Source organism: Protomyctophum bolini (assembly GCF_963924005.1).
Source record: "Protomyctophum bolini genome assembly, chromosome: 10".
Classification (NCBI taxonomy): domain Eukaryota; kingdom Metazoa; phylum Chordata; class Actinopteri; order Myctophiformes; family Myctophidae; genus Protomyctophum; species Protomyctophum bolini.
Window position 1 is genome coordinate 23,458,233 of NC_137871.1, and position 60,948 is coordinate 23,519,180.

Sequence of the window (60,948 nt, forward strand, 5' to 3'; positions counted from 1 at the left end):
GACTGATGCGGTCGTAGGGAGAGTCACCAGACCTGAATCGCCAGAACATATTTTCTTAATGGGCGTGGCTAGCGATTCAGGGCTGGGGCCAGGCTAGATCCGTAGACTAATGCATGTCAAACTGGGGGTCCTTGAAATTAAACGGGTTGAGAATCACTGCTAGAGCCGTATCTTTTCAAATGGGGGGTCTGCGGGCGAATTAGTGTCAATTTGGGAGTCCTTGACATGAAAAAGTTTGGGAACCACTGCCATAGAGGAATGTGGGTGACCTTTGTGTCTGTCTGTGCGTGTGCGTGTGTGCATGTGCGTGCAAATCAATAAAGGTGATTTACAGCAGTGACTGTTGATTTATCACCTCTCGTTAACCCCGGAAGCCTCTGACTGCCCTGTCTGCAGCCAATCAGGCCTTTCTCTCTACAGCCTCCAACGCAGTCCTGCCAACATTGAAATACACCAGGTCTGATTGTAGCGTTCCTAACCAGGTTTATGAGGTGCCTGTGTGAATGTGTGTGTGTGTGTGTGTGTGTGTGTGTGTGTGTGTGTGCGCGTGCGTCTTTTGCCCTGTGGGCTGTAATTAATTAGACTTGTAACAAGGTCTGATTAAGATTCTCCTGTGTTTCACAACCTTCACAACCTTTCTATCCAGGCTGGCCCTGATGACCTGCCTCAAAATCACATGTTGAACTCCAAATACTCTGCCTTTGGCCCTGCTAATTCCAAACTCGCCCTTCTCAAACTTGCCGACTCAAGACCGTGCTCATTAAGGACCCATGTTTGGATAATATTGGAAGATCCACCAGAGACGGAAACCTCCCCGGCCAGACTAACACTATGGTAGCTGGTAGCTCAAAACAATAGAAAAAGCAGAATAAAGCTGTTGGCCGAGATTTGTCAAATTGTTCCAAGGCCGCAACCCACATACTCTGCTGCACTGCTCGTCCGACAAATGCATGTTCCATACAACTGGGGCACCATTTAAAAGGGGAGCATGCTTTCCAACAGTAGAAAAGTTATTGCCAAGAGACATTGTTTACATAATACCAAAATAATACCGAACACAAATTTCCAAACCTTCCAAACTTAAAAGATTGGCACTATACACATGTAGTTTTCCGTGGAACTTTATCTGTGCATGATTTCATAACCAGTTAATCTCTGATTCTCTAGTCTACTGTATATCGTTGTTGTCGGGAGGAAACCACATAACTCCACTTAAATCAGTGATCTTTGCGCTTGTGTGTTGAAATGAAAAGTAGTAAAAAGCGCTTTGGACCAAACCTCTTAACTCCATTGGACCCTCAAACTGTCTGCTAAAGCAAAATGAACATTTTGGAGTTAAGTGATTTCTTTCCGACAGCAGAGATATACTTTGTCATACAATAGCGAAAGTCGCCGATCTACAAGCTTACAACGCAGCGCCACATGTGAGACTGTAAATCAGGTGTTTTTGAACGTTTTTAACTTTTTTATGTATCTGCCATAACCTTCAGTGATTCTCAACCTTCTCAGGCCGTGAAAATATCCGATCTACAAGTTGCGAGGCGTTGTGAGCTTGTAGAACGGCTATTTTCAACACTTTTGCCAAAGTTTTGTCCAAACTCATGTCCCCGAGCTACAGGTTGAGAACCACTGACCTCACCTTGAGCAGCTGCGACATCGCTGCCGTCTTTTGTCAGGCAGGCCACGTCCAGTGTGTGCTGAAGCTTTGCCACAAAGGATTATACTTCCACAAGCCAGCGATTTGAAATTGATTCTTTTGATCGCACTTTTCAGAATGAGAACTCTAATTCACACAGTGGAAATGTAATCACCATTTTCCAGGGTTTCAAAGACAGTAGGAATGATTGGATCCGCACAAAGTTGTCATTAAATTATGTTTATTTCTGTTCCCCATGGGGGGTTGTTATTTTATTCTATTTTATCTATCTCCCTGCTCTTAATGTTTAATGATGGTGTTTAATTTTGCCGAGCAGGGAGAAAAATGTAGCAGAGCCGAACGCCAATGTAATATGCACACTTGTATTCTCATTCTATAATAAGCTTGTGAGCTTGTAGATCGGCTATTTGAACTATTTTAAAAGGTTTTTTTTTAATAGTAAAAAATGGCCAATTAGTTTAGGGATAAGGCAAGATATAGCCCTCAGTCTCAATGTGTTTTTACTGGTTAAATTTTAGAAATCACACCCGTGTGAACTGAGTGGTGCAACTCCCCCCCCCCCCCCCCCTCTCTCTCTCTCTCATTAGCAGGCAACAGTGCAGCACTCTCTCTGTTTCTGTCACAACAGCGCCCCTACTGGTACTAATAGTCATAGCTACTAGTGCTCACAGTCACATAGGTGCATGGGACATGGGTTAACGTCACATAGATATAGGCGGACACGGACATTGCTGTTCCCAATATAACGGTCTTACTACAATGTTGTTGCCTTCCAAAACGGGAGGGGAGGAAGTACAGTTTAAGCTAACAATTTCAGTTGGAATAGCCTGTGTTTATGAGAGCATCATCAAATTAGCCCTTTTTGTATTCAAATCAATTATTCCTCAACAATCCAAAGCAGCAACAGGTGGTTGATAAAACCAAACAAACTAACAGCATGTTTTCATAAAGCCTGCAGTGCCACTTGTCTGTGGGGCCACAACTTGTTAGCAGAGACTCAAAGACAGCAACATGTGTTCTTTTCACTGCTTTGTTTGATCTAAAGACACCTATTTTAATTCAACACAAACTAGTTCTTTGAACATTACCATATGCCTTAAACCTTTACTGTGAAAGAAAAACTCACTTATTGTTCTTCCCAATTAATTATGTTTCATTCAGTATTTAATTTGTATAACAATTAATTGACTTTTTACTTCAGCTGATTACCAAGTGTTTAATTTCTTCGTCTATTTCAATGTGTAATATTTAAGAATGTAATTAATTTCTTTTGCATGAAACACAATTGATTCATTAAAAAGGCAGATGTTCTCTTATCGTTTTCCCAGAAGGTTTTCACCCCTAATTTCCTGTTCTATTTCAAACCTATAAACAGTTAATTCAAGGCATGTCCCAATTAGGCCACCTTCAATGGTAATGGTGGATTGTCACTTAGCTATTCAAAGTTAGTTGACCTTACAAAATCTAAATTAAAGGGAATTAATTTTCATTGAAATTAACAATATGCCATAACAACCAATCATAGTTTAGCAGAGCTTGAAAGGTTTTCAAGGCACCAAAGATTTTCGCACACTAAAATTTCACTTCAATTCATATCATTTATTTATTGAATTGGGCCAAAATGAGGCTTCATCCATAATCATACCCAGAATCCCAGATGACCCGAAAACAGTTTCGGTAGAACAACACACACACAATAAACATGTTGCTGCTAGTATAAACTACAACAAAGACAACATGTAATATTGGTATGGCCTCCATGTCCAATCTTTAGCTATATCAATTGTAGTTACAAACAAAGCATGCAGTTCATGAACGAATGGTTAGATTCACCCAGGCGGAAAAATAGGAATAGGAGATACAGGTGATTGAAAGTATGGAAAAAATATATATATTTTTCGCCTGGGCAGAGTTGTTCATAGAGTGTGTCTATTTTCTGCTCACATTTCAAGTCACGGATGCAACAAACCGTTAACTTCAGTGCTATGTTATGGTGTGCATGTCAGTCTGTACTCTAGTACAGCGAGTAATGTTAACTTCAGTGCTATGTTGTGGTGTGCATACATGTCTGTATCTGGTACAGCGAGTAATGTTAACTTCAGTGCTATGTTGTGGTGTGCATACATGTCTGTACTCTGGTACAGTGAGTAATGTTAACTTCAGTGCTATGTTGTGGTGTGCATACATGTCTGTACTCTGGTACAGTGAGTAATGTTAACTTCAGTGCTATGTTGTGGTGTGCATACATGTCTGTACTCTGGTACAGTGAGTAATGTTAACTTCAGTGCTATGTTGTGGTGTGCATACATGTCTGTACTCTGGTACAGTGAGTAATGTTAACTTCAGTGCTATGTTGTGGTGTGCATACATGTCTGTACTCTGGTACAGCGAGTAATGTTAACTTCAGTGCTATGTTGTGGTGTGCATACATGTCTGTACTCTGGTACAGCGAGTATCGCTGCATGGTTAGGTTTGTTTTGTGAAGTCATGCACGTATGAGTAGCAGACTGAGCTGTAATTGGTCTACTTCTAGGCACATACAGACATAACAGACAAACTCTGTTCAAGATGGGCTAATGAAAGACAGACAGACAGACAGACAGACAGACAGACAGACAGACAGACAGACAGACAGACAGACAGAAAGAAAGAAAGAAAGAAAGAAAGAAAGAAAGAAAGAAAGAAAGAAAGAAAGAAAGAAAGAAAGAAGCCATTACTGGGCAATAGATATTGATTTGTGCTCAACTTCAACAGTGGAATAATCTGTGGCGATCCACCATTCATTTGTTAATCTGTCTGCAACTGTGGGTGGATAGAGCAAACACAGACAAGAGCCAAAACACCAAAGTCTACTCAACATTTTATAAACAAATTCATCAATGTTGGAGGGACTCAGCATAGGCCAAAGGAGTCTTCGAGGAGATATGTTATAGAGCAACATTGCCACCTACTGGTGCTCTGGTCACAGCCATTACAAAAGCAGACAGAATGTTGGCACAGGCGCTGGCATTAAGATGAGAGCACACATGGCTCTGCCAAATACTGTCATATTGTGTTTTCTGGTTAAAAGAGACAACCACTGATTCAGCTGTTGCGAGGCAGAGGGGAGATGAGCATATGGCCACCCTAACTAATACAGGACAACCCTGGCAATGTTAATCATAATCTGGAGATTTTAATTGAGATGGAAAGTTTAGTTTGAGACAGAAAGATGTTCAAGGTTAGTGTGGGGGTGGAGCATTTATTATATCTTTCTGGTGAAATAACTGCTGATTATTATAAACTTTAATTTATTTTACAATAGGCTACACTTACATAAAGAGGGGTTCAAATAATGCTAAAGTTGTTTTTTTTTATTCCACAAATTGATATTGATCTTAGGCTAGGCCTATTCATGATAACCAAAGTTATAGGATAATATAATATAATGGTTATAGGATAACATAGAGACCAATACCCTAAACTAGGCCTATATCCAAATGTTTAAGCAAAATGTAACCTTACTTTGAGATGAGCCCAATGGTGTTTCTGCTTCTTCAGGGTACAGGCCAAGGTGTTTCTGCTTCTTCAGGGTACAGGCCAAGGTGTTTCTGCTTCTTCAGGGTACAGGCCAATGGTGTTTCTGCTTCTTCAGGGTACAGGCCAATGGTGTTTCTGCTTCTTCAGGGTACAGGCCAAGGTGTTTCTGCTTCTTCAGGGTACAGGCCAAGGTGTTTCTGCTTCTTCAGGGTACAGGCCCATGGTGTTTCTGCTTCTTCAGGGTACAGGCCAATGGTGTTTCTGCTTCTTCAGGGTACAGGCCAAATATAGTCTCATCCTTCTTTCCATTTATTTACAGGAACTGTTTGGCTGGAAGTACAAAGGCAACATGACATTTCAAAAGTACATTTAATATCAGACAATGTGTTTACAATGTATTAGCATTTTGCTTAGATTAAATGTCATGACACAGAACTCCAGTCAACAAACAACATAAAAGGTCAAGAATAAAGAGTCCCAAGAATACAATGAAGGCTAGGCTAAAAGTACATCAAACCTAGCATGGACAAGCAAACAGTACGGACTATGGAGCTGTGTTTATGAATAACATTAGCCAGAGCTAGAATAACTATACATACTTATAAGACGCTATAGTAAATATATCTAGTAGTAGACATCTGCAACTGTCAAATGATAACGAGGTGAATAGTGATATAAGGCAGTGGTTCCCCAAGTGGGGTACGGGGACCCCCAGGGGTCCTTGAGGGAGTTCCTGGGGGTCGCAAATGGACCCTTATGGGTCTCCAGGTAACTCCCAAATTGTCCATTTGGTTCCATTTCTACACTCCCAGAGTTAAATTAACATTGATTTTACAATAAATTGTGGTCTCAGAGATAGAAATGCCATTAAATGGGGGTCCATATACTAATGCATGTCAAACTGGGGGCCCATACAATTAAACAGGTTGAAATGAGAATCACTGCTAGAGCAATACAAATCTTCTCTTATGGGGGTCCCTGGCACATCTACTATATAATGCCACGTCTCTGCGTACGTTTGTGCGTGCGTGCATACGTGTGTGTACGCAGAGAACCGTTTGACTCTCAGCCAATTGAGGCTCAACCAATCAAGCTCTGCCAGTGGGCCGAATTGATTGCCAAGTACACTATTCAGTTTGCAGTCTTCACACACAGGCACATACACAGATCTCCATGTGGGACACCGGCTGACAGTTAAAACGGGTGATATGACAACGTATATCATTAGGTTCCCAAGTTGCATCGTTCCCAAGTAGGCCGGTGGCCGACTGCGACGGGCACGTACAGGTCTAGTCTCTTCAAATGGGGGTCCACGGGCTAATTAGTGTCAATTTGGGGAGTTTGGGAACCACTGATATAAGGAATGAGCAGTTGGTTTCAGCGTAGTAAAAGTTAAAGTTGAGGCTGACGTACCTTTCTTTTTGGCAGTCTGACAATTATGGAGTAGCGAGGCATTACAGGAACATGTTTGCTGGCCTGGACATTATTGGGGAAATAAATACATTCTTGTTCGAACTATGATGAGGCAAATTACATAAAAGGCATTTAAAAGCTGAAGGAATAAAATAGGAGTTATAATTCATTGTTTTACTTACATTTAATAGTCTGCTTTTCCTGTCACTCACCTGTCAAACATTATGTGTGACAGGTGTTTGATTGTCATTAAACTACATATTGTCCCCAACCCTCCCCCCCCTCTCTCTCTCTCTCTCTCATTAATCTGTTTCAATACATTTTAACACGTGGCAAATATATATAATCGGTGGCAAACCATTACTGTGGCATTGCAGATGAGATGACCTGTCATTTGTCTTTTTTTAAATCTTTTTTCTTTTTATGAACAAAAGATATACGATTAAACATACCAACAAATCCTTGGAGCACTTGCTGGATGTATGCCGTAGGCACAGCATTCTTATCATCCTAAACAAATAAAAGCATGTTAAGCACATGTATCCACAAGGCCTGCAACACAATCGTGTAAATGTATAATTTGATGCATGGCCCCCCTAGGGGCCAGTTCATGTCCTACATATCTTAATTCCTCTGTGCAGTCTTCAGTGATTGAATGTCATGGTACTCTGGCTTAATTAATCAACGGTGGCTCCATCACTGTTGATATACTAACCCACATTAGCATTCGCAAAATTAATGTTGGTTCATTCCTGCGCAAGGTCCATGGCACAAAATCATTTCCTCACACCCCACTGACCCTTTATTTAATTTTCTTCATTCTGTTCCTCTTATAATTTATACAGTAATATTCTGTTTATTCTATCCATCATAGTTCTAATTTTAGGCATTTACTGTAGCAGGCATCTTTATGCAAAGTGAATTAGGCTGTAAAACAAGTGTGACAGGAGAATTTCAATGAACCGTAAATCAGTGGTTCCCAAAGTGGGGTCCGGGGACCCCCAGTGGTCTTTGAGTGAGTTCCAGGGGGTCCCCACCTAAATGATAGTTTGGAACCACATGGACCCTTATGGGTCTGTAACTCTGAGAGTGTACAAATGGAACCAAATGGTCCCAGAAATGGAAATGCCATTTGTACACTCTCAGAGTTAAATTAACATTGATTTTACAATATAAATTGGAGGTCCCAGAGATAGAAATGCCATTAAATGGGCGTCCGTAGACTAATGCATGTCAAACTGGGGGTGCTTGAAATGAAAATGTTTGAGAATCAATGATAGAACCGTAATAAAAAACTTCTCCTATGGGGGTCCCTGGCATCTTTTCAAATGGGGTCCGTGGGCTAATAAATGTCAATTTAGGAAAGGACATGAAAAGGTTTGGGAACCATGCAGTGGTGCAAAGTATACCGGTAAGTAGGGATGTCCCGATCACTTTTTGTTTTGCTCTCGATACGATTCCGATCATTTGATTTTGAGCATCTGCCGATACCGATTTTTCCCGATCCGATATTTCTATTTTATAGAACACATAAGCCATATCACAATAGTACAATATCCCAAATCACAGACAATATCCAGTCTAATATCATGATATGGATATAATATTGATACTATAGGGATGTCCCGATCACCTTTTTTGGCTCCCATTCCGATTCTGATCATTTGAAAATGACGTGATCGGCCTCGATTTCCGATCACCCGATCAGATCGGGACAACCAAGTATATTTACTCAAGTACAATGAGTCACAATTCTTACATAAGTAAAAGTATCAATACACAATATAAAACTACTACGTTACAAGTAAAAGTGCGGAATTCAAAATGTACTTGGTATCCAAATGTACTTAAAGTAGCAAAAGTAGAAAGTACTCGCTATTTGCAGAATGTCCCATTTCACACATTGAAATGTGTAAAAGAAATCATTTGAAAATAGCAGATCTACAAGCTCACAATGAAATGGTCAAAATATATACAGGGTTGAAGTGTTTAATGTATGTTTTCTATCTAAGTCAAAGAATAGCCTAACTAGTAACTAAAGTTTTAAAATAATTGCAGTGGAGTAAAAGTACAATATTTGCCTCCGGGATGTAGTGGAGTAAAGTACAAATACCTCAAAATTGTACTTAAGTAGGCTGCAATATTAAAGTAAATGGAGGGATGTACTATTCTTTACACTGAGGTACTTTTACTTGTATTTCCAATTTCCTTTTTTTCTTTTATTCTTTTTTTCACTACATCTCGGATCCAAATGATGGACTTTTACTCCACTACATTTATGTGTAAACTTTAGTTACTAGTAGCTTTGTAGATTTTGATTATTACAACACTATACATTAACCACATAATTTCGGCCATTTGAAAATAGCCGATCTACAAGCTCACAATGCGTCACATCGAGCTTGTAGATCTGCTATTTTAAATTTATTTTGAAAGGCCTACATTTGAAAACCTGAAAGGGGACATTCTGCATAATGAGTACTTTCACTTTTGGTACTTTTACTCTTACGAAAAGATTGTGAGTATGTTTTGGCCCCTTCCTACATGTAGATCACACTCAGCTTTGAGTGTGATCTACTGCAGTGGTTCCCAAACTATTTCATGTCAGGGTCCGGGACCCCCAAATTGACACTAATTAGCCCATATAAATTAGTATAGGCATTATGGAGAAAAAAAGGGGGGGTCAACCTCAAACAAATTGCAAGAGAAACTTTTTCAGTCCTAAGAAATCCCAGTGGTGGAACATATAAAATATTATCAACCTAAATAAGGCAAAATTCTCTAAATTGAATTCTGATTTAAGTGTGACATGTCAAACTAGGTGGTTTTCATGATTCTGAATCCATTGCAAGCATTTGTTTTGCACGAAAAACAATCCTTGGGCTAAAAACGGCCATTGTGCAAATGTGATCACCATCACATGGATTGTTGTGTGAGTGTGAGTGTGTGTGTGTGTCAGTGCGTGTGTGTGTGTGTGTGTGTGTGTGTGTGTGTGTGAGACGTGTGTGTAACCATGTGTGTGCAGCTGGGGGGTAATGATTCGGATGCCATTTTGAGAGATGCTGTTTACGAGCGTCTGGGTTGATGTCGGCGGCGAGGAGGGGATGGGAGGGATTTAGGAAAGAGTGTGAAGCACACTTAACAGAATGTGACAGGCGCAAAATGACAGTTTGGCCCGAAAGCCAGGACACACGAGTGCATGCGAACACATGCATGGACACACACACACACACACACACACACACACACACACACACACACACACACACACACACAGGTAGGTATGGGTATATGAGGAGGCAATTTAATCTGTTCCACCGAACGCAAATCAATGTCTGTGTCTGTATTTTCGAGCCACACACAGTGCCAATCAGTTGGGAGACGAGGGATTCTGAGACAGGGACAAAACAAAGTCATCGCTGGGCCTCCAAGTGGCCGTGACAGCTGGAGTAGTGGCTATTAGACAGATTAACCCGGGGGACTCCTGACCTTCCCTCTCGGCTCAGAGCGGTCACTTCACTCTATGTCCATTTCTATATATTTTACCTTTGGGGACACAGTGATACATGACGTCTATAAGCAAGGTCAAATGCCTGCAATATTCCCCTCTCCCTTGTCACCTACAATAGTGTATTATATTGTACATAATAACTCATTGTTACTGGAACTACTCCACTGTGCCCTGGCCTGTCATTGTTCAATTCTGCTATGTACAATTACAAACTAGAAAATGAGCACCGTTCTCCGCCAGGCCAGGTTGCTTAATTTTGGGCCAGCAAAGTTTGGAATTGTGGATTCAAAAGAGGCCACCTGCACTTTGAAAGCCAATCTTAGCCAATCAGGATGGAATATGACAAATTGGACAGATCCGCCTTAATGACATGACTATATAGAGATGTGTAGCAATTTGTGTGATGTTTGGAGTGGACCAAATCTCTCTCTCTCTCACACACACACACACACTCTCTCTCTCTCTCTCTCTCTCTCTATAGTAGTAGAAAAAATAAACAATGGAATGCACACATGCCCCATATACACATATTCTCAAATTCTTGCATAAGTGTGCAGCTGTGCACGCGCACACAGCCACACACGCATGCATTTTGCTACGGTATTAAGGAGGAAGAGCAAAGAAGCAAACCATATATCGTAAATAACTACGGTAGCTCTGCAACTAAATGAAAGGCCTACAGACACACGAACCGGAGGTTTCGTGGCTTTGGCTTGAAGCCTCGAAACATATTCAAAACGCCAGGAGCTAGCAGATTTACACCGACGCCGCTGTCTGATTAAATGTGATGTTTCGGGATAAAATACACCTTCAGCGGGAAGCAGAGGAGAAAGCCAGGGGGGGGGGGGGGGGGTGCAGGCCCGTTGCATGTGCGTGACACCTTAATTGCATCAATGATTATCCCCCCCACATTACGCTCCCCTCGCTCATATTTATGGTTGCGTCCAATTTTCATTATGCTCTTCATTATGGAGCATAAATAATCCACATAAATGTGCCGCCTATACCTCGAGTAACCCCATAACATTGCCAAGCGTTATTCATCTTGTCCCCGGACGGTGATCTTACATTACCTGGTTGAATTATGTCTATTAGCCGCACGTGGCCCCTCCCACCACATCACGCTGCTGGTCCAGAGACGACAGAATTAACTGTTAAGGCTTTACAGCATCTTCCTTACCCACCAGATACTATTAATCTGCTTAATAGCCACCATGACCCCTTTCATCCTGTTTCATAAAATAAAAATATGAATAAAGCCCATTACGGGCCTCTATTGTGGAGAGGCTCGGCGATGAATCAGCCGTCTTCTATTAGAAGGATTGCCTGTGTGACAAGTCGGGTCGACCATACACACTCCATTCATCTCCTATGTTTGCTTTACTGGAGGTGTTGTTGAGCCCTGCTTTAATGCTGAGGTGTCCAGAGTCACCGTTTGTGCTCCACTTTACAGTGATGGAGAGAGAGAGAGAGGGGGGGGGGGGGTTGGGGGCGGGAGAGACAGAATGAGGATGAAGGAGGGGAGAGGAGAGGAGAGGAGGAGGAATGACAGTAATGTCGAAAGATAAAATACAGGACAACAATGAGCCCCAAACATCACGATTCCGGGCATGTCATAACAGGCAAACATCTGTCAAAAATAGAGCTATATGTAGATCTGACAAAGAGATTTGGTATATAGAGGGAGAATAGAAGTGGGCCAAGGATAAACCCCCCGGGGGAACCCGAGCCAATGTATGGAGGGTATGGAAGTGGTAAAAGCGAACACAGTCGATCTTTGCTGCTTTTAGATTTCCCTTTCTTCCCAAATGTTATCCTATTTTACTGAACTATAGACCTACAGATGTACGTACAGATACTCCTATTATGTGATGCCCAGATTAGGGATGCTATAAATTAATTCATGAATGAATGATGAACCATTGTAAAGCACTTTGAGCACTTGGAAAAGCGCTATAAAATGCCATTAAAATGCCATTCATTATGTGGTTATAGACTTTAAACCTAGCTTTGGACTACTGGGGACTACTGGAGAGACGTATTTTGGGGGTGTAGAGAAAACCTTTCGTTTTTTTATTAAAATGTTATCCCACGATTTTGCATCCCATTTCTTTTCACCCAGTGTCAATTTCTAATGTAATCCTGGGCACTACACTTCCTCTGCCAACCTGGGGGGGCAGTGGACTGACCTTATGCTCCCTTTTATGCATGAGGAGTCCAAGGAGCTTCTTTTCACCTGACAGGGGGGGAGTTTTCCCGTCCAGACGTAGCGCGTGGAAGGAACACGTTATTCCGACCAGTTCCTTTCCCCTCCATCAGGCACCCCGGCTGGCCAGGGGGAGGTATAGTTTATAGACCATGCAGGATTACTGCATGTTTTTTGTGAGGGTATCTACCCTAGGAAACACGGGGAGAACATGCAAACTCCACACAGAAAGGCCTTTTCGCCAACCCCGCCTCGGGGAAAGAAACCCTTTTAACCTTACAGAAAAGCACGAATGCCAAGTTTTCTTACATCTTGTGATTTCTGCAGGTTAAATGATTCAATGAAGGCCATGATATAGAATTTGCATTCAGAACCATCTGCTCCACATACAGCTCTTTGCTGTGCCAGGGCAAAGGGCATGTACATATGCAGTAATGCGTGCGTGCGTGCATCTGTGCGTGTTTGTGTGCATGCAAGTGTTTGGGCGGCTGGACATTGTTGAATTATGGAAAAAGGTACCTGGGAAGAATGGTTAAGCATTTTCTGCCCATTTGTCCTCTTCCAAATGTCCTCTTCATTCTCCTATTTGTAGAGACTCAAGGGGGAATGTGTTTGCTTCATCTTCTTGCGCTGACATTAAACAAAAGCATTCTCCCATTAGGCCTAATGGGTAAATGACTGAGTGTCACGTATAGTCTGTGGGTTGTGCAATTCAAATCAGTTCTTAGTCACGACAGTTATTAATGAATGGAATCATGGTTAACAAGAAAGCTATTTTGCTGCTTTACTAAAGGCCTTGGAGAAAATTCTCAATTTGAGTATCTAACACTGCCCTTGAATTGTTCAGGCACAACTGGTGAAGGAATTAATTCCAGATATTACCAAGTGCAGTACACAGCCTCCCAGGCATGACTTTGAGTCTTTATCTGCAGCAAGCACAATTAAGATAAAGATAAGATAAGATTTTATCGATCCCCAAAGCAAAGGAAAATGCAGGTGCCATTGCAACAACAGCAGTGCAACTGTAAACACCAGAGAGGTGGTACTGGTTACATGAAAGATTCAAGGACCAAATCAGGATAAATTATAATAAATATTAAATGTTAATTGCCCATCGGATACACTGACCCCAAAGAAGGTGGACACAGCAACTATTTCCTTGTTGATTGCTGCTACAATGTCTGAAAAAACAAGAACCATTTACAATTAGGCATTTACAGTATAGCATGGATGCCCTTAAGCTTACGGACAACACAGGTAATACATCAAATGCATATGATGAATTTAGAGTTGCAATACCCTCCATTGACTCCCTACTCATCCAAATTGCGTTTGCGATCTGCTTGTACCGATATTAAACAACATTTAACAACGATAAATGCCTTGAATTATCCTCTTTCAATCTGCCGAGCTTTTGTTTCATAAAAATCCACCGTAGACATGTTATGAGAAACTTTCTGTAAAGAAATTCTGTGCATGTGACTTCTGGAGTTTGGAAGCACTCGTAAGTCACTGAACAGCCCTGTGTAAAACTTGTTTAGAATTTGCACATAGTGCAGGAGGCAGCAGCTCGACCCGTTAGTAAAAACGAGCTGCTGATGATGGTGAGTTTAACTCAAACTGAATTAAAAGACAAGGTGTAATGGTGGGTGTAAAGTTGGCCGAGTGGCCAAGGCTCCAAAAATACCTTTTAGGGTGTTTTATTTTTCCCTGTTGCAGTGTATTTACAGTGGAAACACAGGCCTATCAAACAAAAGAAACACTGAAGACTAAACTTACAAAAAGACAACAAAGAAAATCTCTTGAAAACTAATTGGGGAAACAAACCCAGAACTTGAGAAACTATCAGCTCTCCCTGGGTGTTAACTTCTGGTTGCCTCAAGCCAAACTGAACTGACTCAGCAACCCTCACTGCCCCTGCAGCCTCCCTCTTATACTAGGCAAGACTATACCAAGGAACAGTTCTGTGATTGGTAACCCACTTAACACTTAGCTAACCACGGCCCATGAGTTAACTTACATAATTATCTAGTTTAACTGAACCAATTAAATTACATTTCAGATACATTACATGGGCCACAACATCAAGATAAATAGAACATAACACAAGACAGACACCACTCCTGCTCGATAGCACTTGGTACCTTCCTCCACTCAATCAAGAGGATCACCAGTACTGCAGGAGAGCCAGGTGCAAAACAATTACACTTAAACAAAATTGAACATAAACATATGCTGTGAAAATCTTTGCAAAGATACAAAATACAAATATGCACTCATGTCTATTTCCACAGTCTTCCAAGCCGGCCGGCAAAGTTAGTTACAGTAATTGGATGCAACTGTGTAGTTTAGGTGTGTGCATTGTTCTCCATCAGTGTATGTTTATAGGACACGGGCTGCCCCGTGACAGGGGGTCTTAAGGCGAGATTTCTAAGTCGCTATGGTGTGGGCCAGTGTCACATGGGAGGGGAGCTCATTCCACAGTTTGGGGGCTATGACAGAAAACTAAGGCTCAGTCACCTCTGGTCTTTAAATGTGCCTTTTTTGTGACCTTGAGATTCAACTGGCCTGCAGAACGCAATGACCTTGAGGGAGTTTAAACTTTTATAAGATCACAGAGATACTGAGGTGCAAGACTGTTCAGTGATTGACAGTCTTAAAATCAACTCTAAAACGAAACGGGGAGCCAGTGAAGAGGTCAGAACAGGTGTAATATGGTCACGCCTGAGGGTTCCAGTTAGGCGACGTGCCGCAGAATTTTGGACCAGTTGTAGACGTGCCATGGAGGCCTGGTTTGAGCAAACATACAAAGCATTGCAGTAGTCTAATGGAGGCCTGGTTTGAGCCAACATACAAAGCATTGCAGTAGTCTAATGGAGGCCTGCATGGTTTGAGAAAACATACAAAGCATTGCAGTAGTCTAATGGAGGCCTGCATGGTTTGAGAAAACATACAAAGCATTGCAGTAGTCTAATGGAGGCCTGGTTTGCGAAAACATACAAAGCATTGCAGTAGTCCAAATGAGAGGAGATAAAAGCATGAATGACATGTTCAAAATCGTTAAAAGAAAGCACAGACTTGATTTTGGCGAGCAGCCTCAGGTGATAAAAGCTCTCTCTCTCTCTCTCTCTCTCTCACACACACACACACACACACACACACACACACACACACACATCACATAAAGGGTGTACTGCAGAGATCTGTTCTCATCAGCATATCAAAGCTATTCAACATAATGTCATTGCAATGTGTAGGTGTACACACATACACACTTGGATAAAACTATATCCAGGGGGGGGGGGGGGGGGGTCTCCTTCCTTACAAAACACTCATGTACACACACATGCACAGTTGTCTTCACCTATCTGAACACAATTGGTCATTACTAATACTCATTATAAGATGGCACCACTTCTGTTTACTTGCACTTTGTCACAGAAGTTGGCCGTGGACAGTTCAGACATCACCTGCCTGCCTAGAATCAAAGGGGATTCCAGGAAAACCGAAACTACAACCCTTTTCTTCCTGTAAGGTTAGCAATGCATGCTGAAATGCCGATGAAGTCATTGGTAGGCAGGTTTCTGACCGTCCGCATCCCACCTCTGAGACGCAGAATGAGTGGACTGAAATGGTTCCGTCAAATGAGCATTCGGGAGGACAAATTATATGAAGAATTGAAGATAGTGAAGTTATTTTTTTAAGCATTATGTTATACTTTAGCTGTTGATAAATAGCAGATCTACAAGCTCATAGCGTCACGTTATGATCTTATAGATCTGCTATTTTTGAAAAATTGTGAACATGTGCGTTTTTAATGTTTTAACTAAAAATCTTTTCTTCTGGGTTCCTGGAACAACATATTTTCAGATGGGGGTCCGCGGTCAAATACAGATCATTCTGGGGCTCCTTGGCATGAAAACAGTTAACAATTCCACAAAGTAGAATACTAGATACCAATAAAGGTTCTGCATTCAAGTTAAGAAAATATTCACATAAAAATATACTTTGAACCAATAAAGTACCAAAGTAAAAGTTACTGGATTTTAATAATCTGTTAAAATGTTCATCACTTTAATGTTGCAGCTGGTAAAGGTGGGGCAGATTTAAATGACTTTGTCAGTGACAAAGTGATTTAAATCTTTTAAATTGTCACGTTATTGCATAATGTAGTTAGGTATGTTTTCTATTAATATTCAAAATCTGTCATTAAAGCTGTCAATTGTATAATTGTAATGGTGTAAATAATTTAATATTTGACTCATTCTCGAATTCACGAAAATATTTGAAATAGGCTACAATTTCCCTCAGAATACACAAAAACGTAATCTTTTGCATGTGCACAGAGACGTACACACAAAACAGCCCACCAGCAATATTCGGCAAAAAAAGCTGCAGATGAAGTCACCTGCTGCTATTTATTAAATGGATGGAAACAGAAAACTAAGAGAAAGCTATCGATATAAAATGGGTGTTGCATCAGATCACCCCAAATCGTGGTGAATTATCACCCTTTCATCCGGAGAGATGGGAGACATGAAAGCACATTCAAAATTGACACTACTTTTTGTCACGGCTGTGAGTGTAATAATAGCCATTAGGGAGAGAGAAGAGGTTAGTTCTTATGGGAAATGACCTCCTCCCTGCCTCGTATTTGGTAGAAACAACTCGTTCAGAGAGGCAGTCTCAAATCAATCCATCAAAACCCTGCCAAAATGCCTCGCAGTAACCAGAAAACCTGGAATTTCTAAATGGAATTATCTCGTCTCTCCTGTCTGAGTTCAACTCGAAGGGGGCAGTCACATGAGGGTTTAAATAGAAATCCATTTTCTGGCCTGAAAATCAAAGTAGCCACCGTCCCTCACCTCTCTCAGGGGGGCTTGTCATATCTAGAACATAGTAGTCATTTTCTCAGCTGTCAAATGCATGCTCTCACCCGGCTCAGTCTCACGTTGTCAGTATGTCAACTTCCAATTCTAATCTGCTCAAAAGTGTGATGAAGCCATGGATATTTATCCTGTGTGTGTGTGTGTGTGTGTGCGTGTGTGTGTGTGTGTGATACACGTATATATTAGGGCTGTAACGATACATTTAACCAGCGATACGATACGTATCCATATACATGGTTGACAGTACCATACATGGACGATTTTGGTTCAGTATGGCGATAAGATTCAATGATTTAAAATCGATACAGTAACTAATTAGAAAATAAATTAAATCTATGTGGATAGTGCAGGTTTTTAATGGAAAATATATGAATATGCATATAACTAAGTAAACAGTGATTCTCTGGCAAATACGTAGACATAGAACACATAGGCAAACATGAACCTTGACAAGAACACAGAGAATACACATTTATATGTATCGATATTGAATGGGAAAGTAATTAAGACCCTCTTTTTCTTTTTTTTCCTCAAAAGTATAGTATTGATACAATCAATTATTTGCATTGCAAAACGATTCGATACCGATCAATGTTGCCTTTTACATTTTGATATACTTCGATTTCTTGAAATTAAAATAGATTTTTCGATGCAGTTACTACATAGTTACACCCCGGTCAAATGTATAGAACAATATTATATCTACAGTATATTAGCACACAGGCTATGCATACATACTCAGTGGCTAAATCAACTCTATGCCAAATAGTGAAATCACAGGATGTTTAAAATTCATTCCAGATTTCAGCCCATGCAGTTTGTCGTGTGCGTGTGCGTTTGTGTGTGTGTGTGTGTGTGTCCTCTGCCGGTCTGGACACGGGTGGCAAAGCACAAAGTAGGTCATGACAGGGGTTAGTATTGCATTAGCGACTGTCACTGCTACGACAGGAGAGCACAGACACCAGGGCACCCTGTCCCCACCCCACCCCAACCTCCTTCTCTGTCGCTCTCAAACCCTCTCTCTCTCTCTCTCTCTCTCACACGCACACACACACACACACACACACAACTACTTTTAGAGCATCCTGTCACGGATGTGAGCCAGCAGGCCATGACACACATGGAGGGCAGTGTCTGGAACAAGCAGACGTGTCCAGTCCGTCTCAGCTTTAACACCCACTTCTCTCTCTCTCTCCATCTTTGCATGCACACGCACACACACACACACACACACACGTTTACTATATGACAAGGTGTCTGTGTGCTGCAATTAGGCAAATACTAGTATAGGGTCTGTCAGAATCCCAACCACTTGTCCTTGTCAAGGAGCTTCCAACTTTTCTGACACTTGCATATACTTTTTTCCCCAGACAAAGCTTTTTATTTGGTGTTATTTTAATGTGTGCTCAAAGACTACTATGCCATCCACCCTGGGTTTATATAAGTGCAGGCATCGCAGCCTCTATACTAGTATCTGTGTAGCCTAAAGCCTATATAACTCAGCTTACTGATGTCTCATCTCATTACATAACACTCCCTGTGCCTTCCTGCAGTTCAAACATGCACGTTAAAACAAAAAGGATCCAAGCCGTCTCTGCTGTATACTGTGCATCAAGTGAAGTATTTTTGATGTTCCAACTCTATCCAGTTTTCCATCCCGAGAAAGACGGGGGATGATTATGCCGGTGAAAACAGCACGCCATCAGAACAGATTAAGGACAGCTCAGCATGCAGGCCAAATTCCTTGCTGCCTTTTATCTCTAGAAGACAAGACATGTTACGCAACCCCCGCTCTTTAGGGACCCGGCCGACTTTCCAACCAACTTCCGTCTGCATGTCTGGTGCCTACAAGTCCTCTATTTGATGTGTGACGTTTGAAGCAGCCATACGTGCGACTGGAGTGTATGTGCCTGTTGCTCCTCGTTCTGCACTGCATCCCCTGAGTGGCCACTTTCAAAAGGCCCCTCATGTTAAGTTGGACCTTTCTTGGTTGTACAAATTGCTGTTCCAATATGCCACATTGCTTGTCTGTCTTTTATGATCCAACAAAAGGGCTCGTATATTTAGTTGGTTTTGGAGGGCACCTTCCCTTCTTCAACTGTCAAATAATGAACCTCTCCTGGCAGTGCCCAGTAGCCATCTCCATAGTTAAGACAGCAAGGGCATATGAATGAACATACTGTATCTGTGAATCTGCCCTGTCTCATTTCCAGTTGAAGAGGATGTGTGATTGTGTAATGTGTGATTGTGTAATGTTGAACTTCTAACACTGATGAAAGGCGGTATGATGTTCTGTAACAATGGTTGCCACTAATACCATCTCTCATTGCATCGCAGAATTGTGTCAATTAGTCCAATACAATGCCTGGTGAAGTCAATGAATCATTTATTTATCTCTGATTCATGTACACATGAATTAGTTCTACTGACGGCCGCTCAGAGAGCTTTCTCGCTTGCTTTTGCTTTCCACAGGCTATAGATTATCAGTTCCATGATTCACATTATCTCTGTATCACTGTTAATCTACGGTATATCTTTTAGTAGTGTGGTTTTCTTCAACATCATCTTCATTTTGAACTCTTACTCTCTGCACAAATTAGTAGCCCATACCAAGCATTTCTCATTAGCAATGAACAACCACTTAAACCCTAATACAGTACGTTGTAGATCGGGAGCATCCAGGGCTCTATAATTGGTGTCCTTCCTTTTTTTATCTCGAAATCTATAGCAATATCATTAGGTTCAATTTCAGAGAACACAAAACAATTTGCCTGAGCGTGGCACCGCCACCAACCTGATGTTAAGATGGAGTCTAAGCCGATGTGATCTGTTATGATAGGTCAAGTTCAGTGTGGTAAGGGGTGAAGAACATTTACACTGCCTCCCTGAAGGAGTGTTATTTCACTGGTCTTACAGTAAATGACTGCAGAAGCAATACATGCAATTCTTTTTGCCATTTTGGGTTTGATTCAGGATGACAATGAGACTGACTGCCGTGCTAGAATGGGAGACTCTCTTTGGCGGAGCCTGGGTGTCGATGGTCGCTGAGGGGGGCGCTTGTTTTATATGTTAGGTATAGTTTTTGTGAGGTTATATAACCCCGCCCTACTAGTAGTAGCGAGCGCTGTAAAACAAGTGCCCATCGAAACCCAGGCTCTGCAAAAAGAGACTCCTGTGCTAGAATAGCAGCTTGCAGAGTGTAGAAAACTGTCTCGACCTTAGCACCAGGGAGATTGTCCTTGATTTTAGAACTGCCAAAGAACTGAACAAGCCACATCATAATCTCACTTCTCAAAGGGAAAAAAATATGTATAATAAACTGTCAGCAACAAGAGACACGCACTGAAAATATTATGTATGCAGGTACACATGCAGTAATCCTCCAATAGTGTAGAAATGGAACCAAATGGATCAAATTTGACCTTGTAGGCTTGTACGCCCAGGTTACACCACTAGGTCAGTCCCAACAGGTTGTTGTGTAATAGTGGATTGATCAGCAGGTGGCACACTGGCATATGGTGTTTGTGTTGTCACCTCTTGAGCTGCGCCAGTCAGGACACCCACACACCACAGCATGGGGTATTAGGCCTACTCGCCAAATCCCTTCACATCTTGCTCTCAAAGTTCAGAGCAGGTCACATGCTGTATAGTAAAAGTCCTAGAGTGCAGATGTCCTCATCAACAAATCAACATATTCACAGCCAGGTCATCTCGTTAATGAGTGGACAGTAGTGGTTTCCCGCTGACACCGACAAAGACCAGCTAGATGTGAAGAGCCATTATACAAGGGGGAGGAACAAGTGTGATTGTTTGCTGCATGTGTATAGACAGACAGACCTTCAGACTTTCTCGCTGGTACCTGCTCTGCAGACTGCTGCCCTGAACTGGTTGGTACGTTTCTGTATTTCCTTCAACTGTTTTGAAATGCATCGCTATGTGACTGGTTTGGTTGCATTCGACACATCTGAACGTAACCCACCTAATATGCCAAGGATAGCCTGCTGGCACACTGAAGAGTGAAGAGAGTCTTAGATAAGCCAGATAACATGCAACCAATGTGAAATTTTCTTTGTGAAAGAAACAGTTAGTGATTTATTCGCCACTCAGTGCTGTCCAGTAAACGTTAAGATCTCAATGAAGGCTCTTTTACCGTGTCTGGACCACTAGTAGGCTAAGGTTGTTTCTCTCCTTGGCTGCATGGGAATACATTCAAATTTAAAAGGCAAAATCATACAGGTACATAATAAAACAGACTAGATTTAGAACCATCTCCACCTCCACAATCAATGGCAGTGGAGGGCATAGAATAGATCCTGCGTTAACGTTTTTGTTGAATGTAACTACATGAATTGTGTCGATTTGAATTCAAGCTAGGTCTGACTCTAAATTCTGCACAAAACACACAGGTTTTGTACTCGAACAACAAACTTTCACTTTGTTCACACTGGCTGACTGCAAATTGAAAAAAGTTAAATATATTCAACAGAGCTTTTTTTCATTGAGGCTTTTCAACCTGACCTATATGCAATAAAAGGCTAAAATCTTTGATTTCTTCAAAGTTCTTTTTAGAGTGGTGCGTTGTGGTGGATCACCAAGAGCTTCAAATTCAACTTGAGGTGCTTTGCTGCATGTCATCCCCCCTCTCTCTGGAATAAGGCATAAAAAGCCTTTTGGAGGTTGGTGAACTGTAAGTCTCAATCTTTTCTGCATAATGCATATGCCAATAAATTACCATCAGGAATGTATGTTAACTCAAGAGCGGCTCATTTCTTTTCATCTGCTCTACAGAGTAGTAGCGCCTGACCTCAGATGGGCATATCACCATGAATCCGTCTCAAAATGCACCTATAGTATGGGAACTAATTCTATATAATGCTCTAGTTCAACTGTCCATTCTGCTTCAAAGCCATTCTGTCTTTCAGCTATAATCTCTATAGGCATCTGGAGTTACAACGAAAACGCTGATAGGCCACCTTTTCATTAATTATCCTAGCTCTTCTTCTCAATCTAGGATCATAAAGTGTTGGTCGTGTGTGCTTATTTTCAAGGGGTCTCCTTCCTCCTATGGCGGTGGTACCACGGGCTGTGTCCATGCTTTTACTGCTGGTGCTGTCATTGTCAGCGGTAGGCTCCATCCCCACACAGCACCTGTGTGGCTCTCAGCTGGTGGATGCTTTGTACTTTGTATGTGGGGAGAGGGGTTTCTTCTACAATAATCCCAACCACACCAACCATAAGCGAGATCTGCAGCAGCGCCCGCTCGGTAAGACCAGAGGGGATTTCAACCAGGTCTGTTCTGCTTTTCATTTGTCTCACCACGATTCTGGTCAGGCTGGCTTAAATATGCATTTCCTAATAAACTGTCTGATGCGTTTGATTACAAATTACCAGTTTAATTGAAAGTCTATGTTAACTGTATCGACAATACAAAAAAAGCTATACATTGTCAAAATGTACCATATACCCTTGTATATGCAAATTACTAATTTGCATACACTTTAGACATTTTGTCCAATCTAGAAAAACTGATTAGATGTATATTTCTATATGTGCAATCTCTACTACCTACTGTGTTCAAAGTTCATGTTAGCTGGGGTCATTCAAACTACCATTAGCTTCTAGTTTCCTCCCTTGAGGTTCACTGAGGCAATGTTCTTTTGGTTTCTTACCAAAACCCTCCAGCATCAGATAGTAACGTCTCTTCAGCCTTTTGTAAACAGAAAATGTCACAATACATTTATTGGCATCAATTTGATTGTTTATATGAGAAATGTGGCATATTTTCAGTTTATTACAGACCTGGGAAGCACCCGTTAAGGAACAAACACTCAATAGCAATTGCTGTTGGAATATAGCTATAGTTAACCATTTGAACAAAATATATAATTTACACCACCTTTATTTTTAACCATACTAATTCTGCTACATAATGGGGTTTACACTAAACAAATAACTGATAACAGTCAACTCACATAGGGCTATGGAAACTTGTACATTTCAAAAGGTTTCCCTAAACAGAAGAAACGGTGGAAGGCTTTGTCTGGACACAATAACACCAAGGTGAAGAGAGCTATTGTGGAGCAGTGCTGTCATAATCCTTGCAGCATTCACCACCTGGAGCGCTACTGTGCATGACTGATGACTCCTCAGACACCCCTGACCCCTCGTACGAGTCTTTAAGTGCCACCGTGGCCAAATACATGGAGACTATGTCTTATCAAATTCTGACAAATATAGAAAATAAAGCAGCTTGCGCTTTAACCCCAGACTGAGGATTTGTTGTGTGTCCTTTGTGGCTGGAGCTACAGTATGCGTTTGTATTCATCGAGTGTGAAATTAGTCTGGTGACAGTGCGAGAGTGCCCTCTACTGTCTGCAGTGGGCCATGCCCAAATGAAAGTAATAATAAAAAATAAAAAAAGGGAATAAAATCTATTAAAAGATAACGATTAAAATGTTAAAACGTTCACAAAACAAAAATAAAACAAAAAGAAAGATGGAATTCAAAGTGTTGACTGGTCGAAGGCCCCACCTACAAATAATGATGATTTCCTGGAGGACAAGAGAAATTATTCAATTTCCAGTGCACTACACTTTCCTCATTAAAAATGTCTAATTGTTAGTTATCCCTACTCAAGACATAATCTTTTACTTTAACTTATAAATAAAACTCAACAACCTAAAACATGATTGAAAAAAATGAAGTTGATCTTTAACATTGTTCTGCTTATGAAGACTGCTGTGACATGACAGACGGTTTAGCACTACTCACCACCGTCTCGGAGGGCGACAGGCGTTTCTGGCTGTCGGTTCTCTTTGACGTCGCACTGAAAGGCTTTGCTGGGATCAAACCGGCGTCGGGCGGCTCCAGGGATCTCCGTCCTCAGCTGTTCCATCTGGGACTTCTGCCGGGTCACCTGGGAACGCAGGTTTGACACCTCCTACAAAAACACAGTACGAAGGGGAGGTTGATGAGATGAGCGATGAGATTCAATTTATTGTCCATGTACAGTACAAGTACAGCGAAAGGTATTTTCGCATCTCACCAATGGTGCAAACATGTCAGTAAGGAGGATACATTATTTACAGTATTAACAGTAGCATGAGCTGAGCAGTAGTCATTTAAATAAGTAAATAAATAATTATATGAGAAGAAGAAAGACAGATCTGTCCATATTCCATATTGTGTTCACAAGCACCAGTGTTGATTTTGTTGACCAATATGTTCGTCGACTACCTTTTTTCCCACTGACGAAAACTAAATGGAAACTAAATGAAAACTAAACCATGATGACTAAAAATATTGTAAACCATGAGGACTAAAAACTAGAATATAATGTTAGGAAGGGACTAGTGGACAAGAGATCCAGTATAAGTAAAAGACAAGCTCAGAACTGCTGCGTCTGCAACGCGTTGAGCTTGTAAATCGGCTATTTTCAGCTTGAAAACATGCCGTTTAGTTAATTGTTCCTTCACCCCCAGGCATGACCATATATGGTCATGCCTCATATTAAGCCCATAAATGGGAATGCCCATATATGGCGATCCCTGATGTCATCAATATTGGCCAGCAACTCTACATCGGACCTCAAACCCTTAGATCACCATATAATGTTGTGACATTCCATTATGTCGATCCTTCCCCATCCATCCTTCCTCTTGTCGATGTCTCCTGCGTGCATGCTTCTCGCCCTAAGGTGTCTTACTGGTATGTCATTACGATATTTCAGACGACTAAATCAGTCTAGTTTTAGTCGACTAAATATCATAAGATTTTAGTTGACTAAATCTACATTTAACACTAAAACATTCCAGAATAGTTTTTTTTAATTTTAACTTAACTATGACTAAAAGTAAATTCAAAATTTGCTGTCAAAATCAACAGTGGTTCATAACCAAGTTGAACGCAGCATAAGAAAAGCCTGGGGCATAAAGAATCAGCTTCTCCAGACACACGGTACCGTAGTCAGGAAGGAATGACAGGAAGTGTCTAAACTGAAAAATACTGGATAATAGTGTGTGTACTGTGGTCAGCATGTGTATATAGTGTCACTTGGACAAACAGCATAGAAAAGGAATGTATGCAATGCAATTTAAACGTTTAGTTCTCACCGAAACTGGTGGAGGTAAATCACAGCCATTGGCTAGTCATGTTCATACAGTATTAGTGGGACCAAGTAGCGCGCGTGTGTGTGTGTGTGTGTGTGTGTGTGTGTGTGCGTGCGCGCGCGCATGTTTCACCTGTTTAAGCGCAAGGTTCTCGTCCTTCAGCTTCACCATGTGTTTGATCTTTTGCTTGTGATTCTGGTGGCCCAGAAGACGAGCGTAAGCTTCAGCCAGCCGAGTCAACTCCTCCTGGTTAGATCCATTCATATTGAGCAGCGCATCTTTTTCTGCAGCAAAGCCATTGAGCTGTTCCTGTAAGAACCAAACAACTGATTGTTATTTGCAACGTCAATGACTGAGAATTAAAGTTTTGAGCTCGCTCTCCATCTATATAGATACAGATATATTTTTTTAATACTTTTTTTTTCAACTTTTTTTTACATCTTCTCTAGGCCGGAAAGCTCACCTGGAAAGGCTTGACTTTAGCCAACAGTTCTTCATATTTTTGCTTCCACTCGGAACTTGAACTGAGAACACAGAAGTGAAAATAATATGCATTTGTTTCTTTAGTAAATCTGCTGTGAGGCGAGATTTGTGCCTTGAATTTGTCTGGTAGTACCAATGTTTTCGGACAGACAGCAAGTATGGACAGAATTAGTTTTTAGAGTTGCAGGAACAGAACTTTACAGGAAGGTGCAACTAGTCCAAATACCCAAGCATTATGGCCATAGCCTGGAAGAGAGGGACCTTTCAGAAAAAGTGCAAAACATCGGAAATAGTGCATACAGCATATTGTATTATGCAGAACGTGATACATAAACTCTTAAATACTTCCACCCCCCACACTCACCGGTCTTGTGCTTCAGCTAGATGTCCCTCGAGGTCCTTTCTCTGTTCTAACATTTCCCATTGCAGGGTGACCTTCTCCTGAGCCAAAGTCTCGACTTGGTCCTGGAGACACTTCATCTGCTCTTCTAGTTGGTCGACCAGGGTCGCGTGGCTCGCCTCGACCGACTTCACCCGTTCTTCGAGTCGGAGAGCCAGGGTTGCGTGACTGGCCTCCTCAGTCCTCTTGAGCTCCCTTAGTACAGTGAAGAAAACGAAAACATTAAAAATGACTCTGGGACATGAAACAGTTGTGCTTGGAGGAAAGCTGTTCATCGACTACCTTTTTTCACTGACGAAAACTTAAAGAAAACTAAGCTATGATGACTAAAAGACTACATTATAGACAATTTCATCAACAAATAAAAACTAGACTAAAATGTTAGGAAGGGACTAGTGGACAAGAGATCCAGCATAAGTAAGAGACAAGTCATTTTACACATGGTTGCATGATGAAAATCATCATCATCCTTTTTCGACTGCAGTCGAGATTTCACAATTGCCATGCCAGACTTTCCGGTCCTTCATCCCCAGTTCCTGCTTACTGATGACATCAGAGAATGACCTCTGGTCTGCTTTGAGGCAGGATTCCAGAGAAGGGAAGATATAACCTCATTGTCAGCTCTGTAGCAATGGCCGGCAAACTGTGTTCTTCTAGATCGGACTAGTGAAGAAACACGGGGAAGGTTGCCGTATATTAGATTAGTCGATGAGCGAGTGACATCAGGACTTAGTTATAGAGGGCGCTCTATAACTAACACTAAAACATTCCACATGACTATTAAAAACAAAAATCACAAAAATCTGAATTTGCTGTCAAAATAAACACCATGTCATACGTACCGTTCCCATTCCTCCTGAGCGGCAAGATGTGTGCCGTCCGCCTCCTCCCTCATCCTCCTGGTGTCATCATCTTTCTTCTGAATCGTGGCGACCATCTCTTCTTTCATCTGATGAGTGACCCTTTCCACCTCCTCCTCCAGGGTTCTCGACCTCTCCTCTGTTTGCTGCAGAGACCGTATGACGCTGGAATTGGGTAGCATTTATATAGAATTTAAATATAAAGTACCATACAGCCCGTCAATGCATGTCATCGTCTATTCACAGATTTAGCCAAATATCCGACAGAAACAGGCCATTTGTCCATTAATGGCAATATCATTAGATTTCATGTTACTTTGCTAAACAATATTCCACGATTGTCTGTTTACTCAGTTCTAACATTTTCCATTTCCGCTTGAATTAATCATTTTTCCAGGGACAATTTTGAACTACTTGACAAAGGTTTCAAAATCAGTAAAATAAACAAAACAAAAAAAACAAAAAAAGAACCATCTATCTATAAATGCACCAGGTCTCTGTCCATCTGTATGTGTGTAATCCACGTAACTCGCCCCACCGACTTGAAATTCAACACACGCGTTCCACACCCCGCAGGGGGTCCAGTACCCGATGTAGAGTAAGTCGGACCCACGGTTGTCCAGAACCAGCACAAAAGCCTCTGCCCGGGCTCTGGACCTGATCACCCCTATAGCTCCATATGGATCTGGCCTGTTCTAAAGCCACAGCCATCACATTTCAATGCGATGGCAATGACTTCCATGGACATTGAGAAAATTGGATAAGCTGGCTTTTCACTCTGAATGCTCCAAGAAGCTAATGAGCTCCACAGGTACGTTCAGGCACTCGTTCAAGTTACATAATTATTAATTACGAGTACTAAGGCTGCAAGGCAGAAAGGCTCTACAAGTTGAACGCTTCGTTAGATATTCAAGGACTTCTTTAGATTCTGTTCATTTCAAACCGCTTTGGAAAATGGGCAGGTATGTCAAGAATATTTTTGAGTCATGGCAGAACACCATTATGGTCCAATTTATACTGCACAACCATGACAATAGACAAGGCATTTAACCATGTCAATCACAACAACAAAAAAAAGGAACATGTCATCTTTGTTCAGTGTGACAAAGGTTTAGCCGGTCATTCTGGCGGTTAAAATGCAACGGTCATGAAAACAAAAAGAAAAAGAAAAGCCCATTAATCAAACTGTCTGTATTTAACCTGAATAATGGAACGACACTCACCTCTCCAGCTCAGCAGCAGTGTCTCTTGTCTTGTGGAGTGAGTCGGTGTGTTCCTCCTGAAGGCTTCTCATGGCCATAGAGTGGTTCTCTTCCAAAGCAGACATCTCCTTTATCTTACTAAACATGTCACAAACAAAAAGGTTTGATGTTATCAAAACAAAATGTTTGACATTTGACTGTCTGTCCCCGGGTCTGTCCAAGCACGAAAATAGCTTGGTTGGTGTCATTTCTCAACCGTTACAGACAAGGAGTGGCTCGCCGGAACCGGACCAGCACCCTGGCCGCTTTCCTGTGGGTCTGGAACTTCCGGACCCGTGGAGACACCCACAAGGAGTTGCAACACTCACTTCACATGGGTGTGTTTTTAATACAGTATTAAAAACTCACTCCAAGTGAGCTGGCAACTTGGGTTTTATTGGCGGGTGGCTGACATAATGACACAGATTGGAAAATATTGATGTGCCCTAATATATTTTCAAAGAGGGTCGCCTGTCATGCGGAAAGTTGTCGAACCCTCCCTGGGGTCGACGTCAGCAAGGGCATGCGGTCGCAATGGGTAACACAAAATGGGTTCAGAGCTGAGCCAAGTCTCCTAAGGAGGCACGTCTGAAGGCTTCAGACCACTGACTGGACATCAGATTCAGAAACTGTCAAATTCATTAAGACGCCATCAAGGCCACTTTTAGCCGCCAAAATACATTTTAGTAGACTAAATCAACTTTACATTTAGTCGACTAAAATCTCATGATATAACACTAAAACATTCCACGTGGCTAAAACTAAATAAATCACGTAAATCTAATTTTGCCGTCTTACGTACCACGCCCATTCCTCCTGAGCGGCACGATGTATGCCGTCTGTCTCCTCCCTCATCCTCCTGGCGTCATCATCCTTCTTCTGAATCTTGGCGACCATCTCTTCTTTCATCTGATGAGTGACTCTCTCCACCTCCTCCTCCAGGTTTCTCGACCTCTCCTCTGCTTGCTTCAGAGACTGTTTGATGCTGGAATTGGGCAGCATTTAAATAGAATAAAAATTAAGAAAGGAAAGGACCATAGTCACCATACAGCCCATCAATGAATGCATGTCGTCTATTCACAAATTTAGCCAAATATCCGACAGAAACAGGCCATTTGTTATTAAAGGCAATGGCTTTATCACTTTAGATTTCATATTACTTGGCTAAACATTACTGCACTTACAACATTGTCCGTTGACTCTGTTCTAACATTTTCCATTGCTGAGAGTATTTTGAACCAAAAAAAAAAAAGAACCATTCCATTTTGGGTGTGCTAGTAAATACACAGAGCTCTCTGATATCAGTTAATTCATAAATGTTTAGTGTATAACTGTAGATGCATGGTGAATACCGTCCATTTAAAAAAGCCACAGCCATCACATTTCAATGCGATGGCAAGGACTTCCACAGACATTGGATAAGCTGGCTTTTCACTCTGAATGCTCCAAGAGCAAAGCTAATTAGCTCCACGTGTACGTTCAGTAGTGTAATTATGAATTCGTACTAAGGCTCTAAAAATTAAGCCTATCAAACTGACCTTCCATTATTCAAGTTATATACAGACACTCACCTCTCCAGCTCAGCAGCAGTGTCTCTCGTCTTGTGGAGTGAGTTGGTGTGCTGCTCCTGAAGGCTTCTCATGGCCAGAGAGTGGTTCTCTTCCAAACCAGACATCTCCTTCATCTTACTAAACATGTCAAACAAAAAGGTTTGATGTTATCAAAACAAAAAATATATAGGGCATATCAATATTTTCCACATGCCGAAGGTTGTGGGTTTGAACCCTCCCTGGGGCAGACCTCAGCAAGGGCATTACGTCTCCGGACGTAAAAACAATATTTTCTAAACATACCAGTTAGTTTCCAGAGGAAAGTGAATTTAGACATATGGGATAAAAATAAGTATTTTTTATTTTGAGGGTTACAAGACAGTGTACATATAATATACCAACAATATATATAAAAACAATGAAAACAAAAATAACAAAATAAATGTATAATTTCCAAGTGGTACGGGCTTGTGAAATGCGTGTGGGAAAGTGAAGGTGGGTCCTGCCCTACACAAACGGGGTATGAAACGGTCAGAATAAACTGCTCTCTTCGATATAGTCCATATTTAAGCTTCTCCAGTCTCCAGGGGTAACAGGAAAAAAAAGTATTTTGTATGTTGTAATAAATAAAATTAAAATAAAACAGAAAAGTACTAGTATGCCCATTTGAGAAACACTGCACTAAAGGAGCACCCTTGAGTCATAACATATTTTAAACTCTCCGCACACTAAAAATATATGTCCATGTTGGTGTTTAGACCTGTACCTGTCAAGCAGGGCCCTGGTTTCACTCAGTTGTTTCTCCAACTCTGCATGGTCCTGCTGGAGGACCAGGAACCCCCCCTGGGTCTCCGTCAGCATGCCTCGGCTAGATCCTTCCTGCTCCTCCATGGCAGCCAGTTCTCCCAGCACCTCCTCCATCTCATCTCGGAGGTCCTTCATGCGCTGGTCGGACTCTGCCTTCTCCTGTTGCAGGAGGAGGGACAGAGACGCGACAAGGGCCTGCAGGAACAAAGACATTTTTTTAAATCACTGTTTATACCGAAAGTCTCTCTAGGTTGCCCTCAGACGAGTCCTACATCATCCCGGTTCTCCATACATCTGGCCAGCTCATTAATCCTACTACAAATGTGCCACGTCTCTGCGTACGAGCGTGCGTGCATGCGAGTATGGTTGTAATGCACGTAACTCGAGAACCGACTTCACATTCAACACACGCATTCCACACCCCCACAAGGAGTGCAGTGCCAGGTTTCGAGTCGGTCGGACCCACGGTTCTCCAAAACCACCACAAAAGTCTCTGCCAGTGGGCCTAATGAGGCCAACTCCTTTCACCTGGGCCAGGCTCTGCCAGTGGGCCTAATGAGGCCAACTCCTTTCACCTGTGCAATTTCCAGCCTCTGCCTCAGCCAATTGAGGCTCAACCAGGCTCTGCCAGTGGGCCGAATTGATTGCCAAGTACACTTTTGTTTGAAGTCTCCACACACAGGCACATACACAGATCTCCATGTGGGACACCGGCTGACAGTTAAAACGGGTGCTATGACAACGTATATTATTAGGTTCCTAAGTTGCATCGTTCCCAAGTAGGCCGGTGGCCGACTGCAACGGGCACGTACATACATTGGTAAATATTTAAACAGGTTACTTAGGTTATATGGCCTTTTTGTTCCTGCCAGATAAAGGTTTGTTTTGTTTGTGACTGGCATATAATATAACCATTAATTAAAACCTTAAATTATGATAAACACCTTGTTATATGTATAGTTACTACAACAATGTGTTAATTAGATAGATATACACATCTACTATATCCATATTGGTGCTGTCAGAGCTGGTATTTCCCTGCTCATCTCTTCACCTCCCCATTCTCATGCTTCATAATTCTGTCTTTTTTGAGAATTAAATCATTTTCTCCATCACTTGACATCTGTTCTCCATCAGAATCAATTTGGTGTCCTTTTCTTCTTGTTGCTTTAGATCTGGAATGAGATGCAGTCATTTTCACCTTTTATCTCTGCGGTTCTTGCATCCCACGTTTACCTTTCTAATATCACTTATTCTTGGAATTGGAACTAGAGTATAATAGACCACAATCCTGACATCAAACACAAGCTGAAGCTATGCACATGTACTCAGTGGTACTATAGCTGTAACATCATAAAAGCTGAATGGGTAGAGGCTGCCTGGTAGTGGGTAGGGCAGGTAGGGCTGTCAAGATTATGACATTTTACCTGATGATAAAGTGTCACTCAATTTCAAATAATAGCGATTAACAATTGTGTTTGCGTGAATGAACACTGGGAATGTATACAAATAACATTTCTGTTTCAGGCTTTTAAGTTGGACAGGGCTGATATGACAACCTATACAAAGAAATTAGAAAATCTATTCAAGAGCTCAAAAACAGTACCCCACACCAGGTTCAATCATTTCCCATACGTCATAACAGAAGGTACCTGGTTCGCATCCCGAACGCATCCCTAGTCTAGGTGCCACTCCCTGAGCAAGGCACTTGAGCACGCCGCTAACTTGTAGCACTGCCACATATTATTCATTAAGGATTTATTTTAAAATGTCATTTAAAAAAAAAAAGAGCATGGCTCAGTCAAAGATATTCCTTTAACTCGTTTTAATATCCATCCTTATGTGTAATGTCCTAGTTTCTGTGAGAGGTATCTATCTGTATTGTTTTTCCTTTATGTTTTGGAGGGTCAATGTCGCAAAAGAGATTGATTGACGGGCCGTGACGCTTCCGTGACAAAAAACACGGAAGTTGCCGGCTCCACACACTTGTGGAGACAGAGACAAACGGCCCTGCCCGTTTGCCTCTCCGTCTCCGCCCGGGACCGTCATCTGCTCCGGTGAGAGTTTGTTTGTCAAGAGAGGAGTACCGTACAGCTGGGATTGATTTCGTTTGGGGCCTTGTGTTTTCCGCATGTTTTCTTAATATCATGCAGCCCGGCCAAATGCAAACTGTTCACAATTTGATGCTTGTGGTGCTTCCGCAGGTTAACAGGAAACATTTAAAAATGGATTGCATCGTGTGCTGCTACCCCCTGTACAAAACTGTCAACTGTTCTTTTACCTTTTCCTTCTGCAGCAGCTCAGTCAGGGCAGCATGAACCTGCTGAAGTTGGATCAGTTCGTTCCGCTCCTCCGTCCCGACTGCCCGGAGGGCGCAGAGCTCCGTCTCCAGTTCCTCCACTCGCCTCAGGCCCTCCTGCTGTATCCGGCCTAAAAACCAAAAGACAGAAAATAAAAAATAAAATGTGTGACACAACACAATTCTAAATGTATTTGAATCCAAGATGATAAAATGTGGCACTTGGGATTTCATTCGATACGCACTCATGGCTTCCTCGTGGCGCAGGCGACTCTCTGCGAGTTGGGATGTTCTCTCGTCCACTTTCTGCTCGGTTCTCCTCAGCATGTCCCTCAGTCTGGTCAGCTCCGTCCCCTGCTGGCTCACCTTACCAAGGGACTCCTCGAGGGCCTCGCTGGTCTCTTTCATCTGGACGGCCATGTCGCCCAGCGCCTCCTGTGAACATCTCAGCTCCACCTCGCAACTGTTCAGTCTCTCCTCGGTCTCTCTCAGAGTGTCCTGGGAGGCCCCAAGCTTTTGCTGACAGCTTGCCGACTCCTCCTCTTTCTGCCGCAGGACACTCTGGAGGTGTTGCAGTTCCACAGTGCGCCGTTCCACTTCTCTCTCTAGTTCACTGGGCACAACAAGTAGCAAATAGGTGTCAGACGTTTTAGAGTCCAATACTCAGTAGTATAGTTATACCAGCTAAAGTATTGTGATACATTTAAAGAAAGAAGGTGCGCTACCTCTGGAAACTGCCCTTTGTTTAAGGCAGTGGGTGCTCAGCCTTGAAAATAACTTAACTCATAAACCAACTAAATGGAAAAAGCAGAACTCAATAGCCTTCAGAGCAGACTTAAAAGTTAAGTGAAGTCTGCTCTGAAGAAGGCTCTGCCCGAAACGCACCAGCGTTCTCAAATAAACATGGGAAATTGCATCTGAGCCAGTCTTGCATCTTTTATTTTGGACTGCCGCCTTTTCCATTTAGTTGGTTTATTAGTTATCGCGATACATTGTTAGCTAATTTTGTAAATCTGTTATTTTCAGCTCACAGCCAATTGCTTACCATAGTTTCTCCTGCTGGACTTTTGTTGCGGTTTCATCTGGCTCTTCCCTCTCATTACACTTCTGCCGAAGGTCCTGCAGGCAAACAAATCTGAGTACCGGTATTGTTTTCACAGTACATGAAGATGATTCAAATGACAAATTATAATTGGATTTAGTGCATGTACAAATTGCATGCATTTACAACATAATGGAGATATGTATTACAGTACAAACACAAAATCAGTAAGATCGCTGTCGGTGTGGGCGAGACAGCGGAAATTTGGGGGTTGTTGAAATGCAAGCCACTGTCGGTACACATTATGTCTATAGTCAAGTGATCCTACTAGACCAAGAAAGTACATCTGGCCACAAAAGATCACAGGATCTACTGAATGTGAAGGTAGCCTACTGGGGAGAAGCCACACTGTGTGTCAAAGGCTCAATATGTCAGTTTGACACATTCAGTAGACCCAGTGATCTGTTGTGGTCAAATATAATTGCTTGGGGGACTATAGTAAATGATACAAAAAATAAATCTCTATAACATTTTGCAAAAATAAATACATATTTAGCCCTATGTTTAATGCCCCCGCCGCCCCTGTCAAAAACAACTAAAATCCCTAAAACAAAAGAAAGCAGCAAATGAAAAATAATTAACACTCATCTTTTACTTTCTCTAATAACCTAAAACATGAACCTTGGTTGAAAAAACTGAAGTTGTCCTTTAAAGCACTATATAAATGCACCATTTACAGACACCCATTATTATTTTAATGTAATGCAACTGCATCGTTTTTTTACCTGTAGTTTTTAACCTGAACCAGAAAATAACCTACAAAATAAGCCTAGGGTTTCGTCATGTGCCCCTTTAAAGATGCACTATGCAAGTTACCTCTTCTGCCACGGATTTCTGTAATTGTTTTACCATTGAGTGAATAATAGATCCTTCCTTCATGCTCAGGGGATGAATTTAAACTTAACCTTCAGGTCAAAATTCAGGTCAGAACCCGTTTCTAGGTATCGCAATCGAAATGTCCCAGGGAGACAAAATACAACCACCCCAACATTGTATTAACATACTCTACCATAAAGATTGGACAAACGCTCCTATGCCCATCTTTCTGTGTTTGTGTAAACAAACATTGAAGGCAAAAGTGAGGACAGAAAAGTGAAGACGCAAATTGTGATTGGATGAGCATGGAATGTGATGGTTTGATTGATGATGATGATAAGGGCGCCCCTCACGTCACACGGGTGTGATTTTACATCACCACAGTCCGCTTTAATGTCAACCAATGAATATACCTTACATTTGTGATGTAATTAATTAAATTGTAATTCAAATTAATAGTTCACCTGGATCTCATCGTTGGCTACGTCCAGGTATCCCTGCAGAGCTCTTACTTCTGCCCTCAGTTCCTCCATCAGTGCTGGAAAACATGCGTATACATGGCATAATGTAAGGCAGGGTGATGAATATTTTTGTTTAAATAAATATAAATAATGCAAATAACTAAGTGGGTGAAGGAAAACATTCAGTCATGTTCAGAAAGTTGCCTCACTTTACTGTAATGCAGCCTTTCAAACCAGTACAGACACTCATATTGTGTGTGTATATAGAGCTATATAGTCCACATAACATAGCAAAGAAGGTATTCAACACACATCCCTGGGCATGCTCAGAACTCACCATGCAGTCTATCCATCTCATTCTCCAGCTCTTCATTCCTTGAATTTGTTGCTTGATGGAGGTCCTCTGTAAACAGTAAATCACATTATAGCCCTTGTAGTTAAAATATTTACCTTGCCCTTTCTCATGTCATAGCCTTTGAAAAATCTAGGTGACAAAGCAAACCTGTAATCCTTACCCAGATCACTCTTTCTGTCCCCGAGAGTTGTGAGGGCAGTTCTAGTGGTCTGCAGGTCCGTTTCCAGTGCCTGCAGCTGCCCTTCTGTGGTGATGTGCAGGTCATTTAACTCCTGAAACCCATACAGTAGTTTACACTTCAGCACAATCCACTGCAGCCGGCAACATTTTCAAGTGTGATGATTGTGGTTGGCCTTTCACCTTGGAAGGTCAAGTGAACTATATACAGGTCAGTTTTCATTTTAAAGCTTTTTATTAGCATGTTTTGCTTTATGCAAAAAGAGTACAGCGCAAACACTTTAGCAAAAGTTACAATTTGTTGAGGACCTTAATTTGATCTCCCATACCTTGTTTTTAGCATCCAAATTGTTTCTGGCCTCCATCAGTTCCATCATCAGAGAGTTGATCTGTTTCTTTGTTGTGTCAGCAGACACCTACAGATGAATTAAAACAGTAGTTTCATTATTTTTATAAACTCAACCAAGGCCGAAGATGTGTATAGAAGTCAGATAAGCAGACCTTGTTCTTCAAGAACTTGTTGGCTTTATTGAGCTCAGCCAGTTGTCTCTCCAAGGTGGCCATATTAGCAGAGAAGGCCGTCTTCTCCCGGACTGCTGTCAACAATTTTGCATGCAGCTTCTTAAGCTCTTCCTCCAGGGACTGGAGTCTCTGGTCCTGCTCCCCACGCTGCTGCACCAAGGAGCGGATCTTTGGAGGAAGCAGGTCAAACAGAGCAATTATCATAAAAGGGTAGCTAGCTTAATGTTAAAGTGGGTTCAAGTGGGATACCAATGGGCTATATGCAAAAAATAACTAATTAAGGCTCTGTTCCATTTAGTGTTCAGTGGTTCTCAAACTTTTTAGTTTCAAGGATCCCCATAACTCTGAGTGTACAAATAGAGTGAGTGTTTCCAGTGAGCAAACACACACAATAGCAGCACCCCAACCCCAAGAATGGAATAGAGCCTTCATTAGCATCAGCGGTGCCGGTAACACCTGTGAAGGAAGTAGAGAAGGGGCCCAAGTTCTTTTCAAAATGGCGTGTGTGCATGGAGCCCATTTCAATGCAATGAGAGAGATAGAGCATTATTGATCCCACAGGAGAACCTCAGTCGTCAGATTGAGTTGAGTTTTTAAACCAAAAATGACTTACCGGTAAATAATACTTGATGATAATGTGCAAATGACTTACCTCCTTCTCCAAGACCCACTGCAGTTTCATCTCCATTGTAACGCCACTTCTCCCTTTCCTTGCACTTGATCCTTCAACCTGCATTATGTCCAGAGAGTGGTATAATTCAGATTTCAATGAGAACCATAGAAATACAATATTGATCTCCAATTAGGGTAAATCTAGAGGGGTTTCAGGTCTGGGCTCATCTCAAGGGGGGGGTTCTAAGTACTTTAAAATCCTCAAAATGACCAGAAGACCCTGGGTGACTAAAAAACTAAGATCCTATAATATGAAAGTCATCTGACAATTATTGGGGGGGGTTTTTTAGGTGTCTGGTGTGCCATAAAGCAATATTGTATGCATGATGGAGAAAAAAGGCATTACCGTCTGTCCCGTTGTTTAGTGACATCAGGGACCATGTTGGAAAAACAATTGTTTTTTTCTTTTACTTGTTAACCTTTGGATTTGTCAGCTTGAAATTAAATTATTCCAACCACCACACCACTAGCCTGGGCAGCATTCCTTTTCGGGTTTATGATCCGGTCGGGAACGGATGATATCGTTATGTCATGTTGTAGTCAACACTCAATCTGGAACTTCCTTTTCCCTCAAACTGATTTTCCCAATAAAAGCCGCAGGCTACGAGAGAACGAGTCATGCTTTTTTTGGGAAGAAAGGATGTTCCAGATTGAGGGTTTCGGCCTGATGACTGACTACAAAACAATGACTACATGACGAAAAAATATCATCCACTCCCGACTGGATCACACTGCAATTTAGCAACACAGACCAGGCTTTCCTCAGGTGGAAAGCCTGGTGACCCAAGGTTACCACACCACAACTTACAAGGCCATCAGCAGACATGGTTCTGCGGACTCTCATGGGTGACATGCTGACACTTCTTGAGGGTGAGGGGGGTGGTGGTGGTGGTAGGTCCACAGCAGCTGTAGACAAGGAGATGTTGAATTAAATGTCTCATGGAATAAAGCCGAAATAAAATCTCATGCCTGAAATTGTAATGATGTCGTTTACCATTCTAAATGCATGTTGCTGCCGTTACAATACACACAGCCAACCAGCTGAAGTAATCACAGGGTCGGGCTTTAAACTTAGCTTTTATTACATTTCTGAGAACATTCATGTTCACGGCAGATGCTTCTAAACTTGTATTGTCAGTTTGACCACTTAAAAAACTATTTAATCTTAATTCTTAGTTAACATAAAGCACCGAAGTCTGACGTCAATATCGGTAGAGAACTAGAGATCAACTCGTATAAGAATAAATAAATAAAAAATTAATCATCCCGGCTGTTTCACTCATATGTATATGGAGAATCAACTGACTGAGAGAAAACGGTAGTTATTGCTGCCAAATAAATTAATTTGCGTTAGAAACATACTGTATCAAATTTTGAGGGACTGACTGTCAAACGATAGACACCTCCCCGGCAATATCGCTGGGACAGTGTTGTTTATTTTCGACCACAATGCTTATGAGATGATAGGATGACCCCATGTTATTCTCCATAGAGAAAAACTTCAGTGAACCAGGGGCTGAGTAAGTGACGTCAGGACTTCAGCGCTCTATTACATAGCCAATGACCAAACAGACGATCTACAAGCTCACAACACGTGACATGTTGAGCTTTTAGATCTGCCATACAACCCAGATCTCGTCTCAAACAAGGAATTAAAATAATTTAGCTCCTATGCCACTAGAATGTGGAACGCCCTACCAACAGCCATTAAAACATGTGAATCCCTTGACTCCTTCAAAACCACTCCCAAAGAGCACCACAGACTTTTTTCCCCCTTTACTTTCTTTAAAATGATTTTTGTATATTTGTACGTCTCTAAATATTATGATTAATTGAAAATGGTGGACCCTGTTGTAAATAAGTGTAATGCTTAATCATGGATCGTCCACAAAGTAACAGTTTTTGTATTGACTTGTGCTTTCGGTAGAAATGTACCCATACTGTGAAATAAAAACTCAAACCAATAGAAGACATGCTGGCTTTCATAGAAGACATGCAGTGGCTTCTAATATGGAATCCAAATTAGTCGTGGCGACTGAGAACTTTAGTCCAAGGGCTGCCATGGTAGATCTCATATTATAAGCACTTGGACGTCTTTGACGCACCCTCCTTGGTGGGTCTGAACCTGTCAGATCTGTGGAAGGTCACAGCTCCCTTCAGCTCGGCAGGCTTGATGTCGTAGTCTCCAGGACCGATAGAACAGGCTGGTGGGGGTCAAATAACATTAAAAGCACTAAAGTAAACTTGATTGTACAATGGTGTAAATTAAAGACATGGCAACATATCATTTTAATGATAAGCTATTATTAATATTAAGAATAATAATAGGCTATAAAGACAAATCCAAATTAAGGACGGCAGCTTGAGTGCTCATAAAGTACTGAACCGACATGTTATGTTAGTAAATAAATAAATCTGTATAGGGCAGTGGAAAATCACTGCCAGAACTGTAAAGATCTTCTGGATGGGTGTCCGCGGTCTACTGAGTGTCAATTTCGGGGTCCTTGACAATGAAAACGTTTTGGAACCGCACTGGTATCTACTATACAAGTGAAAAGGTGTACCCATGCTCATTCTTCATGCTCTATCTCCGACCGAACCACACTTTTACCACACATCTCTATATGCAAAATAAATTCGCCACCCTCCCCGAACTGACATAGCCTATTTTTTAGCCGTTCAAGTTTCTTATTTACTCTGCAAATATTACTTTTATGAAAATCACGATCGAGCCAGCAGATAAACGGGTGCCACAACACGCCGAGAAACAAGGAATTTAACCACGCTACTTGCATACACTGCAACTCGCTTACAATTCGCAAACCTGGCAACACTGCCTGCCTCTTACGTCACCAGCTCTGCTCCTCCTGGCCTCCGTAGTCCGTCGCGCTCACAATCTGTCGCAGCCATCTTGCTTTTCTTTTGGATGGGCGAGTGGACATTTAATGCTAATAAATTAATTATAGGTCCAGCAAGCAAATCATGATGGTCTGATTGTGCTCAATAGGTCACAATAACATTCCGAAATTAGGTGTTGTGTTTTGTATGGCATTTTCCCCAGTAGTAGTTGCATATCTATCTCAGCTTTTGCCTGATAGCACACATGCTAACGTTAGCAGCATTACACCGATCACTTTGCCTATTTTCGCCACACAGCCAATTTACTTCCGCGAGCGGGCGGCCCATTCCGCCCATGCGAATGCATGGAGAAAAAAAAGAGACGAAAATCCAGCTGAATCGGAGCAGTGCCACACACACACACACACACACACACAGTCAGTCACACACACACACACGACGATGGTACAAAGACAACAACACAGCCAACTATATTCTTATAGAGAAAAGCTCAGCTAATTCGCCCCGTGCAAAACAATTAACGCACGGAGTTGCGGTCTGCATAGCTGCAGACATGCGACCACTATCAGTGGTGGAAAACGCTGGCTTTCAATATTTAATGAGAGTTGCAGAACAGCAGAACCACGTTACAAAATGCCATGCAGGTCACACATGTTTTCACTCCTAAAATGTATACAACTAATAATACATGTGAAACGTTGCCCGTTAAAATCGTTTTGTGTAAAAGATCGTCAAATATATGGCCGTTAGTACTGTTAATTCAACATCCGGTGAGGGGAGGATACGGATTGTGTATGGAAATCAGCGCATACAGTGGGTGGGCTTTAGACCGGATGTAAGCCACATCCACTAAATGTACACTAAATAGAAATAGTATAAAATACTGCATAAAATGGTGTAGCCTACTGCATCTATTTATAACCAGGTAGTGTATAAGTGAAATTGAACACTTAAATTAGTATTTAATACTTGAACGAACTAACAACAGATGGGTCTATATACTATTTGTCTTTTTTTTTTCTTCTTTCTTTTACTTACTTAGAGCTTAACAACAATGTTACAAGTCATCTCATCTTAAAGAAACATTTAAAAAATGTTAGGGCATAAAACCCAAAGTTGTTAAACCTTTTATTATTCTCATTCTGATTTGTTATTTAGACAAAATAAATGTGACTTATTGGGAAACAAGTGTTTTTCTTTACAAACCAAGATATTGCCCTAAATTATAATGAATATAGCCCTCAATGCTGAAAAACAAGGTTTTAAAAAAATAGATTGAAAAAATGTAATCGAACATCGAAGCAAATCGTGAGCTTCAAATCGAAAATTGAATTGAATCGTGGACTAGGCCAATCGTGATAGCGAATCGAACATCGAATCGAATCGTGAGCTGCAAATCGAAACTTGAATGGAATCGTGGACTAGGCGAATCGTGACAGCCCTAATGTATACATACGCCTGCACGCACACACGCACATGCACGCCTGTAAGGCCCCCCCCCCCCACACACACACACACCAACATGCGATTCATTAAATAACTATTTCCTTCTTCCCATAGTGCGTGGCGAAGTAACTCTGGGATTGAGTGGCCGCGTAGCGGCCACGAAATTCTAGTAGTCATACAGTCACATTGTTTGGGAACAAGTGTAACAGTAACTACAATCTGGGGAAAGGGTTTTTCTTTTTTTCCTCTACATACGGTACATGTTTAGGGCAGTGGTGCGGACTGTGGACAGATTATCAGGTGCTGTGACCTTAGGCTGTAACATCGTACATGTTCCATTCTACCAGAATTCTCAACCCAAAGTAACTATAGATACTAGACGACCCATCATAGCTAGTATCTTAACTTTTACAGGGTGGAACCAAGAGTTTATAATATATTGGCCTACTTAGCACTGCTACGCTAAGTACGTTAGCTTAGTAGCGTAGCATAGCCTACCAATAACTTGTAAACTGCTACCAAACTGTCAGTAAAGCTGCTACTAAATGTTTACTTGACTTACTTACCGACATGTTCGTTAAAACGTTTAGTTCTTGCAAAAGACATAGTTGAAGACAAGTAAAATGAAACCTCTGCTCAAATATGTGACGCGGCACAAGTTGCAGACATGGAACTGCCAAGCAAACAAAACAACAAATGTAATCGCGCATTAAATTCAATTCAAATTGACGTCACACAGAAAGCAGCCAACCAATCCGCCTTGTGGAAAGCCTGAGTCGTCTCAGCGGGTCTCAGCCTAGGTCTCAGCCAATTGGAATGCCTGGCGACGCGTGGTTAACCAATCACTGCCACAGGATCACTCTGAGGAACACTGTTTGCATCTACCGACACGGCGCCAGTGCGCCACCCAGCGGCCATCATGTGTTCCTGTCACGTTATGTGTTCTGCTCAAAGGGGTTACAAATACTGTAGGCCTATGTTATTATGTTCAGTTCAGAGTAGTATCATTGATATGTACAGAAATGCTAAATGGAAAATGGTGCATTTATATATGCCATGTATCTTTTAATTCAAGTACAAAATGAATAATTGTCTTCAGCATGTGGTGACCCCAAACAGACCCAAGAATAATACAAAAATGGCTGTGCTCATACCATCAAATAAATATCACTCGCAAAGAGTCGCCATATGCCTTACATAGTTGACAGTTGTTAGAAGGCTTCATAACTCTGAAAGCAGGCTACCAGCCTCCAGCCAAAATTCACACGTTAGTGACCATGGAGATGAAATAGTCACTGACTGACCTCGCATGCCCAAAGCACATGGGTGGGTGTCCTCTTGATCTAATTTTAGTCACTGTGGCAGTTTTACAGACATATGCAACTCAATCTCCTCTAGTTGCACCAGGAAAGTCGTGTGCAGCAGCAGCACACCACACCATAGCCAGTATCAACGTTGTTTTATGGACCCCGAAGGGGTGTCTTTGAATTGTCGCTGCAGCAGTTCAGCTGGGTGTTGTGTTGTCAATAAGCTGTATGGATCAGGCAGCAGTGGTGGAAAAAGTACTCAAATATTTTAATTAAGTAAAAGTCTAAATACTGCAATGTTGATGTACTCCATTACAAGTAGCCTATGTGACGCATTGTGAGCTTGTATATCATATTTTCAAATGGCCGAAATGTATAGTTGAAGTGTTTTCTAATCAAAATTAAAATCTCTAAAGTAACAAAAGTTTTCTAAAAATGGTAGTGTAGTAAAAGTACAAATTTTGTCTCCGAGATGTAGTGGAGTAGAAGTAAAAGTATTGGAAATTGGAAGTACTCAAGTTTGTACTTCAAAATTGTACTTGAGTAAATGTACATAGTTACTTTAAACCACTGTCAGGCAGGCTGCTATGCTGTAAAGTGTAAACAGTCATCTACCAGTATACAAACTGGGTCATATGTCACAGAGTTATAAATAAACGAGCAAACTGGCCAGGCAGGCACCATGGAATATACTGATCTATAGCTTCTCTCACTCACACACACAGTGACACACACACACACACACACACACACACACACACACACACACACACACACACACACAATAACAATGCCGACACAGTCGGGGGTACATCATTTTTTTTAATGCAAGATTCTTATGTCAAGCAAAGGTATCTAACAAGTTTTCATCCGTTCTATCAATATCATCACGATATTTATATTTTCCGTTTCACTTTCAAGGAATGTGTGTATTAAAAAAAAATATTATTTTTAATATAAGGAGGCAGCATGAAAAAACATGTGCAGGCATTGAACGTTTTGAACAGTAATCAAACATAAATCATTGTCCCCTTTTAAAAATGCATTCCATTTATTGATTGATCACACATTGATCACAACCACAGCTACTTGTGCAAATAAAAGGGATACATTTCAAGCATCGGCATACTTAAGAACAAATGGACCAAGTCGCTTAGTTTACTGGAATCCAGTGGTCTTGGTGGCCGTTGGAGAGAGAGAGAGAGAGTGTTTGTGTGTGTGTGTGTGTGTGTGTGTGTGTGTGTGTGTGTGTGTGTGTGTGTGTGTGTGTGTGTGTGTGTGTGTGTGAGTGATGTGGTGGGGTGGGGTGGGGATGCATGTATAGGTCGGGGCGGGGGCTATGGTAGTTTATAGGAGGCGGCAGGAGTCATATCATGTCATATAGAGGTAATAAGATGATAATAAAGTGCCAAGGAGAGCTCCACAGTAGGTGAGCCTGAGATCTGTGTGTGTGTGTGTGTGTGTGTGTGTGTGTGTGTGTGTGTGTGTGTGTGTGTGTGTGTGTGTGTGTGTGTGTGTGTGTGCGCGCACACACGTGTAGGATTATTTGCGTGAACGTGCATTTGCTGAATTTACCGACAATGTACCGTTAGCATATATTGTCTGCGCCGTGTGTATATGCATTTACAGTACACGAACCTGAGCTTCAGGCTAAGCTCAGAAGTTCAATACAAGCGGCAACAGAGCGGAACCACATGGACAGGTTCGGTTTCCGACGCCTCAGCTGAGCCTGCGGTAGAATCTAGGGCTCTATTTATCATTATCATTATCTATTCATACAACTCATACGCTTTGGGAAGGGAAATCGAGGAAAGGGGTTTATTTTCTATTGTTTATAAACAAGCAAATGACTCACAGAGAAAACGAAAGGCAGGCTGAGAGTGCAAGGTTTAAGGCAGAGAGAGAGAGAGAGAGAGAGAGAGAGAGAGAGAAAGAGGGAGAGAGAGAGAGAGAGAGAGAGAGAGCGACGGGGACAGAGGGAGTCCAGGCACAGAGAAGGGGGCAGGAGGTAACCAGGGGGGGCGGTCGGTGCAGAGAGCGAGGGACATTATGTCAACATGTCCCACAGGCAGCAGCAACACAGGGCCGTCCAACACGCTGTGAGGCAGGTGTCTCCTGAGTCGTCTCTCCTTCTGTCCTCTACCACATACACTGAGTACAGAGATGGAGAAAAGAGGGGTGGGGGGGGGGGGTGCAGAGGAAGAGAGACAGAATAGGGAAGAAGAACGACATTAGTGATTCTTTTCTTTCACATTACATCAGTCCGGAGATTATGCTCATCATCATTACCAACAAGGTCAACGGTCGCCATGGCTCCTTTGGTTTTGCCCTCATCATTATACCCATAATGGCGGGGGATGCTCGTTGCCGTGGAGATGGATGGAGGCCAAAGCCTTGTTAAGGACAGGGTTACAGTTGGAGCCCTAACAATTAATGAGTTAAACAAGGGGCCAATATAAGACTCTTATACTGTTTGTAAGATCCATGCTATCCATTTTAGTCTGTACAAATGACCACATTAAAATGGACGGCAGAATGTGAGCTGTGATACAACTCACTAAGCATTTGTCATTGTGCCGTGTACAATCAATACAGGAAAGATCAGGGATTTATGTTGGTTTAAGGAATACAAACAAATAAAAAAGCATATGTATTTATACAATCCATGCAGTGAAGGATCATATATAGCATGTCCTGTAATTGGTGGGGTTTGGGGCGTAATCCCAAATTGTTCGGGCGTTGTGAGGTTGTAGCAGGGTTTCCGCTAAGCATTTTCTTGGGCGGCCAATGTGACCGATAGCGTTTTTATTATTCAAGTGTTAAATGAATCTGCCATAATTTAATACACATCAGTGCATGTTTACGTGAGTGTGCACCACTCAACCATTGCAACAGCCGAGTAGCGCAGGCTAGGTTACCACGCGGAATCGTCCCGCATTTGGGAAACTAAAAGACGTGTCCCACGTGATACAGGACGCACTTTGTTTTTGTATTTCAAGGTCGGGGAATAAATATGAATGACAGGGCGATTTATTTCTATTTGAGACAATGAAGTCTGCCTCTTCCTCCCACTCTGCTCTCCTGTTTAATGTTTGTTTAATGCAATCAGATATATAGGACTTTTCTGTTTGGATGCATGGGCTGTCAAGGCCAGAAAGTACTTTTTTGCCACTCACTAGGCATTCCTGCATAACTTCCGGGTTTGATCAAATCAAATCAAACTTTATTTATAGAGCACGTTTTAAAACAACCAAGGTTGACCAAAGTGCTGTACATCAGTGTCGTTCTTCAGTGGTTTGACGATGATGTCACACGCATACCCTCTATTGCTTAAACGAGTTGGGAGTTGTGCTCGCACCCTTGAGTTAAAGAATGCAAGGACACATAGGCCAGTCAATCGAAGCTTGTGATCCAAATAACATATTCAAATTTGAATTATATTATTAGTGGATCAAGGTTCAGGCGTTGACAGTTGGGGTACCATTAAAACCTACCTATATAAGGCAACATAAAAAAAAAGAATGGTTGAAGTACCATGTGACGTGTCAAACTAGGGGGATTTTCATGATTCTGAACCCATTCTAAGCATTAGTTTTGCACGAAAAACACTCCTTGGGCTAAAAACGGTGATGTGCACGGTGATGCCCGAATGTGATGATCTCATCACATTTGGGATGACAGCTATGGCCGTTTTTAGCCCAAGGAGTGTTTTTCATGCAAAACGAATGCTTGCAATGGATCCAGAATCATGAAAACCTAATGATGATAACCTAATTTGTCATATGCTACTAAAAGCATAATGATAATTTGAAATGTTTTGCCTTATATAGGTTAAAGGTACCCCAACTTTCAATGCCTGTATTTACCTTGATCCACTAATAATATAATTCACAATTTTTAATGTTACTTGATTGACCCTAAGGATATATATAAAAAAAAATTAACGATTACTATTGCAATTTCTTTTAGGTCAAACCTTAGATTGACTGGAGCAGTGGAGCAAGGCAGCTGGCCAATGTGGGCGGTGATTATTTTATTCTGCCAATATTTTATCTGTCAATCACCGGTATTTACCGGCTACCGGCTAACCCTGGTGTGTAGATCTGCTATTTCCACGATTTAACTCTTTCTTTAATGACAATGAAAAACAGTTTTGTTGAGTTTCCACACTATTGATCCATAATGTATAAATGATAGATACGGGTTCAGGACAACAAGGCCTTTTCGTGGAGGGGTCAGAATGAAATTTGGACTTAGACTGTTTTTCGTCTGTGGTACTCAATTTACTATATTGTCGAAGGACTAAGTATGTGTCAAGCCATTTCCCATCTGCCAGACCAAATAATAGCTCTGTGTCTGAACAAAAAGTTTAAACACCTCTCTCACTCTTATGATGGTGATGGGTCATTCATGGGTCACTCATGAAAATTACCTAGGTGACCAGCTCATGCCTGACAGGAGCAAGCCACTTATCAGAGCTGGTCTCAGATAACGACATGACAATGATTTGAGCTGGTTAATCATAAGCAAACCTGAAATAATGGTGTGTTCTATTCAAATTTCCCGTGGCAAATAAAATCCTCAATAGTAGCCTGTGTAGAGACTTATCTGTAGCCAGCAGCTGAATTGTGTGCCTAAAGAAGTGTGCTGTACTCCCCAGAGGCAGGCCTGCTGCTTTTGCATATTTAGTTTGAATATTTTCCAACTAGATATTTGCTTGTCGTTTTGCTACAGTCTACATTTGACTACAAAGGTTGGCTCACTCTGCAGGATGCTAACCCCACATTTTTTGTGGGGTTAGCATCGATAAGTAAAACTAGTAAAACAAATATAGTTTAAAAATAAGTACAATAATAGCCGTTATATCAGCCACACCGATATACAGTATTGGTTTGGCTTTGGACGACCCACATCAACACGTTCTTCAGTTCAAAACATGCAATCTGTGTTGAATGACATGGTTTTTGAGACAAAGTATAATTACTTACTTTTTACTTTAGTTCTGAGTAGTTGAACATATCAAGTGACATTGTTGGTGATCAATTAGTGATCGACCTGAAGGGAATAGTTCCGAACAGCACAATAATATAGTATGTTTATTTATTTCCCAACCAGCTACTGTTCCAGTTCTACATCTACAGCTAACCCTTAACCCCAACAAGTTGAATGGTTGCCAAACTATTCTTCCTTGTGCAGCATAAATGTATATTGTATCTTCAGTCATTGAATTATTCATCCACATTTGTTTCTGTATTTATTACGTGAGGTTCAATTTGAATCTTGAAGCCGGACTACGGATGTTAATAATCTAAGTATGAATCATCGTTAAGATAAGTTAACAGTTAATAATTAATCGAAGATTCTGCGGTTCTATCTTTGGGCGGTTTTCTGTGCTGTCTGCCATGCACACTGCCGAGGAACGCACATGTGGGCCGTTACATGTGGCCCTACAGACAAGACAGTGCACTTTTCATAAAATTGTATTCCTCATACAAAGATGCCAATGCCTGGCCCTGTATCGCAAATGATCAAAGTGTAGATATTTATGTTAGACATCGTTGAGTGAAATTAAGATTCTCAGATTTTTCTTAAACGGCGCTTACTAGCCAGTTAATCGATCGATAAGGTTATCAAAACGTATCAATTATCAATTAATGACTTAAGCGATAATTGCCGCCCCTAAGCCGGACCCACCTGTATTTTTAGGAGCCTCTCCATACATAGGGCCAGGGGGTGGGCCCCCCTGCCAGCCAAACTGTGGTTCTCCAGGTTGTCCAGGATATCCCTGATATGGGCCCCCAGGGCCAGGATAGGGGCCTCCGGGGCCAGGGTAGTGTCCTCCAGGGCCCATAGGACCAGCCTGGTAGTTCGGGTAGGCTGGGTTTGGCTGTTCCATGTTGACAGGGTAGCCTTGAGGCGGGGGTCCCGGCGCGGGGTACCCCTGCGGTGGGTAACCCTGCGGTGGGTAACCTGGGGCAGTGGGCCCTGGGCCCGGATACGGAGGGGGCTGCTCAAAGTTCATCAGTCGACTGGAAGACAGTGGAGAGGGGAAATCTCAATGTTATGAATCAATGTAAGAACATTCATGTTAGAAATCAAAGCAATACAACTTATTTTGTGTACTTTCTTTTATTTTATTAAATAAATAAATACATAAATAAATAAATACCTAGCAGCTATATCTTCAGCATGCTTCTCCCAATGTACCCTTCATCCCTCCTTTTCATATGTCCAAACCATCTCAACCTCGCCTCTCTTGCTTTATCCCCAAACCTAACCTGGGCTGATTCTCTAATTTAGTAATTTCTGATAATGTTCTTCCTTGTCACTCACTCCTATAGCATCTCAATTCTGCCACCTCCAGCTGTGCCTCCTTTTCATCAGTGCCAACATTTCCAGGCTGTACAGCATGGCTGGTCTCACTACCATCTTCCCTCTCACTGGTACACCTCTGTCACATAACTCCTGACACATACATTCCATATTTTCAACATAACTCATGACACATACATTCCATATTTTCAACACACGTTTGCAGAACATTTCCATCTCTATCCTCACCTTAACCTGTTGCACTACTGTCTAGCCAGTCAGTACAAATCCTTTTCTCTCTTACCACTTCTCTCTTCGCCTCATCTCCTTTTACTCCTGCATATTTCTTTCATGCTGCCTTTCTTATCTCCTCCCTGAACTCCACACAGCATTGTTCTTTCTTCATCTTCCACCATTTGATGATCTTTTTCTCGGTCAACACAACTAACATCAAACCATGGTGCCAGGTGAGTTCAAGGTGCCCGGGTTCAAACCCATGACCTTGTCGTCCAAAGGTGAGATCTCTACCACCTGAGCTACCCAGGCAGAGATCTCTACCACCTGAGCTACCCAGGCATAGATCTCTACCACCTGAGCTACCCAGGCACAGATCTCTACCACCTGAGCTACCCAGGCATAGATCTCTACCACCTGAGTTACCCAGGCACAAATACTCACTCCTCTGTCTGACTTTCTCTTCAACTCAACCTGTTGATATACTCTTCCTTTAGGATTATACTACCCCCTTGCTCCTCTCATCCACCCCTAGAATAGTCTAAAAAACCCTTCCGAAACTCTTGCCATTGCCCATTGACATTAATATTAATTAATAATCTCTTTTAGAAGGGAAACCAGGGCTACAAGATGGCAACATCTACTATAAATGTCACCCTTGTATCACAAAATGAACGATAGTTCTTGTTAGCCGCTGTACTACTAGGCCAACACGTGGCTGGCCTGGTACTGATGGTGCAGCAAATGAGTATTGATTTAAACTGTTTCAAATATTCAGAATCAATATGCATTGGAAAATGTAGTGACAAGAATGAGAAGTGAGTATACGCAATGATAGATTGGTTGATTATATTTGCCAACTTTAAAAATATAAATAGGGTCGATAGCACTTATGCACCAACAATAAAGTAATAGTGGATTTCTAGGAAACACGGAAAAAGACGGACAAAACAACTCACTTAAATACACAGTAAAAACATAAAGGCAAATTAAGGCCACAAAAAAGAAGCAGGTATACCCTACATTTTACCACTGTCTCCATGACTCCATAACTTCCTAGACAGGACCAAAGAAAGAACAAGATGTTTTCCTTGTAATAAATAAATAAAGATTGTTTTAACTCTAAAGATGGACTGTATACAGTATGACCACCTGATTTAACAGTGTGCCGATTTTGCCATCTCGACTGACAAGTGGATGATTGCGCAGCTGGTGCATGTTTGTTTGTCAGAGATCAGGGGGGGGCAGGAACGCAGCAGTGTGTGAGGAGGAGGACATCCATGTGTTCATTGACAGATATAGTTTAGCTTATGTTGTGTGAATAGCAAACAAAAGAAGGTTGCTTTCCAGTCAAAGTATTTTTAGACACACGCACACACAATTCCCATTTGGACAACCAGAAAGCAAACTCCATATGTCTCTTGGCATGGTTAATTAAATTATTTTGACGATTCATAGTATGACTTTCTGCCCGGTGAAACCAAGCCCCCATGACGTCATGTATGATGTTTGAGGTCCGGGCTTTGAGGTCCAGGCTTAACTTCCACTCACTCAAGCCATTGAGTGAGTATAATTGTACTTCCGGCAGTCTTCCGGGTGCTTCAAAACGCCATTGAGCAACTTCCACTGAAATGAATAGCTTGGGGGCGGGGCTAACGCTCCGGTTCGGTCTCTATCGTTTTATTACTCTATGGGTGAAACCTGGACCTATTTTCACTTGGGTTAGCTTTGACGACGAGTCTGAACCCATACTCTGAAACACCGCCTAAGCCAATGGGAGTGCCTCCTAATAGAGTTACGTTGTGATGGAATCGTACCCTTGTAGCCCCACCTGTGGAAGTGATAGTGTGTTAGACGCAAGCGTCTTCAGTCATCCACCACTGGAGTAGTGTGGTGGTGTTTGCTTATGATGTATCTTTTCTTACAGGGGTCCGTGGATTATTTCCTTATTTTCCTAATGTAGAACAACATGAGTTGCGATTCCAGGCAAAGTCCATCATTTATTCAAACAAGGCATCTTCCATATAGTTACATCAGGTTACCAGCATAACAAAGTCATGATCTTTCCATAGTATAGCACCAAGCCTGTCCATCATGGTCTCTCCATTCTCTAACTCCAACCAATCTCCCCCCAACTCTTCTGTGTCCCATCTCTTTATACATCTATAACATGCAGTGGGTGTCAGCTTTGTTCCTGTGTGTGTGTGTGTGTGTGTGTGTGTGTGTGTGTGTGTGTGTGTGTGTGTGTGTGTGTGTGTGCGTGCGTGCCATAAAATGCATAGAGACAAACTGTAGCCTCCTACCCTAAAGAATGGCTCTGTCACTTATCAGTCAAACAGGAAGGCCAAAGCCCCAGGTGGTCTATTTTGAAAGCATCCTGAGTGATGCAAGATGTTCAAAGAGACCCTAAAGATAATATCAGATCAAAGATCACTCCCCAAGAATTACCTTGAGAAGTCAAAGGGTAAAACCTACAATTTGGGTCTTTCAGCCCGAGATTGGCTTCCTGCCTGTGGAACAATTGATATGCAAATAGACTTCAGTTCTAGGCACTTTGGTGAGACACTGGAGTTAGATCAGGGATAAATACAGAGTTAAAGTTATATGTAGAATTATGACTAACCAGGTAGTTATGAATATGCTATATGATTCATAATACACCACACGTGCTGAAACACATGGCAAAAATGTCCCCCGTCTCTACAAAAACAAACAGTGAAAACACCAAAATACAGCGACAGATTGTGTTTCTGCAGGTAGACGCCACCACACTACTGATAATAACTGCAGAGGGAAATTATGGATAAAACATGTTTTGTTTTGTTAAGTTACATTCAATGCCTTTAAAATTTGTTTTTCTAATTTTAAGCACGCATGCATGCATGCGCACGCACGCACACGCACGCACGCACACGTACGCACACGTACGCACACGTACGCACACGCACCCACAGCATGCACGCATTCCCATAAATAACCATTTTTGAAGGGAAACCAAAAGATTTGGGAAGGACTTTCCTCTCGGAAACCAGAGGAGGCCATGGGGTTGGTGACAAAAGTGTTGTTATTCCAATATATAAATGCAACTGCATCTGAATTAAACAAAAGGACTTATCCGAACACTGTTCTCTTGGATTACTTGTGCATGTTGTAGTCTATTATTCCAGCTCTATCTGCTCACCCTGGCCTGTGCAACGTCCGCCTAGACAGCTCACGTCTCGGAAAAACACTTAGGCAGTCTGACTAAGACATTTCAATACAGGAAAATTCCCAGTTCTACTAAGGCTTCCAAAACATATACTACACCAGTGACACCACCACTGGGTGAGCAGCCATGACTGTAACGTCGCCTGGCGGATCTCGAGGGGCTATTTTGACGGTCGCAGAGCATTTTGGAAACCATTAAGACAAAGACATTCTTATTGTCTGCCGTCAAATCACACAGGTTTGCTGTCAGTGTTGATTTTGACGTCAACTTTAGATTTTAGTTTTAGTCACATTTTGGTTAGTATAGTTTTAGTCGACTAAATATCATAAGATTTTAGTTGACTAAATCTACAGTTGATTTAGTCGACCAAAATGTATTTTGGCGGGCCTTGTTGCCATCATAATGACACGGTTTTACACATGCTGAAAATAGCAGATCTAGATCTGCTATTTTCAGCATGCAACCAAGTGTAAAATGACTTGTACTGGATTTCTTTTCCACTAGTCCCTTCCAAACATTTTTATTTGTTATGACGAAATTGTCAAAATATTTCGTTTTAGTCATCATGGCTTAGTTTTCATTTAGTTACCATTTAGTTGTCATCAGTGAAAAGTCGACGAACATTTTTTGTCATAGTATTGTAGTCGATGAAATCAACACTGCTTCAAGTCATATCAGGGAGCAGCACAGTGGGAAGATAACACAGGACTGGCTGGCAGCATATCCATGGTTCAGGTGTGTTCCCATTTCAGGGGTAGGCATAAAGCAAGGGATAATTGACGGCCAGCCAGTCATTGTTCAGGAATAAAACTCGACAGGATGATTAGAAACCGACGCGTAGCAGAGGTGCCATAATCACCCTGAAAGGTTTTATTTCTCAACAATGACGGGCTGGCCGTCATTTATCCCACTTATTACACAGCCCTACTTAATTAATAAATATTGTGTTGTGCCGAATATAAGACGACTCTGATTATAAGAAGACTGATTTGTGGAAAAAGAACATTGAATGTCAAATAGTCTAGTCCCCAATTATAATACGACCCCCTTTTTTAGGATATTGCCATTGGAAAAAAACAGTCTTATATTTAGCACAATAGGGGTAAATTCATTAATTGACCCAAAACAAAACAAGTATTTCCTTGCTTACGGTAATGAAAGTATTCCATAAGTGTTTCGTCGGGCGGACGGCTCACTCGCCTCATAAAACGTGTTAGTGTTGATCAAATGAATGGTTACTGCATTGTCTATTACTCGCTTCAAATGTTAAAAAACATTAAATCAAGCAGTGCAGCAGGTGCTCAGAGTCTTTGTTATTGGTCTGTTATCCAGAAATAACACACCGCTGACTTCAGAGATTTACCAATCAGAATCAATCCAATCCAAATGTATTTATATAGAGCGTCGCAGTGCCACCCCCCACGAGTATTTCAAAAATTATTTATTTAAAGACAAAGCCAACTCGGCTCGTGACAAATCATGACAATAAACACAATGTTTTGGGCCGATTAGAAAGGCAGGGTACGACACGTTTTGGTTTGTTTTTCTTCTTACTAATTATTTGACCCACCCAAAACATTGTGTTTATTGTCATGATTTGATTTGTGGAAAATGAACGGGGAATTCTCTTCCGGGCCTCTCGTCGTCATGAAAGGGGGCGGGACTGCGACGCTCAATAGTACATTTCATAAACACAAGGTTTCCTAAGTGCAGCACAAAATAACAGATAAAAACAAGAAAAATAGAATCAAGCATTCAACTAAGCAATAATGGGTAATTAATTTGCCACTAGCCAAACCACTGTAACGATTACAAGAACGGTCAGCCCCCAAACCTACCCTGGTTAAATCAGACTAGTTCCCAACTTAATATTAGCGGCTGAAGTCTGTTATTCTTACCAAGCCGTCCGAGTGTTCTGAAACTTTCAGCTGGCTGGTGGCGAGCATTCCACTGAAAAAAGAAATTTGGCCGACAAGGTTTTGGTGCCGTTCTAGTTCCATTCTATACTGTAACCACTGGACCAGGAACATTCATCAAGAATTCACCACTGTAATAATAATATTAATAATAATAAATATATAACTACAGGGGTTGCACTCAAAAGTGCCCGAAAGTGGGGCATGCGGAATGGGCACACACACGAGTATGTGTGCATATGTAAACATTTGCGAGTGTGCTTGTGTACTTTAGTGCACAAGTGAGTGCTCCCCTCACGTCTGCCGGTTTATACTTTAAACTTTAAAGTGATGTTGACCTTTGGCCAGTATACAGTGAGAAGATTGCCTGCCCCCAGGCGTTGACACTAAGGGTTGCCCACCTGCCCCTGGCAACTAGCAAGTAAATAAACCTTTCGGGCAGGTGGAGTTTGCTTTCAGGTTACCAAATCGGGCACGTGCTTGTTTGAGAGGGGATGCAACCGCCAATAAACACAACACAAGACGTCTGTCCAAACACCTGAACGTAGCCAGATCACTCTGTCATCTGGTCTGTGGAATGTAAAATAAGAGCACCGTTTACCTATAATGGGCTGTTTTCACTGTTGCTACTACTGCTATATAGTCATGTGGCATAAAAATAGAGACATTGTTATCGCACAGCCCCAGAAAATAAAAAAGGAAGTGCTAAATTGAATGGTAATTACACATACTTCACTATCATTTTATAATGGACAATTTACTTAGTTTTCGGTCAAGTGGGCATTGCCTTTGGGCAAGTAGAACATTTACTTAGAACTTTACTTAGTGTCAAGCCCTGCTGCCCCTGTACATAATGGCATCTACAAATCTATAGGCCTACTTGTAACGGTAGACAAGCTCCTAGCTCTGAGCTCTCTCTGTAAGACAGTCAGCTGATGGCTCAGCTGATTTGCACGCCAATGAAATTCATTCTCATAGACAAAAAGGTTGGTCTTTTTAATGACAGCTCCCCCCCATACTACTCACACTTCATCCTGACACTGCATGCGTGCAGTTATCAGTATGCTACCAGCTCCAATTGATTCAGTAGAAGCAGTACTCATAATGATGACACCGTGATAAAAACAATACCATTTTAATGTCATCATTGTTGCTGCAGGCTCTGTTCAGTTTGTCTTTATACCTAAGGGGGTTTATTGCATGCATCATGCTATATGATAAATCATTGCACTACCAAACACAAATGTATTGCATTGTTTAAGCTAATAAATGCTAATAAATATTAACTTTGAGGAGAGTCCACCTAACTGAACTATGTTCTGGGGCATTGCTTTTCAAATTAAGCTCACGTACACACATGAGCGTTTCAGAAATAATATCTGCCTAATATACTTTAACATGGCCTGACGAACCCATATCACATGACCATTCATTAATGTGCATTGATTAGACATGCACGATGCCACATGCACGTGCGGGTGGAGATTATTAAAATAAAGGATTCATGGTGAACTTCAATCTCTGTAGAGAGAGGCTTGCCTTATGTTTCTTCCAGAAAATGTACACATGATAGGGAGGTGACAAATCAAGGCTTCGCACCACGTTGTGAGCTTGTAGAGCGGCTATTTTCATTTTCATATTAAATTATATGACATGATATGATATGATATATCATTTTATTGTCAGTTCACACTGACACATATACACACATTTGACATAACACAAAGAACAAGACAATTTACATACATAAAGACAAGAGCAATATCCACCGCTTAGATTATCCTGTGGCTACTACAACTCCTGATTAAGCCTCAAGGTCGAATGGTGGACAAAGGACCTCTTTAGTCTGACCTTATTGTAAACACTTGTTATCTAATTAATTAAATCACTTTAAAGAAAATGTTGAATTTAGTTTTTAATTCATGAAAATGTTTGCTTTTTTGGGAATGTTTTGAAATAGTAATAATTCAAAATAATAGGGATCCATACAACCGTGGGTCCCGAGTCCCGACCCAGTGTTTGGTAACCAGTGGTGTCTACAGACACTACAGTACAGAGTAAAGTTTAGGTGTTTTAAAACTAAACATGAATTTGCAAGCAGCCATGTGCTGAACACAACGACACCACCTACTGACCTAGACAATCTTGTCTTGCTGTTCAAGTAAATGGTTGGTGCATTTATATAGCACCTTCATCCAAGGTGCTTTACATAGATTGTGCATTTACATTCACCCATTCATAAACCAATGGCAGGGGAAACCATGCAAGGTACCAAGCTGCACATCAGGAGCAATTAGGGGTTCAGTTCAGTGTCTTGCTCAGGGAGACTGGGACACTTCGACACTAAAGGTGGTTGTACACTGGACGCGTTTTTTGGAAAACCGATGGAGAAACGCTGCTAAAATTCCGAAAAACACGCTCGGTGTGTGGGGACCTTAACTCTGGGGGAGCCTGGGTTCGAACTGGCAACCTTGCGGTTCCCATCCGACCACTCTACCCCTGATCTTTTGTCGTCTGCATACATCCTCTGCATGTTATATTTCAAAACAATCCTTTTTAAGTTAAAGCTAAAATCCAGGACTTGAATGAATAAAAGCAATCCGTATGTGTTTTAGAGTATGTTGTTAATAGCATGCCTCTGAGGTGTAGGAAACTAGACTGGTTGACATTGACAATGCCAGTAGATATTTGAAGCACACAGGATTGGACACTATAGATACAGTATGCCATTGGTCTGCCACCATCTTTGTTGTAGTCATCGTTACAATTAAATTGCAATAATCAGGAGAGAGGAGGAATGATGACCAAAATAAGGCATTTAAAAAAAATCCAGGTCCAGGCACTCAGGGTGCCTTTTACTACATTTGAGCTATAGAGACATTAAAATGTAATATTTCCTCTCTCCTGAATATTATTATTCCCTTCCATGAGCACCGGTGTTGAGGGATAACAGTGCTCCTATAATGTCTTCCTTCTAAATTGTTGTCTGAACTATAATTGTAAAAAGAAAAATCACACCATACATCGTCATACATCATAGCGCCCCTTAAAAAAGTATGGATTGTAGCTTTAAGAGTAAAAGGGCCTTGAACACACAACCTCAGTCCCCACTCTGCTGACTCAATACCAATTTCCTACAGACCCAGTAGTGTATTCCTCTGGGTATTGACATGACGGCACAAAAGCGCCAAGGTGACGCAACATCTGCCTATGTGGCAACACACCATATGGCCATTTATACAGTATACACGACTCGTAATCTCCAATACATAATCCCCGTACAATATGTGGCACATGACACCGCTCCATATGGACGATCGTCACAAATCCTAATCCGATACGTCTGCACAATCATGTCTTACAAAGCACCACACCCAGTTAGCCAAACCACAGATCAACTGCCACCATTATGGCATTGCTCCTTGATTAAGGCACAATGAGACCATGTAGTGTAGGAGCTTCACAAAGCCAGCAGGAGGCGGCGGCATCAGGCTGCAATACTGTTTGACCAAGTGAACCGAGACAAAGGAACCCTCTGAGAAAGACAGACTGAGCCAAAAGGTGTAACTGTACACTGGCTCCTTACTTATTCAAAGATAAGAGAGTACAAAACACGCGTCACGTTAATCACGAGCCCAGTTTCATATCTGCGTGTGGCATAATTGTCCGAGCTCATAATCACCATGTAGATAGAAGGGTGAAAGTCATGATTGCACATTGCACATTATGATTTACTTCTGATTTCCCGAACAAGAAATATTGACATATGAGGAGGACACAGATAAATAGGGATGCATGTTTTGTGCTGATAGGCCTATCAGCACAAAACATGGACACCACAAAAAATGGACACCAGAAAGTGGTGAACCCACATCACATTGCCCACGTGGAAATATCACAAGAAAATGAAAAGGTGTTGTGTTGCAACGGTCAACTTTTCAAGACTCCTCATTTGGCCCATATGTACACTATAAACATCTAAACAGCAGTCTAACGCCTGCCCAAACTCCACAATCAGTGGAAATATGGTGTTGACATCCTTTATAACATGATTTGGGTTCAACTCAATACTGTGCCAATGCTATTGGCAGACAAGGCATTAGTTAACCATTATAATAAAGGTTTGCACTTTATCCAGGTCAGAATATCAAACGCAATAAAGTGCAATGACTGGCAGGAAACAAATCTCAGTGGAAATTGATCTCGTACTTTTTGATAGCTCTAGTTTGGTTATAAGGGTGTGTTATCTTACAGCCAATGAAGCCCTATGTTTATTTTAACTTAAAAGCTAGTGCGGGTCAAATAGGCCAAATGAGGAAGTACAAAGCTATTATCTCTGGAGTCAACAAATGGTGTGACTTGACTTCCTCTTTGTACATTTTAGCCATGCGCTTACCGCTTAGCTACAGTGTCTTTTTTTTGTACCAAGGTTCTTTCTGAGGTGAAACTCACAACTTAAAGGGACCGCTGTAAACTGCAGTCACTCAATGTTAATAGTAATTTGTAGTAGTTAACGGTACAATTTACAATTTAGGCATTTAGCAGACGCTCTTGATCCAGAGCGACTTACATTTAAGCAGTAACAGTAGCACAATTTGCAAAAGGGGTGAAGTGGCCCTTTTAACCCTGGGAAGACATTTGGTGTACATGTCTCAGGCCTATACACGGAGACATATACACCAAATGTCTTCACTGAAAATTGTGTATCTAAGAAGCTGTGGTAACATGACATTGTGAGCTTGCTTGTAGATTGGCTATTTTCACCGAATGTCCCCCCCAAGGGTCAACAACCACACTAATAATAATGTGGTTGGATACAAGTCTTGACACATGGATTCAGAGGTTTCACACAAACACACCCACACTTACTCACATATCGGCTCTTACTCAGAAGTCAGAAGGTATACATTGCTGATACTCTTACACTTGAAAAGAGCAGTAAGAATTCTCAAATGTCAGCCTCTCTTCTCTGTTAAAAAGCCAGGCTGACTGTCTGATTTTAGCACCAGCTCATCTGGGTCAGCTGTAGGTTGGATTACAGTAGAGGAAGACTTTTTAAACCACACCGTTTAAAAAGAATGATGATGATGATCTACAGTATGTTTGCGTTTCATTACCTAATTGTACTTAAAGAACTAAAAGACTGCAAGACTGCAGCAAGTGTGTGTGTGTGTGTGTGTGTGTGTGTGTGTGTGTGTGTGTGTGTGTGTGTGTGTGTGTGTGTGTGTGTGTGTGTGTGTGTGTGTGTGTTGGCAGCCGCCCCAAAGGAGACTGAATGATCAGTCGAATACTGAGACAAACCCATCCAGGGATGTTTCAGCTGTTGTTGACTTCTACACAGCGAGAAAGATACGTTTTATTAGCTTCTTTCTTTTTAGAAAAATAAAATTACCTTTTATTTTTAACTGCACTTTTAGTGTTGGAGTTGAGTATCCCCAAGCCCTGGGGAACAAACTTGGTAACATGAGATCTCTTTTATGTTCCTATCTGATTGCCTTTGTATGACCTAGACTTGTCTATTTAGTCCTAGAGTAGACAATGCAACACAGTCTATGTCGTACAAATGAATGATTCGATTTACAATAACATTACCAACATCCATGATCCGACAGTATTGCATTTCTGTTAAAATGGAAATTAGATTACATTTGGTTGGCTTTTAGCTATAGCTATAGGCCTACACAAAGGTAAACAGGCAAAAATAAACATTGATTCTGTAAACGTGTGTGTGTGTGTGTGTGTGTGTGTGTGTGTGTGTGTGTGTGTGTGTGTGTGTGTGTGTGTGCGTGCGTGCGTGCGTGTGCGTGCGTGCTGCTTTGTCCTGTAATTCATCTAGCACAAGTGAATGACTATGGCAAAATGGTAAAGATCACAGGGTGCCAGCCAGGTCCATCACGACATTTTTAAGCAAATGTTTCTCCTCACCAGTCACCAGCTGCCAGCATAAAGCAGAATTTTCACTTTCAACCAAAACGAACTGCTTATTAAACAACGTAGTAGTAGTGTTAAGTAATACTATTCCAATTAGTATTACGGTTAGGTTTATCATTCATCACTATAATCTGCCATCATGTTATCACAAACCAAATGCAAGACGCACCTGCAGCCAGGCAGGCCACAGCCCGATCGGGTTGCCAAGCAGTAAGTTGACCATTTTTTATATTCTTACCGTTACAGTACAGAATGAACAGTTCCACCGCTTGGCTTACCTTTAAAAGCAGTGTTGGCAAATTCCCTGGTTTCTCTTCTCGCACAGATCTGATCAAGGTTTACGTTTACTGTTGATTTTCTTGTGTGTGTATTTTTTTTTACCGCATTGAAGGACCCTGCTCGTCTCTGCTAAAAGCCCAGTGCGTATCTGCTCTGTTGTGTGTGGTTCGTGACGTCATCCTAACGGCATCATCACAGGGTCCGCTCGTGGGAAAAGGTCCAGTTTAGATTCCATTGCCTGGAAAGACGGCCGGGCGGCGGGCGCGCTGTTATTGGCTAGTTGGTGGTGGTGGTTGTCGGGGCAACGGTTGGATTCATATAGTTTTTATTAATTTATTTTAAACATTTTCTTATTATTGTTTATTATGGTCTTATCATTATTATCAATATTTGGTCTAGGTTTACTTA

The 60,948-nt window shown here is 41.6% G+C and overlaps 2 protein-coding genes across 3 annotated transcripts; both read right to left on the bottom strand.

Annotated features, from left to right (window-relative positions):
* Positions 1-22,811: 22,811 nt before the first annotated feature.
* Positions 22,812-42,031, bottom strand: hmmr (hyaluronan-mediated motility receptor (RHAMM)). The gene is made up of 22 exons (XM_080773746.1): positions 41,920-42,031; positions 39,154-39,252; positions 37,857-37,954; positions 37,029-37,106; positions 36,356-36,544; positions 36,184-36,270; positions 35,838-35,949; positions 35,660-35,725; positions 35,326-35,399; positions 33,989-34,062; positions 33,189-33,556; positions 32,926-33,074; positions 30,604-30,839; positions 29,859-29,975; positions 29,090-29,272; positions 28,270-28,386; positions 27,029-27,211; positions 26,151-26,381; positions 25,767-25,827; positions 25,436-25,612; positions 23,967-24,135; positions 22,812-23,746 (listed from the first exon to the last, which is right to left on the bottom strand). The coding sequence occupies exons 1-22, from the start codon at positions 41,957-41,959 to the stop codon at positions 23,727-23,729; spliced, it is 2,928 nt and encodes a 975-aa protein (XP_080629872.1). The 5' UTR covers positions 41,960-42,031; the 3' UTR covers positions 22,812-23,726.
* Positions 42,032-43,464: 1,433 nt separating this feature from the next.
* On the bottom strand, positions 43,465-60,709 carry LOC308322048 (cysteine-rich and transmembrane domain-containing protein 1). Of its 2 annotated transcripts, XM_080773236.1 has the most exons (4): positions 60,540-60,709; positions 59,204-59,353; positions 48,355-48,689; positions 43,465-44,811 (listed from the first exon to the last, which is right to left on the bottom strand). In XM_080773236.1, exons 3-4 carry the CDS (start codon positions 48,680-48,682, stop codon positions 44,708-44,710), a joined length of 432 nt encoding a protein of 143 aa, XP_080629362.1. In that variant the 5' UTR covers positions 48,683-48,689; positions 59,204-59,353; positions 60,540-60,709; the 3' UTR covers positions 43,465-44,707. The 2 variants fall into 2 exon arrangements, with proteins under 2 accessions (XP_080629362.1, XP_080629361.1); XM_080773235.1 differs by lacking the exon at positions 59,204-59,353.
* Positions 60,710-60,948: the final 239 nt, after the last annotated feature.

What these genes read in the sequence shown, in the direction of transcription:
- hmmr (XM_080773746.1), bottom strand. Translation starts at nt 41,959, where the DNA reads ATGTCTTTTGCAAGAACTAAACGTTTTAACGAACATGTCG. An exon ending in AGCTGCTGCAGAAGGAAAAG is followed by an intron (nt 30,840 to 32,925) that starts GTAAAAGAACAG and finishes TTGTTCCTGCAG; the next exon opens with GCCCTTGTCGCGTCTCTGTC. An exon ending in ACTGCTGCTGAGCTGGAGAG is followed by an intron (nt 27,212 to 28,269) that starts GTGAGTGTCGTT and finishes ACCCAATTCCAG; the next exon opens with CGTCATACGGTCTCTGCAGC.
- LOC308322048 (XM_080773235.1), bottom strand. Translation starts at nt 48,682, where the DNA reads ATGAACTTTGAGCAGCCCCCTCCGTATCCGGGCCCAGGGCCCACTGCC. An exon ending in AGAGGCTCCTAAAAATACAG is followed by an intron (nt 44,812 to 48,354) that starts GTGGGTCCGGCT and finishes CTCTGTACTCAG; the next exon opens with TGTATGTGGTAGAGGACAGA.